At 34.0% G+C, this 72,089-nt stretch overlaps 1 protein-coding gene across 1 annotated transcript; it reads left to right on the forward strand.

Moving 5' to 3' along the window:
* The first annotated feature begins 366 nt into the window (after window positions 1–366).
* Window positions 367–28,167, forward strand: LOC6054301 (proteoglycan 4). The gene is made up of 3 exons (XM_038260855.1): window positions 367–1,106; window positions 15,333–16,540; window positions 26,553–28,167. The coding sequence occupies exons 1-3, from the start codon at window positions 1,074–1,076 to the stop codon at window positions 27,943–27,945; spliced, it is 2,634 nt and encodes an 877-aa protein (XP_038116783.1). The 5' UTR covers window positions 367–1,073; the 3' UTR covers window positions 27,946–28,167.
* Window positions 28,168–72,089: the final 43,922 nt, after the last annotated feature.

The following is a 72,089-nucleotide window of genomic DNA, read 5'->3' on the forward strand; positions in this document are numbered from 1 at the left end:
GCCACAACGAGGGGAAAAAGCGTGCTGAAAATCGGGCCCGCTTTCAGGCAAAACGTCCCCGCTTTTTGGCCGTTTTCCGCCCATTTTTCTATGTGGGAAGCCGATTTACATCTATGAGCTGTCAAATTTTCTTGTGAGGGTAACGAAAAGAATCTGCAACCTTCCTTGAAACGGAATTCGTATAAGATTTGAATCGAATTCCGTTTCAGAATTCGAATTGAAATCCTGTTCCTGAAAATCTGCCAAAACCTGACATCAAAAAATGTCTGCAATAATTTCAAAACATCTGCACAGTTTTCGATAAATCTGCATCGTTCTCCTGGCACTCGCGCTGTCACCCGTCAAAACTGTCATCGTCGCCGCGGCTTCGCACCTGTCAACACACACCGAAACGCCACTCTCTGCTTCACTCTGCGGGTCCGTCAGTTTTTTCTCCGTCTTCTCGCTGTGGCTCGCTGGCCGATTCGCTTTTGGTGTTCCGCCGCGAAGCTCCCGTTAGCTTTGCTGGTTGCTGCTGCGTTTTTTTTCTCTCGACCGCGCGCGCGTCCCTGTGCCAAATGGCCGCTGCCCTCTAAATTGGAATTCTTTTGCGACGACGAGTGGCGGCGCACCTTCCGGAAGGCGTCTTGGTTTGTGCGTGCGTGACGGATTCGTGGGAAGAGGAGAAAGGTTGTCCCTGCCGGGGGGAAGTGCCCCGCAGCCCCGCGCAGTGAAAGTGATTTTGGAGGAGGAGGAGGAGGTGGAGTAGTGACAGGAGCAGAAAAGTGAACTAAATTTGGATTAAACAGTTTGTTATTGCTGGAAGGAAGAGAGGATTACCACCGGTGGAACCGTGTTTCGGAGAAGAACCTTCCCGCCACCGCCACAAAAGTTTTGCGGCGTTCCCCCCCAGGGAGATGACGAATCGCTTTTGGCAGGTGTAACGAAGAATTGCGACATTCACCCACAGACGGAATAAACAAATTTTCGGGCCGAGGAGGAGGGAGAGAACCTTTCCCGGAGGGCAGCGCCCCGCGCGGCCACCCCTTGTTTGCTAGAGGTCACACAGAAAGCATCATCGTCATCGTCGGAGAATGAGTTTCTTCACATCGTTCCAGGAGTTGCTGGTAAGTCGAGGCGGCGGGAACCTGTCCATCGCGTCCATCGGTCCTCGGGAACCATTTTCCAGTCCCTTTGATCTTGATTCGACCTCGATACAGTTCTTTTTTTTCGTGTGTATTTCTGTGCGCGCGGTTCCTGCCTGGATTCTATCGTGGGGACGGGGTGGCGGAGGGAGAGAGACTCTCCTGGAATCCGGGAGGGATTGGGTTTAGGAGGGGAAAAGGGAGGCAGAGTTCATTTTGGTTGTCGGAAAAAGTGTGTGCGCGAATTAATCGTGAGAAGGCACACAGCAGAGAGAGGAGGGAAGAAGGGCAGTGTTGCTAAATATTATTATTTTTTGGATTTTTTTTGCTGATATTTCCAAAATTCTTGCTGAGCCAGCCAATTTTTGCGCTTAAGCCAGCAAAAATCAAAACAAACATTTTTAAATTGTCTAATAAAAAACAATATTTTGAATAATCTTATATAAAAAAAAATAAAAATGAAAATTACAACCCATACTTTAAACATTTCAATAAAAAAAACAGTGTTTTAAAATGCATTTTATACCAGTCAAGTTGTTTTGCAATCATAATGATCATCAAGACGGATTTTCTTTCAAAATCACCTTTTTTACAATCTTCCGGACTTTCCTCAAAATGGTTTTAGCATAACTTTTGAGGTAATTAACTAATCTTCGAAATTTTCAATAGTCCCTGAGACGGATTTTTCGGTGCACACATCCACACCCAAACATACACACATAGACATTTGTTCAGTTTTTGTTTCTGAGTTTATATATATACGTGAAGGTGGGTCTACAAGGTCAAATTAAGAAGTTCATTTTTCGATTGATTTTATAGCCTTTATGACCTTTTTTTCCTTAATTCAAGTAACAAAAATGTTTCCGGCATATTTTTTAATAATAATTTATATCATTTGAACCAAAAATCATGTCCGCCTGGACTCATATTGCAAAATGGAAAAGGACGATGGAAGATATCGTTGACCCCGCAAATGAAGACGGTTTCTTGCTATTTTTCAAAAAAAAATAAAAAATAAAACCCAAACACTACATTTGTTTTTTGCTGTAATTTAGTGAAGTTTAACTAAATTTTCATCTACTGAAATTTCAGTAAACGAATCAGTAATTTAGATTTTACTGAATTCTCAGTTAACTGATATTAACACTTTGACAGATGATTTACTGAAATTTCAGTAAAATGGTTGTCAAAACAACTGATTTCAGCAAAGGAAATGTCAAATTATATTGCTGAAAATTCAGTAAGTCTCTTGTAGCAGTTTGACAGGTCATTTGCTGAAGATTCAGCAATCATTGCAAGTATTTCTAGGAGGGTGCTGTATCCTATCCTATCCCTCGTCTAGACCAGACCAAAATCCATGATAAAGCTGTCAGACCAAAGATTAAAAAGTAAACAATCTTGGTCTTTGACGTAGGTGCACACAAATCAAGAAATTAATATCTACAAAAAAAATCTATTAAATAACTGGTTTGGGCTGCAAAATGAAATGTACGCCAGAAAATGGTTTAAAAATGCGGCGTCCAGTACCCCGACAATTGAATAAGCAGTGAAGATCCTTATTCGTTACCTTTAAGTTTTGATCGCGTTTTCGGTTTACACCGGAACAATCTTAAAATTATTTATGCGGATTTGTGATCCCTCTCGTTCCATCATTCCCTTGGGTATTTCAGTTATCAAAATTTGATTTTGCTTGTCACTACAAATACTGTTATTAATTCATTTATTTCATCAATCGTCCAAACCTAAAAACAGCACAAAATTTGAAAAAAAAACAACACATTTGAAAGAGGATTTTTTCTCGGCAACATCCAAACAATAAGTCAGAAGTGTCAATTCCGTATTTGGCAAACATCCACCGTGTGACATATCAACTTCTTGGTATTGGAGTAGGGATGACCCTGATATGTCCATTTGTTCCCCGGACCAGTCTCACGGATTCCCGGTGGACACATTCAATTGATACAAATTCAAATGACTGTTAAAATTAAAAAGCAAAGAAACCTCATAAAAGTGACGTGTTTTATTCTTTTAGTGTATTTTTTCAGAAAGCACGTCTAATTTCCTCCAAGTTTGTCTATGACTGCTTTTTGATACGATGCAACGGCTTCAAGATACAGCAATTATAAAATATTTCAAACGAAAATTGAAGTTTTCTAAATCTCACCAAAACAACCCACCATTTTCTAATTACGATATCTCAGCAACTAATGGTCCGATTTTCAATATTAATGCATAAAACAGTCGTGAAAAGATCGAGTCTTTTCGAAAAAAATATTTTATTTTTTTTTAAATCAAGACTAACATTTTAAAATGGCCAAACATTGAATATTACGCCCAGTTAAAATGCTAGTCCTGATTTAAAATTTTTTTAAAATATTTTTTTCAAAGAGATCGAAAAATTTCACGAATGTGAATATTTTAACAATGAAAATCGAACCATTAGTTGCTGAGATAGCGACATTAGAAAATGGTGGGTTGTTTTGGTGAGATTTAGAAAACTTAAATTTTCAGGTTTCTTTTTCTTAAAGCGGCTCTATCTCAGCAACCCGAGGTCCAATCTTCAATGTGTCTTAGACTATTTTCTATTTTCTGAATTTTTCAAAAAAATATTTTTAACAAGTGGTCATTCCCATTCACTATTTTTTAAAATAGAAAAACTGCAAATATTTCGCTAAAATCAAACTTTCGGTGGCTATATCTTGAAAACGGAGCCCTTTATCAAAAATCTGTAAAGTACATTTCGATTGCAAATTCTATTTTGCATTAAAAAATAATGTCAAACTTGTTTTTGCATAAAACTTCGATTTTATCCAAAAATCACTATTTTTTTCAAAAACTCATAACTCGGCGGCCGATTTTTTGACCATGTTTCTCTATGGCTCAAAAGTTGCGCTTTGTCCCCTAAAACATATCAAAAAATTTCGAAAATAAAAAAATACGTATTTTGGGAAATTGAGTTTTTGCGAAAAAAGTTGATTTTTTCAATAGTCCTAAACAATATCTACAACTTTGCCCAAGACACCAAATTGATCAGAAAATTCACTCAAAAGTTACAGCTGTTTGAATATTTACATACCATTTTTGTATGGACAGCTGCCAAAATTGTATGGGGACTTGTATGGGTGAACCAATGACACAAAATAGCTTATTTGGTCATAGAGAAGGCCCCCATCAAGGTTTGAGCCAAATCAAAAAATACAAATAAAATCCATTTCCGGTTTTGGTAGAAAATTGCTCATAGGACCTTTAAAAAAACCCAAAATTTAATTTTTACTGTGGCATAAAAATACAAATTATATTCTTTTTTCGAAAAAAGTTGTTTGCGGTGCATTGGAATTTCATGAAAATTCAGAACATTTTTAAACTAGCCCTAACATGCTAAGTATGCAGATAAATGCATTTTAGATTGTTTTCAGTTGATTAGACTTCCATTTATGACAATTTTGTAGATTTTTGAAAAAATGGCCCTTTAGTATATTCTTTAAAGTTGTAATGCATCAAAATTTCTATAAAAATCTCTCTTTTACGATCATTTGAATGGAAGTAGCGCACCCTGCAGACCAAACCGTGTGAAAATAGGGTTGTTTGTACATTTTTCAAACTAACCTTCAAGTATCAATGATTAAATGTTGACCGATTTTGCTCATATTTAGCACAGAGTCCTAAAAAAACTCAAGGAACAATATTCAGCTTGTGGAGTGAGGCTCTGGAAAAAAAATCCCATATTCTGGACAATTGCAAATCGCCTATTATGGATGGCCCCTTGATAATTATAGAGCAATTCCAGCTCAAATCAGGATTTTTTCTGGTATTTTTGTACCCGACCCTCTCCGATTTCAATGAAACTTTGTAGACATGTTATCCTAGGCCTATATAAGCCATTTTTGTGTATATGGAGCCAAGAGTACTCGAAAATAACATTTGAGGAGGGCGTAAGGTATTTGCATATTTTTGTATTTTGTAATTTAAAAATTACTGTATCTCGAAGCCGTTGCGTCGTATCAAAAAGTGGTCAAAGACAAACTTGTAGGAAATTGGACGAGCTTTCTGAAAAAATACACTGAAACAAAAATACACGCCACATCTATGAGATTTTTTCATTTTTAAGTCTAAAACTTAAATTTAAAGGTGATGTCACGATTTTTTTTCGTTCAAAATTTTTGAGGAAATAGCCTAAAATGTTACCAAAAGACTGACGAAAAATGCAGGATGGTATTTCTCTCCTTAAAAATACAAAAATCATTTACTGAAACTGTTTTTTTTTTTGAAAAGTGGTCTAAACGTCAAAATATTCAATAACCAGTAATGGGAATCGATTCTAAAGACAATTTTACATAAAAGTCTCCATATAGACCATTGTCCTATGTCCAAACCGTGGGAAGATTCAGCGGTTTTAAAAATAAAAATGTTGAAAAAACGTTTTTTTGGTGGTTTTTGGCAATTTCTATATAACGGACTTGGTTTTTCAGTCTCGTAAATATTTTTACCAGAAAGCTCGTCCGATTTCCCATAAGTTTGCCTTCGACTGCATTTCATTTGGATGTAAGGGCTTACAGATATAAGCTTAATTGCATTGCTAATGACTGAAAATAGAATATTTTTTTCAGTGTGGTAGAAACTAGGATAGTAAATTTGCTTACGTAAATATGAAAACGATATAAATCAAAAAGCTGTCAAAGACAAACTTATGGGAAATTGGACGAGCTTTCCGGTAAAAATATTTATGAGACTGAAAAACCAAGTCTGTCATATAGAAATTGCCAAAAATAACAAAAAAACCATTTTTTCAACATTTTTATTTTTAAAACCGCTGTATCTTCCCAAGGATTGGACATAGGACAATGGTTAATATGGAGACTTTTATGTAAAATTGTCTGGAGATTCGATTCCCATTACTGGTTTTTAAAAATTTTGACGTTTAGACCACTTTTCAAAAAAACAGTTTTAGTTAATGATTTTTGTATTTTTTAGGAGAGACATACCATTCTGCATTTTTCGTCAGTCTTTTAGTGACATTTTAGGCTATTTCCTCAAAAATTTTGAACGAAAAAAAATCGTAAAATCACCTTTAAATTTAAGTTTTAGACTTAAAAATAAAAAAAATCTCATAGATGTGGCGTGTATTTATGTTTCAGTGTATTTTTTTTCAGAAAGTCCGTCCAATTTCCTACAAGTTTGTCTTTGTCCACTTTTTGATATTACGCAACGGCTTGCTTCGAGATACAGTAATTTTTAAATTACAAAATACAAAAATATTTAAATACCTTACGCCCTTCTCAAATGTTATTTTCGAGTACTATTGGCTTCATATACACAAAAATGGCTTATATAGGTCTAGGATAACATGTCTACAAAGTTTCATTGAAATCGGAGAGGGTTGGGTACAAAAGTACCAGAAAAATTCCTGATTTCCTGATTTGAGCTGGAATTGCTCTATATTTAGCATGATCTTGTTTAAAAACATTTTTTTGTGAACACTGGAGTTTTTTGGAAAAGGACAAAAACTGAAAATTTGGTTAATTGGACCTTTTTAAAAAAAATCCAGAAATATTGATGTACAGTACTGCAAAAATAATTTGTTTGATAAATGATTTTTTGTAATATTTTAAAAACTAATGATTGCAAAACAACTGGATCTATGTTAAAAACTGATGAAAACATGTAGTTTAAATTTTATATATTTTTTGCTTGTTCTTTTTTTGGGTTTGGACGATTGATGAAATAAATGTATAAATAACAGAACTGGAAACATTTTCAATGACAAGCAAAATCAAATTTTGATAACTGAAATACCAGCAACGATTGCTGAATCTTCAGCAAATGATCTGTCAAACTGCCACAAGAGAATTACTGATTTTTCAGCAAAATAATTTGACGTTTCTTTTGCTGAAATTTCAGTAAATCATCTGTCAAAGTGACATATATCAGTTAACTGAGAATTCAATAAAATCAAAATTACTGAATCGTTTACTGAAATTTCAGTAGATGAAAATTCAGTAAAAAAATTTGGTATGTAACGAATGACCAAAATTCGGCTAAAGTCACTTTTCAAAGAAACTGGCCTCACTGCTTCCCGTAATGAATGAATCATCCCGGTCATGATCGTCGTAGTAAACATTCTTACCAGGCGCCATTCATTCACACGTTCGCGTCTCTCTCTCTCTCTCTTTCATCGTTTACGCTGAAAAACACGACATACAGTACAGTTCATTCGCTTCATCGTGAACGCGCATGAATCCTTGCTCTGCTTTGTGGTGGGTGTTGGGATTGGGGTCGACGTCGAGTGCCTGCTCTGCTCTCCCTCTCGAGCAATAATAATTTGGAAAGTTTGAACAACGGCCATGCGACCCGTGCATGGGAGATCAGAACCAGTGGCACTGGACAGCGTTCCTCCTTCTCTTTTTGGGGGTTTTGGAAGGGGGGAGAGATACTTTTAATGGAATGGTTACGCAAGAGGTGCTTTGGAAAATCTGGATTTTTGCCTTCACAAGCTGCTTTTGGTCTAATATGTTTCTTGTTTTTTTTTCTTGAGTAGAAATTTTCTTTTTTTTTTGAAACTTATTTGCAATTAAATTATTTATAATTTATTAATTTGATGAAATTCAACTAAGGGACCATCCATAAACCACGTGGACACTTTAGGGGGGGGGGTATGGCGATTGTCCACGATCCATACAAAAATGTTTTTTTTTTGTATGGACAATTGTCCACGAAAGGGGGGGGGTAACAGATTCCCAAAAAAGTGTCCACGTGGTTTATGGATGGTCCCTAAACAATGAGCAAATCTCCCAAGAAAGTTAAATTTATTGGAAATTATTGTTTTGTACTTTTTGTTTCGTTTGAAACTTTGTGTGTATCTTTTCTATGAACAAAGATGACATTTTGCATCATTAGTCCATCCCTTCAAGTCTCCATTAAATTTCTGGCAAAAAAAAAACTGTTCAAATATTCGATAATCTGTACATTGAAACTTTTCTTATCGATCTGGAGTCTTCGGCAAAGTGGCAGGTATTGCTCGGTTTTGTATATATTTTAGATGACAAAATATGTCATTAGCGTGTCCCAAAAAAACACGAAGTCGAGGAATTCAATGTGCTCAGTTCTCAAATGATAGAAAATCATGTTAGAAACAACTTTCTCATACATGAAAACTGTCGGAAAAATCGTTTACCACGTTCCCTGGGCATTTTTTGAAAAAGTCAGTTTTTCGACAATTTCACAAAATCTGCTTAGAAAAATGGAAAATTTTAAAATTTCAAATAACCTATACCATTAAATGATGGTCTGTCGTCCAATAAACAAGTTAATGTATCGATTTGGCCTTCTAAAACCTTGTTTTTACTTTCCCGGTAGCTTTTATGTCGAAAAATACGAGTTTTTGCTTTACTTTTTTCAATCTTTTCCTCGGTATTGAACACAAAAATTTCCTCATATGTGAGAATACATGCATCTTGTAGGAAATTTTCCGCCGAAGATTTTCGTCTAAGCAACTTTGAAGTTTCATCAACTCTGAGCTGAGATATTCCAGTTTTTGTGAAGAAAGAATATTGAATATTTGAAAATGTTGATTTTAATCATCATTGGCATACAATATTAAGGATAATTTAAGCCTAATTTGAAGTGTGGCTGTATCGCATCTGTTTTTAAACATGATTGATTCATCCTTCAATACTAAGGGCCACCTGGTTTTGTTTTCTCATGGCACACTACGTGCTAAATCAATGAATTACTTTTAGCAAATAACTCATATTTAGAGCATTTTGCATTTAAACCAATCGATGCACGTTTGCTGTGTTTCCATGGATACAAATAAACAAATAACAAATTGATGCATCTGTGCTCTCTTATGCTATCTAGATAGGAAAACCAGTAAGCTTAGTACAAGAGCACAGAGGCATCGAAATATATGGTTCGATTGTACGGGGTTGACAATTGTCCACGCTCCATCCAAAAAAGTTTTTTTATGGACAATTGACCATGAGAAGGGAGGAGCTGAGATTTAAAAAAATGTCTACGTGATTAATGAATGGATCCCTATAGAATAAATTCCAAATATTAGTGATATTTTTAATTTACCTGAACATCGGATTTATCAACAGGAGTTATAAGAAGGAGTGTAAACGTTACGTTGTGGTTCAGATCACGGAAATGCGTACAATTGAACCTTATATTTGTTATTTGTTTATTTGTATCCATGGAAACACAGCAAACGTGCATCGATTGGTTTAAATGCAAAATGCTCTAAATATGAGTTATTTGCTAAAAGCAATTCATTGATTTAGCACGTAGTGTGCCATGAGAAAACAAAACCAGGTGGCCCTTAGTATTGAAGGATGAATCAATCATGTTTAAAAACAGATGCGATACAGCCGCACTTCAAATTAGGCTTAAATTATCCTTAATATTGTATGCCAATGATGATTAAAATCAACATTTTCAAATATTCAATATTCTTTTTCACAAAAACTGGAATATCTCAGCTCAGAGTTGATGAAACTTCAAAGTTGCTTAGACGAAAATCTTCGGCGGAAAATTTCCTACAAGATGCATGTATTCTCACATATGAGGAAATTTTGTGTTCAATACCGAGGAAAAGATTGAAAAAGTAAAGCAAAACTCGTATTTTTCGACATAAAAGCTACCGCAAGGTTTTAGAAGGCCAAATCGATACATTAACTTGTTTATTGGACGACAGACCATCATTTAATGGTATAGGTTATTTGAAATTTTAAAATTTTCCATTTTTTCTAAGCAGATTTTGTGAAATTGTCGAAAAAACTGACTTTTTTCAAAAAAATGCCCAGGGAACGTGGTAAACGATTTTTCCGACAGTTTTCATGTATGAGAAAGTTGTTTCTAACATGATTTTCTATCATTTGAGAACTGAGCACATTGAATTCCTCGACTTCGTGTTTTTTTGGGACACGCTGGTATGTCATCTATCGAGCAATCAATGGCAAGTTGGTTAAAATTGATTTAATAATGTTGCCATTTTTTCGAAAATAAAATTAAAATGATTTTTGAAAACAGGTAGAAAAATATTTTCAGATGTAAAATCAGATTTGCAATCGATAAGTTCTTTACAGAATGTTTGGATTTTTTTTTCAGAAAATCGAATTTGTACAATTTCTAGAGTTTTTTTTTTATTTTCCATAAATTCCTTGATATTTATGGTTTCTATTTTTTTTTAAATTTATTAAATTAATTTTGTTTTTTGAGTTTCTTTAATTTCTTACAGTTTTTGAATGCCTTAAATTTTTTATTTTAATTTGATACTATGTTTTTTTTTTAATTTACTTGAATTTCTTGACTCTTAAATTTCCTAAATTCTTTAAATGTTTCGAATTTTTGGATTTTCTTTTGATTTCCAAATTTTCTGAATTTATTTATTTCCTTGAATTTCTTAGGAAATTTGGTTGAATTCATCAAAATCGATTAGATTTGTAGAATTTCTTAAAATAGTTGAATTACCTGAGTTTTTAAAATTCTTCAGTTTATTAAATGTATTAAATTTTTTAGTTTTTATTTTCTTTCCGTTTTTTTTAATTTTAAAATTTCTAAGAAAATAAATATTTTTTTTATTTATAATTCTTTAGCTGTTATGAATTTTTGAAATGTCTTGAATTTTTTGGTTTGCTTGTTTATTTTCAATTTTTGAAGTTTTTTGCATTTCCAGATTTTCTGAATTTGTTGAACATTCAAGTATTAAAATGATTTTTTTTTCGCTGAAAAAAAAACTTTTTGTGGTACTTTGGAACGCAGGAAAATGCATTTCTTATTGTTTCAGTTGATAAGAGCTCTATTTCCATGAAATTTTGAAGGGTATGATTTTTTTGCCCCCTGATTTTTTGAACCAATTTTGAAGACCCGAGGAGGGGGGATGGGGGGGGGGGGGGGGGTTGGATATTGGGTTATATAAACTTTGAAAAATATTTGCAACGGCCTTATTTTTTTTAAAATAAAAAAAATCAATTTCTTTAAATCTTAAAATGTTTTGAATTTCTTAATTTCAAGAGTTTTTTTTTTGAGTAGGTCATATAAACACATGAAAGACAAAAGCTTATAGGACATTTTAAAAAATAAATCCAAGATTTGTTTACCTGTTTGTTTTGGGACTTTGGGATTTTTTTTTTTATTTCATGATTTTCTGAACAAATTGATTTGTTTAAATTTGTTGATTTTCTTAGTGAATCGATTTGTGGAATTTCTTGAAATGATTGAATTACTTAAATTTTTTATATTAGTAAAATTTATTAAATTTCTTAGTTTAAATTTTTTTAAATTATCTTGAATTTTGTGTTTTTTTTTTCAATTTCTTCAATTTCTAAAAATATTTTTATTTGCTTCTTAATTTTATTGAATCGTTTCAATGTCTTGGATTTTTTGATTTTTTGAATTTCTGCAGTTTTTTTTATTTGCATATTTTTTAAATTTATTTACTGTCTTATTTTTTTTTGATTTTTTTGTTTGCTTGAAATACTAAAAATAAATCATTTTTTTGAATTTATTAAAATCGTTAAATCATCTGAGTTTCTTGTGTTTCTGAAATTTCTTGAATTTATTATAAGTCTTTTATTTCTTTTTTTATTTTCTTATGTAATTATTAATTATTAAATTCTTGCTTGATTTGAAAAAAAAAATCCAAAATTTCCTAAATTTTAATTTACTTATATTTTTTCAATTGCAGTTATTCCATTGTTTTTTATTTTTGTAGATTTTCTGAATTTATTTTTTTATTGGTTTTTCTTTATTTGCTTAGTTTAATAATAATCAATAATCTTCTTGAATTTCTAAAAAATGTTGAATTATCTGAGTTTCTTCAATTTATTGAGTTTCCTAATTTTACGAATTTATCAATTGTCTTGAATGTCTTAAATTTCCTTATTTTGATTTTTCTTTTTTTTTATTTATCAAATTTCCATTCTTTTAAATTTTCTTAACTTTTTTGAATTTATTTTTAATTTTGATTTTCCTTCTTATTTTTTGAATATCATTAATTTCAAAAAAATATTTAAATCTTCTAAAATCTCCTGATTTGTTTTTAATTTTTGAAATGTTTTGAATTTCCTTGGGCATGAGTAAGGATCTTGTCGCCGCTAGCGGGTTGGCTCAATTATAAAATTAAATATTGATAATATTACCCAATTATCCGGCCAACACTTGCGATCGGATCTCTACATTGTGTCTAGGTGTAAATTCCTAGCTAGGAGTGATCAGTGTTAGAGATGGTCCCAGGGCTTAAGTAGGAGTTCATTGAAGCAAATAGTCTCCCCTCCCTTTTAAATTGAAAAAATGAACTCTGAAAACAAGCGCTTACTCACAATAAACAGATGCCTCTTCTAGGCCTGGTAGGGCTGCAGAAAACATAGATCTATAAGTATATTATAAGCTGTGTATTATTTTGATATGTCAAAATTTCCATAGAGTCTCGGTCAATCAATAATGTAATGACATCGGACAAAATTCGTTAATCTGTTGAACTAACGGTTGACGGATTATGGTTGTATCTACCATTGTTGCGAATCGAGGGTCTACTGGAGCCTTGACGATCAAATGGAGCCTAACATTTCAAAAGGGCGCATGGGTTTTGTGAACAAGAGTGTGTCTCCTTCACTTAAATGACAGTTTACATAAGGTATTATAGAGATACACTCTTGTTTGCAAAGCTTGTGTGCAAACTTATGAACTGTTCATTTATGTTTATTGGTTTTGGAAGCGGCAAGGCTGGTTTAAAAAGGTCCTTTACCTTATTTGGCGTTGTAATAAAACATTTAAGGATTTGAGATTAAATTTACATTCAGGCAGTTTAGTTTAGGTTGTTGATTAAAGTTAGTTAGGTTTCCGTAGATGAATAATTGGATTTGAATTATAGTTGATTTGGTCGAAGTGTCTGTTTCTATTTGTAATGTACGACAGGATTACTGACAGACGCGACAGGTCGGCAGTTAGTTTTCATCTTTTGCTCTCTAGTATTTTTTTTATTTCCTTTAAATTTGGAATACATCATAGGTTTCTTTAGTATAGATCTCCGATAAGTTACATTTTTTTTATTTAATTAACTAATAATTTAATTTATTCCGGGCCTATTTACTTTGAACCACAATTTAAGATTTTCTTTTCCCTGCTTGCCATACAATTTTGAAATCAATGATTAGAGTATTTAGGATAATTATTTTCAACATTACAATATTTATCTGTTTGTTATCTCCACATTACTTTCTATAACAGGTTTTAAAAAGAATACTTTCTGTTGTTACATAAGCCTTTTGCTTGTTCAACAGACAATTTAGAAATGTTAGGTGTTAAGCGGAATTAAGCTAGACCATTTAGAAATTTAGAAGTGCATTTAGGTTTAGGCACACTTATTTTAACCATGAGCTTCAGTTTTATTTTTATTATTATTTAGAGAAGATTTGTAGGGTTTATTGTCCCTAATGAGTTCGTTCCTTAGAAATTAGGAGAAAAAAGATACTGCCGCCACCTTTGTTTAATATTTGCAGGTACCCAGCCTCATCAGCGGAGCTGGTCAAAGGATGACCAGGTCAAATTCGTTACTGACCAATTCCGACATCAACTGGCGAAGGTGATCTAGGACATCTGACGGCGGTTGCGGGGTCGTCCTCTCAAAAGCTAAGTAACAAATCAGTAAAGTAATCGTATTACAGGCCTGCCTATTATGGTCATGTTGAATACGATTAACTACAACACTAACCATTTAAACTTTCAGCAAACAAGACTTATGACGGACGTGACAAGACGAGGGCCTGTTAAGCTTTTAAACATTGTTTTCTGTTGTTTTCTTTGCTTCTGATAATTAATTACTTTCGTTGATTGATTGTAAACCTCAACATATAAATTCATTTTGATAACTTTGCGTTTGTTGGGATGGTTTAATAATCGGTTAGTAAAGGTCCATTTGTGCGTGGATAGTGTACTCCGTTCGCTAGGGTTCCTTGGAGTCAGTTCTGTGGGGTTTAACAGTCTCGACAGTTTAAACCTATAGCGCTGATTTTGGGAAGCTCGTGCGAACGGGGTTTTAATGAACATTGGGGGCGGCGATTGAGCACGAAGTTTTGATTTAGCTTATTTACATCATTACACGATTACATACTCTCACAAACACAATCTCATTTTAACCTACCCAATCATGTCCTCAATCCCCGCTCCCATGGAGTGCGAGCGATCCGCATGTGATTGACACGACCATTACCGTTCCTTTACACAACCGGACTTGGACTGACTTGATCCTGGCTATCCCACCTCGATCCGCAAAAAAAAAAAAAAAAATGAAATGTTTTGAATTTCAAAACAAATATTATGGCTTGTTTTTATTGTATTTCTAAAACAAATGGATTCTCAGATTTTATATATTTAGACATTTCCTTAAATTTCAATGAATTAATTTCTTGATTTTTTAAAATGGTTAAAATACCCGAGTTTCTTAATAATAATCAATGAATTTAATTTTTTTAATTTTTATATTCTTTTTTAATTTCTTGAATTAATTTTTTTTTCAATTTTTGTTCATTTTCAAAATATATAAAATGTCTTAAATTTTTCGAATTACTCCAATTTTTGTTTTTTTTAATCGTTTTGAACTTCTTTTGAAAAAATTGCACTTTTTTTTGTATTACGAGAGTAACTAATCATATTTATTTTCTTATATTTGTGGTTTTTCTTATTTGACTTCAATGCATATTTTTTTTAGTTTCTACATTTATTTTATCTTGATTTTCTTTATTTTGGTTTCGAATTTCTAAAATTTCCTGTACCTTGAAATTTCCAAAATTTCAGATTTTTATGAATTTATTGATTTTTTTTTTGATTTTTTTAATTCTTAATTTTTTATTTTTTTAGTAATAGTAATAGTAATTTTACTTGGCAACGATAACCTGTTGGTTAGACTTTTTATCAGGGCAAGGATGGATGGATTTTGTTTTTTCTTTGAATCGCTGGAAATTATTGCATTTCTTTAAAATCTTAAATTTCCACACACATAGATTTTTTTTACCAAATAATTTCAAAGTGTCAAGCTTGTTGACGTTAGTCTGTCAAAAAACAAAAAAAAAATACATAAAAGCATGAATCATGTGTTTATGTTACAGACATGACCAATCTGACAAAAAACATTGTTGATAAAAAATACCAAAAAATCGTTAAATAAAAATCAAATCAACTAACATTTTCCCCCTCTTCTTCTTCTTCCAGGACTTTGACCACTCCACCAACCTGAATGGCTTCCACTTCTCCAACAGCCTGTTCGGCTTCGACTCGAATTCGCTGCCAACGCTGGAGAACCTGCCCCCACCGGTTCCGACGACTCCGCTGGCCCCGCCCCCCACTACGCTAGACCTGCCCCCACCGCCAGCCTACTCTCCACTGCGCAATCCCTCCCCGCTGCTGGAAACGCCCACCAAGGCGTTGACCCCGCTAACGCCACAACTCTCGCCGGAAGTGCACTACAATCATCACGTGCCCCAGCTGCAGCCACCTTCGGTGGCCACGCCCGCATCCGCAATGCCCGCCCCCATCGTGTCCAAGTTCCAGCTCAAGGTCACGCCCAACAACGAGATCTACGTCTTGAACGAGTCGGGCACGTTCTGCGAGCTGGCCGGAAGCTTCGTTCCGTTGTCGCCGTTGAAAGGCTCGCCGGAAAGGGTACTCGAGGAGGCGGTGCCGGAACCCGCCCCCAAAACGCTGTTCTGCGTCGAGCGAAGTGGCCTCAAGCGGCCACTTTCCCCCTCGGACCGCCGGTACGGCGCGTCCGGAATATTCCACGTGCGTGGGTCGCCCAGCAAGAAGAAATCTACCTCGGCCGGCGCTGGCGCCGATGGCCACGGGTCGGCCCAGCCGGAGGGCGCCAAACTGGTCGTCTCGAACGTCATCAACAACGGGCTGATCGTCAACAAGAAGCACCTGTCGACGACGGGGGAGGAAGCGATGGCACCGACGACGGTGGCCGTCACCACGCCGGAACGGCGCATCATGCGGCCAAAGAAGCGCAAGAGGAAAATCCCACCGAAAGCGGCGGTCACGCTGGAAGCGAAGCTGGAACCGCCGAACGGGCGGATCGTGACGAAGGTGGTCCCCAATAACACCCTCAACTTTTCCGGCATCAAGGAGAAGGCCGCGCAGGAAGCGATCTTTACGGAAAAGGTGCCGGAAGTGGTGGTGGTGCCGCCGCCACCGAAGAAGAACGGACTGAATGGGACCAGTTTGGGGACGGTTGTGGCGGCGGCGGCGAAGGAGGTTAGCAGGGAGGAGCAGCAGCTGCCGGAGGTGCAGGAGATAAGGGTGGGCGGGTCGGAGGAGGGGGCGGTCGTCGCGCCGACCAGTCCGAGCAGTCCGGTGGAGCTGAAGGTCGTGGCGGATTTGGTCATGGACAAGGAGGTGTTTGGGCATATCTCGTTGCTGAAGTGAGTATTGCAAAATTCACTACAGGCTACTCTAACATTTAAGGATCGAAAAAGCGCTTCCCTAACACGGATGTGAACTTCAAGTAGCTAGCATGCTAGAAGGGGCAGATGTTACAGACATAACCTTCTAAACGATGAATTCCGGACGCAGAAAAGTAAACAGGATTTAAATTATTGTATAGGTTCTGTCATATTCAGTTAACGGCAGTTCCAAACCCTTGCTTGCGCAGGACGACTTGCAACGTGTTGCTGAGAAGTGTGATTGGATACGCATTTTTGATGCAAAAATCCTATTAATCGGTCTACTTCGATTCTCACTGAAGCCAAAGCTCGTGTTCTATTTACTGTTGACGAACTTAGCTGTTTTTTTCCTTGCTTGCCAAAACTGGGACAGAAAGGATTACCCCCTATTGTTTTGTTTTAGATTTTCCAAGATTCTTCAACTTTATGTTAGAAATTTGTCCGAAGTTTCACCAGAGTATGGTTTCAAAATAAATGATATTGCCCCTCATGATGTAATGCCGATCAGCTCTCTAGCAGTGTAGTGATGTTTATAAGAACTATTTTACAATACATTTGTATAGCATTTTTTACCCTGGATTTTCCGTGAGAATTTCAAAACTGTCTGCGATGGGATAAAGCTTCCTAAACCTAGCAGCCGTGTGTGATTCAATTGTTTCCTGTGATGGCCAAAGGACTGTTCCTTGAAGTAAACAAGTAAACAATAAATTGAAATATCATTTATTGCTTTTGCCTTCCTCACCTTACTGAGGAAAGGCTATAAAATCACTCGAAAAATGAACTTCTTAATTTGACCTCGTAGACCCACCTTCACGTATACCTATCGACTCAGAATCAAATTCTGAGCAAATGTCTGTGTGTGTGTGTGTGTGTGTGTGTGTGTGTGTGTGTGTGTGTGTGTGTGTGTAGGGATGTGGGTCTGTGCACCAAAAAATATGCACTCAATTATCTTAGCACTGGCTTAACCGATTTGGACCGTTTTGGTCTCATTCGATTCGTCTTGGGGTCCCATAAGTCCCTATTGAAAATTATGAAGTTTAGTAAAGTACTTCAAAAGTTATGCTAAAAAAACGTTTTGGCGTATGTCCGGAAGATTGTAAAAAGGGTGGTTTTTGTAAGAACCCCTGTCATGTTATACATTTTCAGAAAGGTATTAAAAAGACCTTTCCAATGAGCCCAAAACATTGAAGATCTGATAACTCTATCAAAAGTTATTAGCACTTAAGTGTTATTTATACACTTTTTGGAGGCCGGATCTCATATATTTCAATGAAAATGATGTCCGGGTCCATCATGCGACCCATCGTTAGTTAGATAATCAAAAGACCTTTCAAATGAGCCTAAAACATCAAGAATCTAACAACCCTATTAAAAGTTATTGGCACTTAAGTGTTATTTATATACTTTTTAGAGGTTTGATTTCAGATATTGTGATAAAAATATTGTCTGAATCTTCCATGCGAACTATCGTTGGATAGGTTTTTTTTATTAGACCTTGCCGATGAGCCAGAAATATTGATGGTCTGCGAACCATTTCAAAAGAAATGAGTAATAAAGTTGATTTCTTAAACATGTTAAGGGGGAATGGTGCTATTTTTACTGAATGTATTGACTTTATGAATATGAGGAAGGCACCAACCACCTAAAGGTGGATTAAGTAACGTTTTTATATTTTAAACACGAACAATTATTTTAAAATTTCAACTTACATTATTTTTGGGCCAAACATGTTTTTATTCATAATTTTAGAATTTGTGTCATAATTTTAAGCATAAAAAATGTTTTTTTCATAAAAATCGATCAATTTACCGATTATTAGGCTGGTACAAATATTTTTAAAAGTTTTGTCACCCCCCCCCTTCAAAATTGGCCCGAAAAATCAGGGGGCAAAAAAAATATTTTTACAATAAACTTCAAAATTTCAATGAAAATTCAAGTGCAACCAGCTGAAATCAAATTAAAATACATTCTTCTGCGTTTAAAATCATTTTTAGCATGTTTGGGTTTATTAAAAAATCTTAAGATTTTTTGAAAATTTTCGATGCAAAATCTTTTTTTTCGATACAATTTTTGTTTTGGCAGATCTTAGATTTTTTGAAAACTAATGATTGCTAAACAACTGAACAAGTGTAAAATGCATTTTAAAACACTTTTTTCATTTAAATGTGAAGACTATGGCTTGTTATTTAAATTTTTATATTTTTTTATTTTTTGCCCCCTTGACCTTGGCCAGGGCCGAGGGACAAAAACTTTTTTAAATATTTGCATCGGCCTTATCACGTTTTCAATATGATTTCGAACAACATTTGCAAATAAATTGATTAAAACCCGTCGAATTCAAATAGAGATATCTAAAAATAGACACCGATAGACACGGAGATATTTTCAGAAAATGTAGTTGAAAGTGTGTACTTTCAGGTGCGTTGTTCGGTTTTGCGCCAAAATTCACCATTTTGAAAACACATAGCAACTTGAAAATAGGCTAAAAATCACTTAAAAATGGTTATAACTCCTCAATAAAGGCTCAAAACATTTTGCTGTCTTCGGCAAAGATGTGTAATTTTACGTCATAAACAACTCTTCAGAACATAGCAGGCCGCTAAAAAGCTAACATTTAAAGTTATCACCAAAGAAGTGCTTTTTGGACCATTTTTGCAAAAATGGCGTAAATCTCGAGTAGATTAAGAGCTACAAATTTCGACAAACTTTCATGAAATTTTCTCCTCTACAACTTTGCCGAAGACACCAAAGCCCTACAACGCCATCCAACAAAGTTGGTTTTTGGTTGACACCCTGGAAGGTCGTCACCCTGTATGTCAATAACTTCAAAAGATAGCCCTTACAAGTACAACAACTCTTGCGAAGACACCATTTGGCTAGGACGTCAAATTTCTTCCACTTAATTTTGCCATCCCGAACACTGTGAATTGGAGTGAAAAATTTCAATATAAAGAAAAAATATTGCTGACAAATATTACCTTTCATCACTTCTCCAACATCAAAAGTACACTCCATGGACACTCCGACAGCCTAAAAATGCTACCAAGCATTTTTAAAATATTCGAAAATTTTGGTCAAATTTATTGATAGCGGTGAACAATTGGCGTGGGTCATGAAGAAAATGTGCATAAGAGTTATTTAATTTGGTTATAGACGAAGTTTTTTTTTAATTTGGTTTAAAACTTTTGAAGAAAATGGGCTTATCTTTTAGATATCTTTTCTATATTTTTTGATTTATGAATAAGTTATCTTAAAAACTGCCATAGATATATTTTTGCGTTAACATTTTTGAAATAACTAAAATTTACTTGTGCTGGTATCCAGAAATACAATTGTCTCTTATTTTACTTATTATTCTTTTGGTGCAAATGATTGAAAATTTTGGAAAATTAAATTAACTTTCCTGTACAGCATTATTTTCAAATAAGAAAATTTGTCGTTAATTTGAAGCAAATTTTGAGGTTCCTTTAAATTCCAATGTTTAGAAATTTGAATGACGAAAAATTTCAATTTTATTCAAACGGTGCACTTTATCAAAATTTCACTAAAGTACTTTTTGATTGTAAATTCGATTTTACATCGAAAAATTAAGTTGATACATTTTTGTGAACAATATTTCGATTTTTTGGAAAAAATCTGTATTGATTCAAAAAATCATAACTCGGTCAAAGATTTTTTGCCCATTCTGGAAATTTCTGCAGGGGTGCATGGAGCGCGAACAAGAGCTGATTCAGCGACAATCATGGGTTGTAACAATCTGCGATCGTAACAACCTCTGACTGAAAGTTTATTTTTTATCTCGAGAGAGAAAACCCTCATGACTCTCTCGAGTCGTCTCTTGTAACAACCCGCGACTCAACTTTTGCTGTCGCACAGAGAGCGCTACCGATTGCTTTTCCTAGCACTCACTGAAGGTGGAACCCAGTGAGCGCCGGGGTGGTCTTGTCGGCGCGAATTTCCTCATTGGTTACTGTGATTTGCGCGCCACGTGTTTTCTTTTTGCTTGCTTACGCAATGCAATTCTAGCAAGAGTTTTAATGTTTCTTTTTAAAGCTTCTATAAGAAATTGGCTTGATTGTTTACAGGACATATAAAAAAAACCTCACGATTTTTATGCAATATTCTTGAAAAAGGCGAGAAAAGATAACTTTTTAAACAGCACCAAGGAACGGATTCAGTGTACAGGGTGTATTTTATAGCACATGTTAGCCTTTCGGAAGCCTACAAACCTCGTGGCTCGTGGTCATGACCACTTATAGTACCAATGGCTAGCATCTTGTATTTTGATACAGACTTTCACACCCGGGTCACCTAAGTGTGAAAGTATGGTTCGGGGAGATGAAGCCGAATTGCTGCGCTTTAATTCGAACCAGCGACTTTTGGGATAGTTAGTCCAGTAAATTCGGATATGAGTCGGCTCTTTTACGACAATTTGCGGTGTGATTTGAAATACAGAGTATCAAAAAAGTGTCCGTGCCGCCCTCTCCTTTGAAGCTGCATATTGGCCCTATTTAATAGTTTCTTCACAAATTTCATGGCGTGGTACAGTATGTACCCAAGTAGCACACTTTGTTCGCCAAAAGATTTCCGAACTTGTTGTTGAACTCATTTACTATGTTTTCCCAACGTCCCTGAGAACTCTTGAACGCTGGAAAAAGCGCACGTTTTTCTGTTGTTGAACATCTCTTAACCCGTTAGAAATGTGCGTGGTTTAATTAAGTTTTACCAGCGCACGTCCTACTTGCATAGAGAACGTTTGTTGAACATGTCATAAGAACTCTTGAATATAAGATTCTGAACCGGGTTGGATAACGTCGTTAGAACTGTTTAGCAACATTCTGCCTTTAAGATTCAGGAGGGAGTTAGGCAAACATTTTTATAACCGTTCAAGAACATATCGTGGCAGACAAGAATGTTTAACAGGCTTTTCATAAAATATGTTCAAGGTGTTCGCTCAAAAGTTATTTTTTCTTCATTTAATCCTTTATTTGTGAGAAATGTCGCTTTGCGATATTTAACTACCAGTTTTTTTGTAATTTTTTAGTTTGGACAGGGATACGCTATTTATGAATGATGGATAATAAAAAAATATCAACCATAAAAAAATCATTCAATTTCTTAATTATGCCTTTGGGATTTTTTTTTTCAATTATGTTTGAGTGCTAATTAACATCGCTTGCTACTACTACTACTCTACTACTGCTGCTGGTTCCCGGTGCTGCATTTTCAGGTTTCCTTTTTGATGAAGAATGAATGCTCAGGGCAAGTATCGAACTCAAGATCACTCCAAATGTCAAGTCCGGGCGCGCGTCTGCTTTTTTCCACGAGGGGTTATGTTGGATGAGCAGGCCTAAACGTCAATAAGAAGTCTGCGATCATCTAGGTTTTACCAAGTTCACTAACAGTTTGCCAAAACTTCTTTCGAACATAAGCTGTTTCTATTTTTAGAACTATCCTTGCTTGTTTCGTCAACATGTCCTTGCTCGGTGTTTAGAACACGAACGCGAACTTCACATAAACAACTAGTTTACGAGAAATCCCAGCCGAAGCCAAAGGTCAAATCTACTATGTTATCACGTTTAGCAAACTGAAATGAAACATCATGTCTGCAAATGTCATTTTGCTTTTCGAGTTCTACAAGCATGTTGCATTGAGGTCAGAATAAACTTCAAAATAAACTGTTCGTAACCCGTTGCTAGATTTGGCATTTGTGTTACACAGCCATGTTGAACAATGTTTTTTTGGTCAAAATGTGAACAATTGACCAATTTTTTTGACACTTGTTCAATAATTAACGAATAAAAACACTTATGCAGCAATTGTTGAACAACAAAATAAAGAGCGATGTTTTTCTTGCTACTTGGGTATTTCACCAAAAACAACTTATTGCTTTAAAGATTTCCAAAACGATCTTTAAAAATCCCCTTCCCAAATATTTGAACCCTAGCATTGTTGTTAAATTAGAGGAATTTAAACTATTCTCAGTATCGTACATATCAATTTATCAAAAAGACGAAGTTCAAAGTTGTGACCATTTGATGCAAATCAACACTCAAAGTTAAAATCACTCTTTGTACTAAAACAGATATAAAAATATTAAAAAAAAAACTGATTTTCAGAATAAACCCAAATTATCTAAATACGCTGAACTTAAAAAAAAATTATTTATGATTGTTTCCAGATCATTGTAACTATTTTTTTTTCAAAAATTGTATTTAAAAACGTTACTTAATCCACCTTAAGGTGGTTGGTGCCTTCCTCACACTGAAAAAACCCAATTCTCGAAATCGTGAAATAAATTCACGAATGCGAGAACCACGAAGGAATATATTCACGTTTATAGTGCAAATGCACCATACTCATGAATAAATTCGTTCGTGGTTCTCACATTCGTGAACTTAATTCACGATTACGAGAATTGATTTTTTTCTGTGCACATTCAAGTTATATTTTAGGTTTTATTTACAAATTATTTAAGAGTTTTTTTTTGAATAGGCCAAATACTATCAAAAACAAACATTAACTAAACAAGATAAATGCTAATTAACATTCCAACGCCCAAGGCTTCAAAAAAGTTGGAACGGTAACTTCAACTCAATGGTTCTCGGGCATAACTCAACCAATCAAGATGATTCTTCTTTCCAGTGATTTGTTAGGATGTCTAGATGATTCTAGAACTTTGCAGAACTTAATTTGATCAAATCTGTATTTTTTGCGATCAAAAACATCGTTCCAACTTTTTTTTTTGCATGTGACAAAAATCGCCAAAAATTCCGCGGAGGTAGTCGTTTTAAAAAAGGTGGAACGATGTTTTTGGTCGCAGAAATTACAGATTTGTTCAAATCAAGTTCTGCAAAATTTTAGGATCATCTAGACATTCTTACAAATCACTGGAAACAAGAATTGTCCCGATTGGTTGAGTAATGCCCGAGAACCAGCGAGTTGAAGTTACCGTTCCACTTTTTCTGGGAGGCTTGGGCGTCCGCGTAAGTTGGGCATGCGTTGGGCGTTCCAGTGTTAAAAAACTAAAAAAGGAAACAAGAAAAACATAAAACAAGTGAAGTAAAGTTTTTCGTAGAACAAAAGTTGCTCAAAATGACTTTTTTCAAAAAAAAATTGCAGTAGAGGGTTAAGGAGATTGACTTTCAGGTGAATGGTCTATTGTATTGGTCAAGAATGAGGTAATAATACAGTAGTATACGGGACCATCCACAAATCCGCAAACCACGTTGACACTTTAGGAGGGGTTGCCGATTGCCCACGCTCCATACAAAAAAGATTTTATTTGTATGGAAATTGTCTACGATAGGGGGGGGGGGGGGGGGTCCACGTGGTTTGTGGATGGTCCCGACAGTAAACAGTATCTTATAAGAATGTAACGAATCATTTACTTCCTGATTCCATACATTTGTCCCTCAATTTCTAAATGAAAAAAGTTTTTCAAACAATAAATCAAACTACTTTTTACGAAAAGAAGTAATTGAGAAGGAATACTAATATTTCCCTAAAATATGTCGAAACTTGGCATTAATGCCAATCGTTTGAAAACTAGAAATACAGGGTTAGGGTTAAATAAAACTGAAATGTTATAGGATTATGTACAAAAAAAAAAACCCCCGTTGCTTATTTGTTTGGAGGTAATTCTTGTCGGAAGCGCTTCACCAGATCACGCATTATTATGCAGTTAACAGCTTGTGCAACTTTGTTCAACCTTTACTTTAAATTTAACTGAATTAACACACAAACACGAACACGTTCTTTGAGCTAAAACAAACGGAAACGCATTCAACGTGCCCATGCAGTTTTAATGAATTTTACGCACTCCAGAAATAAGTAATCTATTTAATTCATTTATTATAATCGTTCATATTAAAACTAATCGTTCTCGAATACATTAAATGTTAAATACAATTATTCTCAATAAAACCGTATAATCGTGGTCCTGCCCTTAAACACCAAAATCGTCTCTTGTAACAATCATGGATTGTTACAAGTCGCGATTTTTGGAAATCGCTCTCCGCTCGCGATTCAAGATTCGTTACGGTCTCAAATAAACAAACCCCTTGACGACGCGAAGCGGGTGAGATCCACCCAGTGGATGATTGTGAACGATCGCTTTGGTGTGAGTTCCTTCTTGGTTACACAGCGGGACTAGCAACGCGTTGTTTTTCTTGAGAACAGTGGCGCTTACTGTGTGTGTATATCTTCACTCATTGATCGCGCGAAGCGATTTTTAAGCGACCCTGAATTTCTGAAAAGTTGGCATTTGATGTCCTTTAAAACACATCAGAAAATAAAAAAAATAAAAATAGTGTTTTTTTTTTGTATAAATCAAGTTTTAATGACAAAAAGTGAAATTGAAAACCACCAAAAAATTTTTTACCGTGTATCATTTTTTTTTCAGTGTAGTCCATATCCATACCTACAACTTTGCAGAAGACACCAAATCGATCAAAAAATTCCTTCAAAAGATACTGATTTTCGAATTTTCATAAATCATTTTTGTATGGAAAGTAGGGTGCCCAGAATATTTTCCTCAAAACCTCGCTCCACAAGCTGAATATTGTTTTTTGGGCTATTTTAGGACGCTGGGTCAAATATGAACAAAATCGGTCTACATTTACCCATTGATACTCCAAGGTGAAGTTTGTATGGGACCATCCATAAACCACGTGGACAATTTGGGGGTATGGGGATTGTCCACGCTCCATACAAAAAGTTTTTTTGTATGGACAATTGTCCACGAGGGGGGGGGGGGGGTTGAGATTTCCAAAAAAGTGTCCACGTGGTTTGTGGATGGTCCCTATGGGAAAAATCGAAAAAATGTATGGAAAACCAAATTTTCTACAGTTTGGTCTGCACGGTGTGCTACTTCCATCCAAATATTCCCAAACGTGAGATTCTTATTGAAAATTAAATGCTCTACAACTTTGTAGAACACACCAATGCCGTAAAACTCGATCCTGAAAAGTTATTAGCGTTTCAAAAAAGTTATTTTTGTATGAAAAACATTTTTTTCACCAACTTTAGGCTCGGGTATCAATGGGTTAATCTCAACCAATTTCGCTCAAAATTTGCACAGATGCTTAAAATAATCCAAAAAAACAATTTTTGCTTGTGGAGCAGGGGGTCATTTTTTTCTGGGCACCCTAATGGACAGCTGTCAAATTTGTATGGAAAATTATATGGACAAACTAATGACTTCTTTGGTCATAACGAAGGCACCAAAAAAGTTTCAGCCGGATTAAAAAATACAAAAATTAAAATAAAAAAAAAAGATCGATTTCGTAGAGAACTGCTCCCATACATCATTGCGCTTCCCAAACACAGATGTGAACTTCAAGCACCTAAAATTCATGTATAGTTGCCAAGTTATCGAATGCCATGACGGTTATGATTGTGACTTTTGTTCTTTGCCATTTTTAACACAATCACCAAGAAGATTATTCCTCATGGAATAATGTTAACATCAGTTTTCCGTATGTTTTCGTATTGCCCACTGAAATTTGAATCTCTCAGTAAATCCAGTTTTTTCTTTACTCCACACTTTTTCTACGCTTTTCGTCAATGTCGTAATATCCTATTATGATACAATTGTAAACAGGTTCAGTGTTCCAGTGGTTTACGAATTATTGCTTCGTTGGACTAGCGATAAAATGCTTCCGTTGAATCCTTCCGCGGTACGGAGTCTCTTGAGCCATTCATTTCCATCATGCTGATATGGCAGATGGAAGCCGAAATTCCATTGTTGTTGAGGGGTATGTCATCTGCTTTCGGTAAGTCCGGAACTGTTAGGAAGATGATACGGAGAAATCTCTTTTTCTCATCGTGGTTCAAACTTTAGTTGTTGTATCAACATGTGGTTGACGGAACTAGATTTAATATTAGTTCAACTGTCATAATATGGGAAGTCCATGGCTACTTCGATCCTGGGATTTGCAACATTTGAACACTGACTGATGGTTTTTAACCCTTTCCCTCCCCATTTCAGCACCTCCCCGGACCGCGGCAAAACCGTCATCTACCAGAACCCGGTCACGAGCCGGAACGTCATCTACAGCATCCTGAACCCCAAGTCGCTGAACCTGGCGCTGGCCGGCGTCGACCGGTCCACGACGGCAACGCTAACCCTGCAGCCTCACCGCGGTGGCCGCAAACCTAAAAAGCGCGGCCGCAAGCCAAAGGCTTCCGTTGAGAACAACGGCGGCGTGGAGCAGGAAGGCGCTTCCGCGGTGCCCGCGGCGGAGCCGCTCGACCCGTCCGTCCCGGTGATGGTGACGCGATCCGGTCGGTTAAGCAAACCGCCTCGCTACGCGAACAACTTCTTCCAGAACATGAAGCAGAAGGGGTTGGAGCCTTCGGCTCCGCTGGATCCGCCTCCACCGCCACCGCCACTGCCTCCGCCGCTGCTGCCGGATCCGGAAACGGCGGAAAAGTTGCCCAACTTTTCCGCGGCGCTCAACTCGGTTGAGGAGCAGCAGCAGAAGGTCGAGCAGGTTCAGAAGCGCAAGATGACCGTTCCGCTGCAGTACCGGTGTGCGACCTGCAACAAGATCTACCTGGGCAAGCGGATGCAGAGGCACCTGCAAAAGTACCCGAGTCACAACTCGGCCGAGGGGGAACGGGGGGAGGGTGGAGAGGCGGGCGCAGCCCGCAAGGACAAAGAGGAAAAGTCGACGTATTTGTACAAGCACTTGTTCGACCTGCTGCAGCGGTTCACCGAGAAGGACAAGGGCCGGATCATGCTGAAGGAGATCAGCAACTTTGTGGACTTTGTGCGGGCGTTGATCCCGCGCCTCATCACGAACGACGAGCAGAACTCCACCGTCGAGTACATCGACCACAACGTGGCGGACGTGCTGCGGCTCAACCACGGCAAGTACCGCCTCAAGCTGTCCTCCCTCGCGGAAGAGTACGAGAAGCTGAACCTCACGGTGAACCTGCTAGACGGCGATCACGACGAAGTCGCCCCACCCAACCCCCACCCCCCAATCACGAGCACCCCGAACGCGGACCGCGCCACCTTCTCCTTCAACGCGGACGACCTCCTCAACCAGTCCAGCTCGTTTCCCAGCCTGACGACGCTGATGCACGAACACCACGTGCTGAACACGATGCTGGCACCCGCCACCAACAACAATCACTACTTGTACAACAACAATGTGCCCCAGCAGCAGCAGCTGACTCAACCACAACAACACTACACTCACAATCACCATCACCATCTCAACAGCTTGCCGGCAGTGTTGCAGGAAGAGCCGGTCGTGGTGAGTCAGCCGCTGGCGGGGCTGTGCAAGAGTCCGGTGCAGCATCACCACCATCTGAATCATCATCACGGGGCGGCGTCGGCGGGGATGGTCAATATGGCGCTGAATTTGTACTGAAGAAGTTGGGGGGAGAATTGTGCATGGAACTACAAATTACTTGTAATGGGACAACACAAAACAGAGCAAGCTTTTCTCGAAGGAAGAGAAATCTTTGAAAAGGGGAGAAACACACAACACAACAAAACAATAATACAAAGCAGAATGGTTTTAAATTGAGTCTAATCAGTATACAAAGAAAAAAAAAGGATAATAAATTAATTGAATGATATAGTAGAAAAAAGAGGGGGTGTTGTTTTATTGTTTGATTGGAAATTTCAACGCATCAAAGATTATCAAAGTTTCCTAGCAAGCACCTACACGTAAAATGAGTAAACCAAATTCAGCGTGTTTGCGGAGAGATATGTCAAACGCACGAACTGACAGGAGCGAAAGAGTAAATGTCAAACGGGTGTTGAGATCCACCCCGGGATTCGAACTGACGACCTTTGGATTGTTAGTCCAACTACCTACCAGCGACTCCACCGAGACAGGACCCAGGGAGACGACTCCTACACCTGCACTGAGCGCTAACGACCTAACCTTTAGGTTAAACCGGGGCCAACATTTATTTCCCCGTCCGACGGAAGGCGTGATCAGACAAGTCTCCGACTGGGTAAAAGGCAACCACGCTTAACCCTACACCACGAGTCCCGGCAACAGTTGACAGTTAAAAGTAGAACCAATAACATCTGAACCAGAATCTCAAGACCACAACAGCTGTCCAGCCGTCCCTTGCCGGCCGCTTTCATCTCCACCTTCAGGAGGCAAGTGGAACATGATTAAAGTTTGGAAGACGGGGTCCATTTTTTAAGAGGATTATCCTTGAGCAAGTTTCACTTGGAGTTGGATGGTTTTTGGCCCTAGGCAAGTGACAATGACTATTATTGTTATAATTCTTATGTGAAAACTTTAAATTTGTCTCCTTTTTTATTGCATGAATTCTAAAACTCGATCAAGGCAAATTTTAACGAGGTAAAATACAATGGTGCGAGTTATGCAAAACTTGTATAGTTTCATGATTAGGCTTGCATTCAACTTGTATTCTTGACCGATTCTTGGATTCAACTTTATCAGTCTAAACCAGGGGTGATCAAAGTATGGCTCGCGAGGTGTTTTTTTGTGGCCCGCAAACCCGTTCGTGTAAAGTGGCCCTTTGACCCATCTGTAAATTTAATTTAATTGTTCTTATAAAAATGTAGTACAGGCAGGGGGGCAGAATGGCTCGCCTAAGTAAAATGCGCCAAAAACCATAGAAAAACACACAAATTTATGAATTCAGTGTGGTTGGCTTATGCTTTGGGATGTTCCCTTCAATGTTGTATACGAGCAGTTCTCTCAGATTTCGGTCATTCGTTTTTTTGTGTTTTTTAATCCGACTGAAACTTTTTTGGTACCTTCGGTATGCCCAAAGAAGCCATTTTGCATCATTAGTTTGTCCATATAATATTCAATACAAATTTGGCAGCTGTCCATACAAAAATGATATGTGAAAATTCAAAAATCTTTATCTTTTGAAGGATTTTTTGATCGATTTGACGGCAAAGTTGTAGGTATGAATAAGGACTACACGGTAAAAAAAATCAAAAGGGCCAAACATTGAATATTTCGTCCTTTTGAAATGTTAGTCTAGATTTTAAAAACATGAAAATATTGTTTTTGAAAAGAACGGAAAATTTCACGAATGTTTCATATTTCAACATTGAAAATCGGACCATTAGTTACTGAGATATCGACATTAGAAAATAGTGGGTTATTTGGGTGAAACTTAGAAAACATCAATTTTCCTGTTCCTTTGCATGGCAATATCTCAGCAACTAAGGGTCCTATCAACAAAGTTCAAAAAAGCAAAATAAAGAGAATTTTCTCAACTTTTCATGAATATTTTTTTTCAAAAGTGGGAAAATATGTGCACTAATTTAAAAAATTAAAAACTTCGACTATTTTCAAAAAAGTACTTATTGATTGAAAATTTGATTTTACATTGAAAAATGAAGTTGAAAAATTTTCGCGATCAATATTTCGATTTTTTTTTTAAATCAGCATTGCTTCAAAAGTTCATAACTCTGTCAAAGATTTTTTGAACAACCCGGAAATTTCTGAAAAGTTGGCATTTTATTTATGTCTCCTACATACATAAAAAAATAGTTGAATTAAAAATCACCAAATTATTTTTACCTTGTATCATTTTTTTTCAGTGTAGTCCTTAACCATACCTACAACTTTGCCAACGACAACAAATCGATCAAAAAATTCCTTCAAAAGATACAGATTTTTGAGTTTTCATATATTATTTTTGTATAGACAACTGCCAAATTTGTATGGAAAATTATATGGACAAACTAATGATGCAAAAAGGCTTCTTTGGACCTGGGATGGGATAAACAAAGAGAAAAAAAACCTATTGTCAAACTAAACCACTTTCAACATGGCCGGTTCTGTCAACCTAAACCAGTCCTTTCTTATGAGGAGAAAATGAGAAGTATTGTAATTTGAGTTGAAAAAAAAAATAAATCAATTTTAAATCAATTTCACAAATAATTGTAAGTTGCATAAAAAGATTGATTAAAATATTTTCAATTAAAAGGCATTTATTTTTATCGTACACCGAATGTCGACTTATCAACATTTTCGATTCTTTTGCCCATTCAAAACTATTGTTATGTTTTTGTGCGTTACATAGAAATTTCATCTAGATTGAACAATATTAAACCTGTTCTTCCCGTGAAATTAAAATGTTGCGTGAAGAAACAACATCGTAGAACTGGGTTTAAAAAGATTTATTAACTTTCTGTGCGTAACGGGAGAACGACAGGAGCAGATTTATAGATAAGAAAAAACTTCCCCTCCCATTTAATGACTTGCAGGCTTTTTAGGATTTTTTTTAGATTGAAGTAAGAAAACGCATTTGAATCATATTGCATTTTTCAAATCCAAATGAAAATTAAAAATCTTTCATAAAAAAAAACACATTAAAAATTGAAGAGGTGAACATTTTTTGACTCGTCGTGATCGTATCGTATCATTTACCTCGAGTCATCTTTGATTTGAACAGAAAGTCAGTATTCTTCAGCCACGTCCAACCGCAAATTTTAACAGCCAAATTAAAAAAAAACACCTGCGAGGAAAAACTAAACTACATTTCAACCAAAGAAAAAGTCATCCGCATGCTTGAGCACTGAGTTGAAAAACATCATTAAGAAAATTTGAATTGTCAAGCAATCTGAATCACAGATTGCTTGATACTTGTATTCGAACACGAATTTTCTTGCAAAAAAACAGAAGAAGAATACAAACGTAAACATTCAAAAAGAAGACTCTATCCAGCTGTCCCGTCCCAGCTTTGGGCATACCGAAGGCACCAAAAAAGATTCAGCAGGATTAAACAAAACAAAAATTAAAATTCAAAAAAAAAATATCGATTTCGTAGAGAACTGCTCCAGTGTCATTTTTGCCGAACTAGAACCAAAACTGAGTATCTGAAGTCTAGGGTATTTTAACCATTAGTGGACCTCCTAGTAGAGCCGAAGCACATTTTCAATATTTTAAGCACTTTTTCATTTGTTTTATAAGTTTATTTGTTTTTGAGCAGAAAAATAGCTATTCGAAAAAAAAAGTTTTTTTGCCTGTTATGAACCCCCTTTTCCTTCTTTTTTTCGTTTTCGTTTCGAACCCCCTTTTCCTATAGTGGACCCGGGTCCACTTTAGGCAAACTGTTATTTTTTTATTACAAATTTAACCGATGTTTGATGTTTTGATGCATGGTGTAGGTCTAATGATAGATATAATCAATAAAAGATGGATTTTGCTCACTTTTCATTATAAACAAATATGTTTTGTTGACAAATTTGGCTTTAAACAACACAAAAAAAACAAACCTTACAGACATTTAAACATATTTATTTCCGAAAAAGATCAGAGAAAACGTTTCAAAGGCCACTCTAAACATAAAATAATTTAAAATTAATTAATTTTGATGCACATTTTTTCATATTAATTACATAAATGGTTGACCGAAACTAAACAATAGATTTGTTTACAGTTGCTGATAAAACCACGCTTGTTTCTTTAAAAAAATGTTTTTTTCTTGATTTCTTATTATAAAATATCATTTCAAACTGCAATTATGATGCTTCAGTTAAGTTCTAATGACTATAGTTTTGATTAATTATAATTTTTTACGGCTTCAGCATTTTTGGTACTTTTAACATGAAACAGCTACATTTAAACTCATAATTGAAAAAAAAATATATGCGTTTAGGTTGATAACAACAAGCATTCATTGTATTTTTAAGAGAAACTTTTGCTTAAATACAAAGTTTTCTTCATTTTTGAAGGTTTAATTAACAGGGGTCCACTCTTGGAAAAGTTTGGATTTTCGTTGTCATATTGGACCCCCCTAATTTTTGCTCAAAAATGAGCAGTTTTTCGGCTTTTTTTTAGTAAAGTTGCCAAGCTCAAAACATACGTTGCCAGATCGATTTAGCCAGCTTAGATCAGTCTCCCTATTTAGGGTCTCTAGTTTTTTCTAGAGAGCCTGGAGCTTATTAGAGAACGGACATCTCAAACAAAAAGTACCAATCGAAGCACGAGAACTGTCAAACCGAGGTACCAATCGAGCAAAATCCTTTGTCTTATGCTCGATTGGTACCTCCGTTTGACAGTTCTCGTGCTTCGATTGGTACTTTTTGTTTGAGATGTCCGTTCTCTAATAAGCTCCAGGCTCTCTAGAAAAAACTAGAGACCCTAATAGGGAGACTGGTCTAAGCTAGAGACCCTAAATAGGGAGACTGGTCTAAGCTGGCTAAATCGATCTGGCAACGTATGTTTTGAGCTTGGCAACACTGATAAGTTTTGCTGGGCGTAAAGGCAAATGCTCGTTTGGATACGTCAAACTCGTGTCTGTTTGGGTACGTCAAATTCACTTCGACCAGTCTCCCTATTAAGGATCTCTAGAAAAAACCGGAAAGAAGTTTCTAGTTTTACAAGTTTTTGACGTTTTTGAAACAGAAATAAAAGAACGCCAGTTTTGAAGGCATTTTCAGAAGAACAGTTTGGTAAGTAAATTTGGATTTATTTACATAACCTCAAATTTTCATAAAATTGATTAAAAGCTAAAATATAAAATTGTTATTTTTTCAATGATCATTAAAAGAAAGCTTTAAATAAAAATTTTAAACGAAAATATTTTTTAAAGCTCCATTGAAATTTTTAAGACGTACATGGAAATCACGACAAGGCTAAAGAAGTTTATTATTACAAATCAATGTATCTAAAAAAAATCTTCGTGGTAAGAACGCTTAAGGGGTCCTTTTTAAATATCCGTGACCTAGAAAATATTTTACCTCGGAATTTTGGATTTATTTGAATTTTTATTTTTTTCATATATTTAAAAGGAGGCGAGCGATACTTCTTGCATCTTCACCCAAAAGGAAGCTTTATGAATGGTCGTGCGCCTCCATGAAAAATATGAAAAAAACCAGTTCTAATAAAAGTTCTAATAAAAAACAAGAATCCACAGGGTAAATATTTTCTAGGTCACGGATATTTTTTTTATCTTCAAATCCTGTCCTATCCTGAAATCTTGAGATTTGTTCAACGATAATTTGCAACAATATCAAAATAGTTTTCCTAAGGATCAACATTCTCAGACACTTTTAATTTTTTGTACAAAGTTATAAACATAATGCACATGTTGAGTTCCAAGTAATAGATTGTTGTAATCGTTGAATATTTGTTGGAAGAGATATCCTGTCAGTGATTTTTTCGTTTTCGATTTCCATAAATAGTGCTTATTATTTATATTTTTTGATGTACCTCGTAACTTTTTTCCTGAACATTGATGTACGTAAAATCACCAAGAAATTCATTATCGGCGTATAAGATGACTGTGTGTGTACTTTTTTCAGAAGGAACTAGATTAAATTTGGTCAGATTTGATGTTTTAACGCAGCGGTTCTCAACCTTTTCTTGGCTAGATACCCCTTTTCGTTTTGCTTAAGCTGCTGGTACCCCTTAGTTTTTAAACATGAAATTTTTCGTTTATAGGAGTTTCTTTTAAATTCCAAATATCGGATTTTTTGCATAAGAAAATTAAATTTTGGAGAAAAAAACCTATAAATGTTCTGCAACTTTAACTCGGGGAACATTGATAGAATTTAAACTAAATCTGGAATTTTTTGGACCTAATTTTCTTTTTTTTTGCTTCCTAGGTGTTTTTGAAACCGTATTGAGTCAGGGTTTTTCAAAAACACTTAAAAAGTGAAAAAATATTTTATTGGGCATTTAAATAAACGAAAAATATTGTTAGTAAGTTGAGGCTTGTATCTAGAATTGTTTCAAAGAAAGTACTGGGTAGGCCACACAATACCCATGTACTTTTCTTCAATTATTTTTTTTCCTACTGAAATACAATGAAAATATTGTTAATTTTACTGAAAAACTTTTTGATAAAGAGAAATTTTTCGAGTTGTAACTATTTTTAATCAAAAAATAATTAAATATTTTACATTTCTTAAAAAAAAATCTTTACTGCTTTTTTGAACATTTAACATTTTAAACAACACCACGATAATATTTCGAAAGAGTGTGTTCCGGTCAACCGACCCCACTCTCCCCTTTGATTACGAACACCCCTGGGCAGGTTGACAGTTCGTTGGCGCGTGATTGAGCGCGCGATAGAAAAGTGTAAACAAGGAGTCTTTTGGAAAGACGCTACGCGATCGGACGAATAAAGAAAGGAGTTTTTAGTTTGAATCCGTCGTGTTTCATTTCCGGCCGTCCAACCGGTCCTTACTCGTACAGAGTGTTTTGTTTGATAATTTTGAAGAAAAGTCTTGATCTTGAAATAAAAATAGAAAAATTTATTAAAAAAAATCACTTCATTTTTTTGTAGCATTGAAAATGAGATCAATTAAAAAATTAGGTACCTTATTGGGTAACATTTACAATAAAAACTTTTTTTCCTAAGTATAATTTTTGCCAACACTAAAAGACAGGTCGAAAAAATAATGATAAATAATGAAACTTTAGAATCTTTTTCCAACCTATTGAATTGTTTTAAGAGATGGTAGTTTATTTCTTTCTTTCCAGATTTGAGACAAAAATTTAAAGAAAAAAAAATGAACAAAAAACTAAATAAACGGTACACTTTATTGAAATTAATGAAATCTCTTATCGAATGCGAGCGATTTTTCTCATTTAATTTTTTTCTGAATGTTTTCTGTGTGTTTTGTCGATTCTTTAGAATCATTTAACTTAGCCAACAATTCGAAAAAAACATGTTTTTAGGAAAACCTTATCATGAACATTGCCAAAGATTTGTGATCAGAAAATGCCATCTCAATGTACAGATTTTTGAAAATATTCATAGCACTTATGTATGGACAGCCCCATTTTGTATGCATCAATCAATCATGCGAAATAGCTGTTTTTCAAATTTAATGATTAGCAAACACATATTGAATTAAATAATGTTCAAAAAAAATGTTGCGTTAATTTTTTGTTTCTAATTTGTTTGTTTTTTCCTCTCTCAAATATTTTGTCTGGGAAAAAAATTCAAATGTCCGCCCTTACGGGGTTTGTCTTCCGGTACCCCCTGAGACCGCTCGTGGTACTCCAAGGGGTACATGTACCCCAGGTTGAGAACCGCTGTTTTAACGGGTACATAAATATTGGCAAAAAAATGTAGAAGTTTTATTAATTAATCCGTTTCAAAGCTAATACTCAAAACTAAAAAGTAAACATATTTTTTGCGGAATTTAAGACAACTCCGACTCCGACTACGACTCTAACTCCGGGTAATCAGAAATGTTCGGCTCCGACTCCAATTCGACTCCAGCTAATAAAATTTAGCCGACTCCGACTCCAGCTGTAAGATTTTTTACGACTCCAACTCCGACTCCAGGCTTCCCAAAAAGACCCGACTCCACCGACTCCGACTCCACTATAGGAAAGGGGTCTACTAATGGATAACGTACCCTAATTTTGTTATTTTTTTTCGGAAAACTGGGAAAAATCTCGGCAATTTAAGTTTATTACTTTGAGAATCGGATCTGCTGAGACCTGCCGAGCAAAGAATTGAAATCGAGAAAATTGAATTTTGTAGGCATTTTAGATTTCGCTTTTATTTTATCTTTTTTTTTTGTTTGTAACTGACGGTTTAATTTTGCATTAAAAAAAAAAACCAGAACGCCGTAACTAGAACGGGTCGAAATAGCGAAAAAATATTGAACTTAAAAACATTATCTCAACACAATTGAAATCAAGGACAAGAGTTATCTGCAATGCCATTCATATCTCGATAAAAAAAGAAAATTCCACTGTCTTCGTCAGTTCCTGATTAGTTTCCAAATGTAGGTTCAGCATTCCCTGTATACTAACTTTTGCACATATCGTTAACAAGTTGGAAAGATGCTCGCGGAAAAAAATGCTCAACAACACTCGGAACAGAGAGACGTGGAGCAAAGCTGATCAAAAGTCGCTCCCGCCCCATGTACCAGAATATCAAAAGTTTAAATAACCTCGCGTTCGCAGCCAAAACGGGAAGCTTTCCTTTAACTTTGCGTCAACTTTCCTTTGAAGGAGCTTACTTTTGTATGTTTGTGAAAGTTGTGTTCAAGGAAATATTTTTAGAAATAATTTTTAAATCTAAATTTATTTTTGCTTCAAAATTCAAACTCCCTTGCTCTAAAAAAAGGAAACGATAGGTATCAACTGCATTGTCACTGTCACCAAAGCCATAGAGAATGTCCACAGCAGTAACTGATAACGCGCCAGACAAAGCACGAGGAAACCTCAATCAAAACTTTCCCTATTACAGCTTTTTTTATTCTCCCTCAACAAAGCCATCCCTATTCGTTCCTATTCATTCAGTTGTTTTCCATTTTCAATTTAAAACCCACGCAGAATTGCAGAGCTCCCGGAAAGTTTGCCAACACTGTTCGTGCTGCAAACCGAGAATGAGAGAAAATAAAATTCTTGCATTAAAATGATGCACACAATAAATCAATTTTCATTTTTCTTTAATGCCTGTGAAAAAATAAAGTTTCAAATGGGTGAAAAGTACTTGAAACAAATTTGAATTGTGCCGCGCACATGTGTGGTAAGGAAAACACTTCTCTGAAGAAAGTTTCTACAACTCTAACGAGAGTTGCGAGAAAAGGATGAGCATTTTTCGCACTATCTGCGCGTAAAAGTGGAAACACATTTTATCACTTTTTTTAAATGCTTTAAGACATAGTTTTCACCTAGGCCCTTCACCACCTCAATCAAACTAACTAATGCTAGTACCAAATTCCTAAGACCATGAAAGATAGATTGATTGCTAATGTTTGAAAGAATAGAAATCTTCTCAAAGAATGGGTTGGAAGTTATTCTGTCTATTCAAAAAAAATCTTTACTAAATGAATGGATGAACCGAACCACAGAAAAAAATCAGATTTGTTTGTGAGAAAATATTTTTTTAGGTGTTTTTTAGAAGTTTATAATTGTAAATATTTGTCTAAACAATTTTGTGTAATTTTTCACATTCAACCTTTTGTCCTTTCGACGTTTTGTCCATTCGACCTTTTGTCGCACATCCGGGAGTCGAAGGCCGTGTTACGCTCGATACAAAATTATACAAATTTATATGGAAATTTTATTACGAGGGGGAAAGAGTTCAAAATCGAAACTTTTGCGTTACGTAATAAAAGAACGCTCCCTTTCCTGAAAGAAAGTATCGATTTTGACAGCTCGATTCAAGGGGACCATAGTTGATCCAGCGTAAAATGTTGTGTTGCCTATTTAGATTTTCATATTATTGTGGATTTAGCTCGTAGCTGGATTTTCTGGTATCTTCTCACGGTCATTGGAAACGGTCGTGGATAGACCTAGGGTTCCCAGTTGGAGTTAAAAAGATCAATTTGTAGAAAAATTTTGGATTAAAATTTTGATTTTTAATCACTTTTCCGACATCAGAAATATTCGTTTGAACATGCTCGCAAATTTTATATCCAGTCGGAAAAATAATATTTTTCTTGAAAAAACTTCCATTTTTAATCACATGATCACCCCTAATTCTGGCTCGATGCCGCCATCATGCGACCGCGTGCTCCGTTTGTTTGTCAACAAAGCTGCAGCTGGATGGTGAGACGAAGTGAGGAAGGGAGAGGTTTTGACATTGTTATGCCCGCATCTGGCCCGCCGCCTATTTCGTCGGTCGTTGAGTCGCCGGTCGTTTCCAGTGACCGAGTCCGGCTAGGAACTGATCGTACAATATCATAACCATTCTTTACATTTCAAAGGTGCTAAAACACAAAACAGTAGCCCTTTTGAAGTTAGGACTTATCATTATAATATATTAATCGAAAGTTTGCAAAATTCCACAAAGAGTTTAGCACAACAACTGTGAAAATCGGACCGATAAATATTGTCTAGGTTATCTTCAGATGAAAAACAGAGAACAGCGAATAAAATATAAAGAAATTTTTGATTCATTATAACAACAAATCTAGCCTCATACTCAAAAAGAGTGGACATTTTAGTTTTGATTTCTATTTAGATTTTTTTTAGAAAAATTCACAAGAACAAAAAAAACTCTATAAAATAACCTCTTCAAACATATTTGGCTATTCTTTCACCTCACCCGAGGGCCTGGCGCTCAATCATAGTTTATGTGCCCTTCTTAACAAAATCCTCCATATCTACTGCCAACCATAGACTATTTGGCGAATGTCAACTATCGAATGCCTTCGGTTGCCGTCCATTCTTCCTTCCTTCGATTCATCCATAGCCGTAAACTCGGTTCCGACCCACAGCCGTGAGCGAAATTCCTTATCCATGTGAACAGAACCGTCGTCGTCGTCGTCGCCCTCAGATTGGCAATAATGTGTTTGAATAAGAATGTGACCGACCACCAGCAGTCGAGGGTGGCGTCCCTTATTACCGTAACAGGTTCGTTCTCAAGAATTGCCTTGCTGAATTTGAATTTTAAGTCCTCAAGTCGTCAAGTCGTCAAGTCGTCAAGTCGTCAAGTCGCCAAGTCGTCAAGTCGTCAAGTCGTCAAGTCATCAAGTCGTCAAGTCGTCAAGTCGTCCAGTCGTCAAGTCGTCAAGTCTTCAAGTCGTCAAGTCGTCAAGTCGTTAAGTCGTCAAGTCGTCAAGTCGTCAAGTCGTCAAGTCGTCAAGTCGTCAAGTCGTCAAGTCGTCAAGTCGTCAAGTCGTCAAGTCGTCAAGTCGTCAAGTCGTCAAGTCGTCAAGTCGTCAAGTCGTCAAGTCGTCAATTCGTCAAGTCGTCAAGTCGTCAAGTCGTCAAGTCGTCAAGTCGTCAAGTCGTCAAGTCGTCAAGTCGTCAAGTCGTCAAGTCGTCAAGTCGTCAAGTCGTCAAGTCGTCAAGTCGTCAAGTCGTCAAGTCGTCAAGTCGTCAAGTCGTCAAGTCGTCAAGTCGTCAAGTCGTCAAGTCGTCAAGTCGTCAAGTCGTCAATTCGTCAAGTCGTCAAGTCGTCAAGTCGTCAAGTCGTCAAGTCGTCAAGTCGTCAAGTCGTCAAGTCGTCAAGTCGTCAAGTCGTCAAGTCGAAGTTAAACGCTGAGTTACGTTGCGCGTGACAAGATGCTTTTTCGATACATTGAAACATAGACTAATAATAAAGACTGTAGACTCTAATAAATTATGATGAAAAATATGATTATAGACTATTTAAATAATAATCTGTTCGAGCTAAGCGATTATCTGTGTTGATAAGTGAAACTAGAAATGTCTCAAACATATTTATTAAACTTTCTCTTGATTGAAATTTAAATCTACTTCTAACTGACCAAGAGTATCAACAACTACCTCTAGTCAATATTTACCCTCGGAAAGGACAGCAGTGATGAGACATTCCATTCCTGAACCCGATCCGCATAGCAAAGACTATCTGACGTTGAAGGCAAGACGAAGAGTTTGAACTCACCGCTTGTGCCACGCCGAGATATTTAATTCAATTACTTCAAACTCGTATCACGACCACAGCTCACCAACGTCATCTGCAGGACAAATATAGAACACGCCGTCTCATGTGGCGAATGTTTAAACTGCCGTTCGATCAATCGCCACCCCAAAGCAAACATTTCATGAAGTTGAAGAATATTGATTCATTTCGTCGACGTGCCATCCAAGCAACGATGCTAGGGCGTGGACTTCTTTAAACAACTATCTAAATTTCGTTAAAATTTCAGTTAAATTTGCTTCTTCATGAAAGTTCAAAGTAGTAAGTATTTTTCTTAATGCCAACTTAGTGCTTATTCTGCTGGATCAGAACCAACGCTTCTGCAAGCACCAACAGCAAAAGCATGATATATTTATGCGACATTTTGCATTGTCACCGTCGTCATCGTCTCTTTGGCAACGCCAAAAAGGAGAAGTGCTGTGTGTGAGCGTGATAAAACAAGATTATTCAATTAGAGGTGACACCCAAGAAGCGCTGGGATCAAGGAAGGATTCCTCCTCTCGCAAGAAGTGGAACGAAAATTCGACAGAAAAAAACTGTTTTAAACTGTAATAATCGTTATGAATATGAGAGCGAAGCCACGCTCTTCATAGTATTTGGGGTGAAATAATGAGTTTGTGTGTGCTGTGCGTGTGTTTCACCACCAAGATGGGAACGACTTTGTTCTTGCCCGGTCATGGGAAGAACTTAATTATGCACTTTTGTGTGGCATTATGGTGGTGTCGAGTTGCGGAAATGAGTTGCTTTCGGAAAGGGGTTTCCTGGAGTGGGAAAAGGGGGTTTGGGGAATGCCGGAGGAAAGTTGACAAATTTATCACGTTAGTGTGAAATTGCGGGATAGGAAATTAAGGTTAATGTGCTCCATTTCCAAGGATTGTAATAATGGAGGATGATGTAATCTATCTTGACCTGAGAATTGAAAAAAAACAACACAATTAGCAATTTTGACAATTTAACAATTTAACAATTTAACAATTTAACAATTTAACAATTTAACAATTTAACAATTTAACAATTTAACAATTTAACAATTTAACAATTTAACAATTTAACAATTTAACAATTTAACAATTTAACAATTTAACAATTTAACAATTTAACAATTTAACAATTTAACAATTTAACAATTTAACAATTTAACAATTTAACAATTTAACAATTTAACAATTTAACAATTTAACAATTTAACAATTTAACAATTTAACAATTTAACAATTTAACAATTTAACAATTTAACAATTTAACAATTTAACAATTTAACAATTTAACAATGATTAAATAAGGCCGTTCCTAAGTAACATTTTTAAATCAACTTGCCACTACCTAGTTTTATTAAGGTTTTATGGTAGCATCTTGATTGCTTAGTAGTTTTTTTATTCACCGCAACCAATAAGCAAGAGCTAATTAAGAAGTTCTAACAGGGTTTTATGCCTCGGGCATAAAACCTTGTGACATTAAAGCTAAATGTCATTCAATAAGGGTTTTAGGAAAGTTTTAAGAGAGTCTTGAAAACCAGATGGCAATGCCATGCTAAACGGTTTTAGCTGTCAAGTGCCACTAGGCATGCAAAAAGCTTAGTTAAAACCACAAGCTCCCGAAAAAGCTTTTAACGCGGCAGTGCATAAATATGGAACACGCGTTTAGTTCTGATTGAATGTTATTGACCTCCATCTTGGTTGAAAAATAGAGAACTGAGAAATTTGATTTAAATTTGAAGAAAACACTTATTTATGCTGAATTTCTGATAGAATTAATATAGCGATAGATGTTAATGAATAATTTGAACTTTTTTTTCAAAGAATTGCAATTAAATATTTTTTAACATTTAAAACTATTATTACAAATAATGATTTTTAATTAAGCGAGTTTATTTTCTTGGTTCTATCTCCCCTACATTTATCCATTAAATTTGAACCGCAGCTGAATTTGAGCCACCAATTGTGAGAGCTTTCAATTTATTTTGATTACCTCCAACATCTATTATTTATGATTGCCATTTTTGCAAACCATCTCCATTTTATCATTTGACAAGACAAATACTTATTTTTTGCCAAAATAAAACCTATTTGGCATAAGACGTTTGAAGACGTATAAAATGTAATTTTCCCTAACTCCTGACTAGGTTTTAACAAAGGTTTTATCAAGGCTTTGAGGATGTTGTTAGGATTCAGTTGTAAAGCCTTGAACTCCTATGTGGGTTTTATAAATAGGCCGTGACAACCTTTTGCGGAGGTCCTTTTGGGTTTTAAAAAAGGTTTATCGTGGTTCTGGGGAGGCTGTTAAGACTGAGTGGTTTTAATGGTTTTAGCTGATAGGTTTTATAGTGGTTGTGACAGCTTTGATAAAGCCTTAAATTTTACTTGGGTTGCAAATATTTATGTTTATAATTAAATAATTAAATAATTAAATAATTAAATAATTAAATAATTAAATAATTAAATAATTAAATAATTAAATAATTAAATAATTAAATAATTAAATAATTAAATAATTAAATAATTAAATAATTAAATAATTAAATAATTAAATAATTAAATAATTAAATAATTAAATAATTAAATAATTAAATAATTAAATAATTAAATAATTAAATAATTAAATAATTAAATAATTAAAAAATTAAATAATTAAATAATTAAATAATTAAATAATTAAATAATTAAATAATTAAATAATTAAATAATTAAATAATTAAATAATTAAATAATTAAATAATTAAATAATTAAATAATTAAATAATTAAATAATTAAATAATTAAATAATTAAATAATTAAATAATTGAATAATTAAATAATTCAATAATTAAATAATTAAATAATTCAATAATTAAATAATTAAATAATTAAATAATTAAATAATTAAATAATTAAATAATTAAATAATTAAATAATTAAATAATTAAATAATTAAATAATTAAATAATTAAATAATTAAATAATTAAATAATTAAATAATTAAATAATTAAATAATTAAATAATTAAATAATTAAATAATTAAATAATTTAATAATTAAATAATTAAATAATTAAATAATTAAATAATTAAATAATTAAATAATTAAATAATTAAATAATTAAATAATTAAATAATTAAATAATTAAATAATTAAATAATAAAATAATTAAATAATTAAATAATTAAATAATTAAATAATTAAATAATTAAATAATTAAATAATTAAATAATTAAATAATTAAATAATTAAATAATTAAATAATTAAATAATTAAATAATTAAATAATTAAATAATTAAATAATTAAATAATTAAATAATTAAATAATTAAATAATTAAATAATTAAATAATTAAATAATAAAATAATTAAATAATTAAATAATTAAATAATTAAATAATTAAATAATCAAATAATTAAATAATTAAATAATTAAATAATTAAAAAATTAAATAATTAAATAATTAAATAATTAAATAATTAAATAATTAAATAATTAAATAATTAAATAATTAAATAATTAAATAATTAAATAATTAAATTATTAAATAATTAAATAATTAAATAATTAAATAATTAAATTATTAAATAATTAAATAATTAAATAATTAAATTATTAAATAATTAAATAATTAAATAATTAAATAATTAAATAATTAAATAATTAAATAATTAAATAATTTAATAATTAAATAATTAAATAATTAAATAATTAAATAATTAAATAATTAAATAATTAAATAATTAAATAATTAAATAATTAAATAATTAAATAATTAAATAATTAAATAATTAAATAATTAAATAATTAAATAATTAAATAATTAAATAATTAAAAAATTAAATAATTAAAAAATTAAATAATTAAATAATTAAATAATTAAATAATTAAATAATAAAATAATTAAATAATTAAATAATTAAATAATTAAATAATTAAATAATTAAATAATTAAATAATTAAATAATTAAAAAATTAAATAATTAAAAAATTAAATAATTAAATAATTAAATAATTAAATAATTAAATAATAAAATAATTAAATAATTAAATAATTAAATAATTAAATAATTAAATAATTAAATAATTAAATAATTAAATAATTAAATAATTAAATAATTAAATAATTAAATAATTAAATAATTAAATAATTAAATAATTAAATAATTAAATAATTAAATAATTAAATAATTAAATAATTAAATAATTAAATAATAAAATAATTAAATAATTAAATAATTAAATAATTAAATAATTAAATAATCAAATAATAAAATAATTAAATAATTAAATAATTAAATAATTAAATAATTAAATAGTTAAATAATTAAATAATTAAAAAATTAAATAATTAAATAATTAAATAATTAAATAATTAAATAATTAAATAATTAAATAATTAAATAATTAAATAATTAAATTATTAAATAATTAAATAATTAAATAATTAAATAATTAAATAATTAAATTATTAAATAATTAAATAATTAAATAATTAAATTATTAAATAATTAAATAATTAAATAATTAAATAATTAAATTATTAAATAATTAAATAATTAAATTATTAAATAATTAAATAATTAAATTATTAAATAATTAAATAATTAAATAATTAAATGATTAAATTATTGAAAAAAAATAAAAAAAATATATCTTAATTTAGCTTTTTCAATAAAATATTAATTTTTTAACCTTTTGATAACTTCATAGTTTCAATCAATCAATAAAAATTACCTTTTTGTAAAACATTGTTTAGCTTCAATTTGTATTCCAGTTGTCGCTTAATTTTTTCGCAAGCATTTTTTAATCCCTTTCACTGGAATTTGCGTTGCAATTTGTCCGACGTGAGTCCCAAAAAGTGCCGCGAAATGTAAACTCGCTGAAAAAATGCCCACGTGAAGGCATTAAAATGCAAATATGAATTGCGGCGAAAAAAAAAGCTCAAAGGATGGTGGAGGTTTTTCGTTTTTTTTAAATGTGGCATTTTTGTGGGTGCGTTAACGTTTTTTTTTCATTTTTATTTTGTTTCCGATGGGGGATGATATCGACGGCCGTCAAAGATTACGTAATGCGCTTTTAACAATGCTATTATGCACTTTTTTTTTGCTAGGGTAAAGACACATAGGAGAGGGGGCCAAACATCGTTTGCCTCTTTTTTCGCCCTATGGTCAGGGGGACACGCGCCGTACGAACCACGTGTCACGAACCGTTTGGAATTGCATTAACGAAGTTAATTTTGTCACAACGTGACGTTGGGATTTTTTGGGAAAAAGTTCATCGAAATTGTGGTGATTACGTTGGTAGGAAATAATTAATCGCAATACGTTGAAGTTTGATAAGAATTTAAAAAATACTCTAATTTTTCAATTTAATTTTCCTTCAACATAAATCATCATTTGCTTCAGCTGGCAAAAATCATTCTTGGAACACGTAAATATAAACCAATCTTTCGTTCCCATAGCAAGCAAGCGCCAAATTAATATTGATATGTGAATGAAACTCACGAAAAAGGCCACGAGCAAATCGAAAATGTGTCTTTTGTGAGTAATTACTGCATGATAATAGCGTTTTTTCCTCCTCCTTGGTCTAACGCTCAAACCATGAAATTGTGCTTTTTTTCGTTCGTTCGTTCTTTCATTCGTCCTTCACCACAATAACGACGACTATGATAAATGGCTTTCTAATTCTTTCCCGGTGAATAGAGTTCGTTTATTCGTTCATTTTTCCTCATTTTTCTCCATTTTCCGCATCTCGTCAAAGAGAGAGAGAGACTGAAAAAAACGTACCAAAACAGTCCATTTTGTTCGGATGTTTGTGTTGTTGTTGCTGTTGTGAATGTGCCCTTTAAGTCAATGATAAGCTGCTTTTTTTCTGGCTTGTTTGCTCCTAATGGCATATTCTTTGGCTTTTCTTTGGAAAAGTGAAATCATAGTAGGCGAACGCTTTTCTGCTCAATGCATTTCGTGGAATGTTGTGCTTTGAAAAGAAGTTTGGCGGAATGTTTTGATTTTTTTTAAAGAACTTCAATACAATCTAAATTATGTATATGCTTTTATTTTCAATAAACAAAAATATGGAAAAGCATGTGTGCTAGGCTAGGTATTAAGTCACTTTGAGTTTTTGAGAATTGAAGACTTTATGGGTTCAGCGTTTGTTGGTTTTGTGATTTTTGTGAAAGTATCGTTGTTTAATTTTTTTCCATCAATTTACAACTCCAATACTCATTTGAAATTTCACAAAAATTTTGACCGATGCCGTCTTTTATTAACAACAACATTTCAAAAAAACCAAACCTTCAATATTACACCCTTTTGAAATGTTAGTCTTGATAAAAAACGTTACTTAATCCACCCTTAGGTGGTTGGTGCCTTCCTCTCATTCAAAGGGTAATGCTATCCAAAATAGACGCGCTCGTGGGAAGGTCTTTAAATTACCTATCCAAAGATAGGTCGGATGATATATTTGGAATACGTTTTCATCTAAATATCTGAGAACTAGCCTCCAAAAAGTGTATAAATAACTCTTAAGTGCTTATAACTTTCGATAGGGTTGTCAGATCTTCAATGTTTTGGTCGCGTTGGAAAGGTCTTTTGATTACCTGTTCAACGACGGGTTGCATGATAGATCCGGACAACGTTTTCATCGTGATATCTGAGATCCGGCTTTCAAAAAGTGCATAAATAACACTTAATTGCTAATAACTTTTGATAGGGTTGTCAGATCTTCAATGTATTGGTCGCGTTGGAAAGGTCTTTTAAATACCTTTCTAAAAATGTATAACATGCTGGGGTTTCTTACAAAAACCACCCTTTTTACAATCTTCCGGACTTTAGTCAAAATCGTTTTTTTAGCATAACTTTTGAAGTACTTTACTAAACTTCATAATTTTCAATAGGGACTTATGGGACCCCAAGACGAATCGAATGAGACCAAAACGGTCCAAATCGGTTAAGCCAGTGCTGAGATAATCGAGTGCATATTTTTTGGTGCACAGACGCACATCCCTACACACACACACACACACACAGCCATTTGCTCAGAATTCGATTCTGAGTCGATAGGTATACATGAAGGTGGGTCTAGGAGGTCTAATTGAGAAGTTCAGTTTTCGAGTGATTTTATAGCCTTTCCTCAGTAAGGTGAGGAAGGCAAAAAGGCAAAATATTGTTTTCAAAAAGATTGGAAAATTTCACGGATGTTTCATAATTTAACATTGAAAATCGGACCATTAGTTGCTGAGATATCGACGTTAGAAAATGGAGCAATTCTCTGAGATTTCGATCATTCGATTTTTTCTCTATTTTTTAATCCGGCTGAAACTTTTTTTTTGCCTTCGGTATGCCCAAAGAAGCCATTTAGCATTATTAGTTTGTCCATATTATTTTCCATAAAAAATTGGCAGCTGTTCATTAGGGTGCCCAGAAAAAATGACCCCCTGCTCCACAAGCGGAAAACGGTTTTTTGGGTTATTTTAAGCATCTGTGTAAATTTTGAGCGAAATTGGGTGAGATTAACCCATTGATACCCGAGGCTAAAGTTGGCGAAAAAAATGTTTTTCATACAAAAATGACTTTTTTAAATCGCTAATAACTTTTCAGGATCAAGTTTTACAGTTTTGGTATGTTCTACAAAGTTGTAGAGCATTAAATTTTCAATAAGAATCTCACTTTTGTGAATATTTGGATGCAAGTAGCGCACCGTGCAGACCAAACCGTAAGAAACTTGGGTTTTCCATACATTTTTTCGGTTTTTCCCATACAAACTTCACCTCCGAGTATCAATGGGTAAACGATAACCGATTTTGCTCATATTTGGCCCAGAGTCCTAAAATAGGTCAAGGAACAATATTCAGCTTGTGGAGCGAGGTTTTGAAAAAAAGTCCCACATTCTGGGCACCCTACTGTTCATACAAAAATGATATTTGAAAATACAAAAATCTGTATCTTTTGAAGGAATTTTTTGATCGATTTGGTGTCTTCGGCAAAGTTGTAGGTATGGAAAATTTGGTGATTTTTGCCTTCCTCACCTCAATGAGCAAAGGCTTTAAAATCACTCGAAAAATGAACTTCTTTATTTGACCTCGTAGACCCACCTTCACGTATACCTATCGACTCAGAATCAAATTTTGAACAAATGTCTGTGCGTGTGTCTGGATGTGAGTCCGTGCACCGAAAAATAAGCACTCGATTATCTCCGGACTGGCTGAACCGATTTGGACCGTTTTGGTCCCATTCGATCCGTCTTGGGGTCCCACAAGACCCTAGTTAATATTATGAAGTTTAGAAAAGTACTTCAAAAGTTATGCTAAAAAAACAATTTTAGCTAAACTTCGGAAGATTGTAAAAAGGGTGGTTTTTGTAAGAAAACCCATCATTAGAATAGTATTTGAAAGACCTTTCCAACGCGTTAAAAAGATTGAAGATCTGACAACCCCATCAAAAGTTATGAGCAAGATCTTTCCAACAAGCCCAAAAGATTGGAGATCTGACAACCCTATCAAAAGTTATAAGTACTTTAGTGTTTTTGATACACGATAATTTGATAAAATATAGTGTCTTTACTTTATGAATGTGAGGAAGGCACCAACCACCTAAAGGTGGATTAAGTAACGCCAAATGCCAACTTTTCAGAAAATTTTCAGAATGAGCAAAAAATCTTTGACCGAGTTATGATTTTTTGAATCAATACAATTTTTATCAAAAAATCGAAATATTGGTCGCAAAAAATTTTCAATTTCATTTTTCGATGTAAAATTGAATTTGCAATCAAAAAGTACTTTAGTGAAATTTTGATAAAAGGCACCGTTTTGAGTGCGGTGCCTGTGTGGACGCTCAGTCCTGTTTTTTCGTGCTATTTTCCGTCTCTTTTGTGTCGCTGTTCGAGTGCATGGGGTGATTGGTCATTATAATTAAATAATGGCATCAGTAGTGCGGTGCCTGTGTGGACGCTCAGTCCTGTTTTTCGTGTTATTTTCCGTCTCTTTTGTGTCGCTATTTGTGTACATGGGGTGATTGGATTTCTTCTTCTTCTTTTTTCATTTATTTTTTGTTCGCGCGTTCGTTGGCCGTTGAATTTTATTTTTGTTCTCTTTATATAGTTTGCGATTGAAACGATCCGATTTTTGTTTTTTGAGACAAGCAAGTCGTATTGCTGGATTAAGTCCTTTCCATATCATCGAGGATCGGAAGGCACGTCGACGGATATATTTTAAGGCTTATGATATAAAATAATTTTAATGAATGAAGCCCTTCCTACATCACCGTTGATCGGAAGGCACGCCGACGGAGAATTTCTGGAGAATCGCGGTCGAATTAATACTATATTTAAATCCCTAGATAGGTATCTTTCCGCAGCCGGCTGCCTAAGATTTTTAAAATTTCAACCGATAAACAAATTGCTCATGGTCGCATCACCTACCACAGTGAATCCTGACCTCATACCCATCTTACTAACCCCTCAAAACTCATGTGATACTTTGTCGGAGACGCAGTCGATTTGGCGGTCCCATCACTCAAGTATCGGCTAACATTCCCATCCACTTCCCCGTGTCTTACCACTGGTCGTGGCCGGCGTCGGTATTGATCAGCACGATAGGGACCTTTGAAAATTGCGAAGGGGTGATGATTGGTTCCTACTTTTCATCTGTGGTCCACGGAGCAATGATTGGGGGTCCTGGTCAATAACGAAGTAGCAGCTACGGGTAGACACCAATGCTATGCTATGCTATTTTGATAAAAGGCACCGTTTTCAAGTTATAGCCATTTTTATGCATTTTTTTTTTGGATTTAACTTGAAAACGGTGCACTTTATCAAAATTTCACTAAAGTACTTTTTGATTGCAAATTTGATTTTACATCAAAAAATGAAGTTGAAAAATTTTTGAGACCAATTTTTCGATTTTTTGAAAAAAATCAGTATTGATTCAAAAATTTACAACTCGCTCAAAGATTTTTTGCACAACCTGGAAATTTCTGAAAAGTTGGCATTTGATGTCCTCTAAAACATATCAAAAAATAAAAAAATAAAAATAGTGTTTTTTTGCAAATCAAGTTTTAGTGACAAAAAGTGAAATTAAAAATTACAGTGTAGTCCATATCTATACCTACAACATTGCGGAAGACACCAAATCAATCAAAAATTCCTTCAAAAAATACAGATTTTTGAATTTTCATACATCATTTTTGTATGGCCAGCTGCCACATTTGTATGGAAAATTTTATGGAGAAAGTAATGATGCAAAATGGCTTCTTTGGGCATACCGAAGGCACCAAAAAAGTTTCAGTCGGATTAAAAAATACAAAAAAATCGAATGATCGAAATCTGAGAGAACTGCTCATAACGCCTTGTAAGACAAATGTTGAAGATAAATGTTGAAGGTCCAATACACACTTAAAAAAATGATGGTAATATTACATCTGGAAATTGTTATATTTTTTTATGTCAGAAAAAAAGGAAACTTCTCCTTTAAATGTTTGTAAATTTACCACTTTTTTGTTGTTTTGCCACGTTTCCAGTTTAAATTGAGTTAATATTAAATTTATATATTGTTAAGGGAGCGTTCTTTTATTACGTAACGCAGTAGGGGGAGGGGGTCGGAGGCCGTGTTACGCTCCATACAAAATTTTTAAAATTTGTATGGAAATTTTGTTACGAGGGGGGGGGGGAGGGGGTCTAAAAGTCCGATTTTTCGCGTTACGTAATAAAAGAACGCTCCCTAACTGTGTAAACAAGTGCGTCCATCCCGGGAATTCCCGGGACAAAATTCCCGAGATTTTTCCAAAACCGGAAATTCCGAATCCCGGGATTTGTTTTTATTTTGTCCCGGGAATTGACGAAATTGGAAAAAAATATCAAATTTTGGTCTGGAAATTCGGGTTTTTTTGTGGAAATAAATGAACAACGATAAGATATTAATATTAAGCATATATCCATATTTTAAAGGTCCGTTATGCTTTTGTGTTTCACATGTTTATAGAACCTTTAAAAAAACTCTATATATCAGCATTAATTAGACTAAGAAAGGAAAATTGTTAAAAATGAATCAATCCGGAAAATGCCTAGCGAATTGAATATTTTCTGATTAATTTTATTATTTTTTTAATTACTTTTCATGATTTTAAATTAAACAAATAACATTTTAAATTATTTTTCATGAAACATCTTTGGCAAATCATGACAAATGTATCGAATCAATGCACCTGCTTAGCTGTTTTTTTTGCATAATGTTTTGATTTTTTTTATTGATTTCGGTTAAAACAGGAATAGATGAAAACAATTAGTACACCGATCTACAAATTAATTGCTTTAAAATCTCCTGAACATATTTATACTGTAGTCCCATTTTTCCTCAGTTGGCGGTAGTGATTTAAGATAATTTGTAAATTATTTTTTATATAAAACATGGACTTATCTAAAAAAAAACTTATCTAAAATTTAAAATCGGCATGTTTAATTTTGTTTGCTGTCTTTTTATTTGTTATTTTAAACTGGGTGATGAAAAGAGAGAATGTGTAACGTGATTTTCGAATGATCCCACTTTGTTTACATCTACAAAGTAGGAGGCTGTTCAAGCTCAAGCATGACTTTTCTTACTGGTATATGACCTTTTTTTTATTATCAGTAGTATGTGTTTTATTTTGTCCAGTTTTTGTCATTTTTTGCTGGAAAATTGTGTGTGTTTTGAAGTTTCTATTGGTTAGAAGGGGTTTTTCTTTTTTACGGGTGACGAAAAATTGCGGCGAGAAGGCCATTCTGCGATGTCAAAGATAAATTCCTTGGCTGATTTTGGAATCCTGCAGCTCTTCCTGGTCCAGCTATTAAACATCACTAATTCTAGCGAAGCTGATTCAACAAACAGATAAGATTTTCACTAAACCAGTTGGTTTTTAAACGGAATCAAACAATAAAGACAGCTTCTGGATGAATACTACCGCATCGACTCCATAAACAACTTCCATTCATAATTATAAAATTGACGATCTCGCCTTTAGCTTTCTTAAGATTTCTTGACTTCAACTCCAGGTCCTCAAAAGTTATACATTTTTCATTCCAGCAAAAAAAAAACAACTTTTGGCTAACAGTAAATTGGTTCCACTTTGACAGTTCAAAATTGAGGCCGTTTTGCGAACCACTTTTCAGCACTCAGATTTTAAACATTTAAAAAGTTGAAAAGAATTCTTGTCATGCCATATAAAAATAATCAATAGTATGTATTTATAAGAGACTTATTTCATTTTACACTCAATTCCCGGTGGTTGGTCACTTTTTCGTTTGACACTTTTTTAGTTTGTACCCCGTTGGTTGGTCAAAGTCAAACTAAAAAGTGACGAACTGTCACATTTTACAGGGTGCTCACGCACACTATCAAAACAAACGTTTGGTAGTGTGTGTGAACGCCGTGTAAAAGGGGTGTCAAACTAAAACGCGACCCCGTTCGTTTGACAACAGTTGGTGTCAAACCATCGGGGTTTGAGTGTAATCACATTAAATAAGCAATTAGATAAGAAACCAAAGCACAACAAAGAACAAACAAAAAACCTTATAAAACTTCTATGCTTTGTTTAGATTGAAGTGAAGTGAAGGGAAAATTGGACGCCCTATGTAAACCAAATTTGCATTTTTTCGCTTTTTGAGTGCACCGCAAAAAAAGTAGTAATCCAGCTGCGTATAAAAGACCTGTAATATTACAACCTGCAATATGTAGCACATCAGCATGGAAAACCTACTTGGCCGAAATTTCAAGCTAATAAATGCGTTTATCTTTTCCATTATTCAACGGTTTGATGGCCGAACGGGCTAAGGCGCCAGTCGCTACTATTGGTGCTGGGTTTGATTCCGGTCGGCTTGCAATCGGCTTTTTTGTGTTTTTCGTAAATTGTACATGCAGATGTTACATACTAAGTGTCTTTTTCACAAAGATTTCAAGATTCAAGTTTCCGTCAAAAGCCAACTGTAGTGAAATTGCTTCTCGCGATATTCCATTGAAATCCACATTGAACATCATGAATATGGCCACTGTTATTGACGTTTTATTCTCCCCAGTTTGCAGCACCATCAAACCATGTCCCCACACTGGCATATGTGGGGCTGTAATCCTTAAACGAACGCGCGTGGCAGCGTAAAATTAATTGGTTACAGTTCGCACCCGTTCGTCAAACTTTTTTTTTTTTTGTCTTTCCGTTCTGGAATGGCTTCCCGACCATATTTCCACGAGAAACAGTGCAATTTCAGTAGCAAAAAAAAAAAGCGTCATCATCCAATAATGATGGCAAGCCCTATTGGTGATGTAATTTTACTCCTGTTCTCTGTCATTTTTGATGTCGCAGATTTCCGATCCGATTTGTCCCCGGTTGCAACAAGTTGGATTTTTTTTTGCGCAAATGGGTTTCACTGTGGTTGAGTCAACATGTTAATAATATTCATAGTAAAATACCGCATCCAATTGAAAATAAGTTTTATTCCTTAAGATCTACAGGTTCAATCATTCTGATTAATTCCAAGAATGGCATACTTTCTAATACAATTGCAACCATTCTATCCTGCAATCATTCCTACCTCAACGACTTCCACTGTCATCCGGACAATTCGAAGCTTCCCGCAAGCACTACAAATCCCACCGATGCCCTCGGGGGAGTTTCAATGTGCTGACCCGCGACCGTTCACGACTCCAACCGGACGACCTTTGATACGCGAATCAATCGCTCTGTTGGCCGGAAGATTTGCAACATCCGGACCAGCCGATATTGTTATGGCAATGGCAGCTTCCTCCCCCCGAAGGGATGGACCTCCAGAAGACATTTATTGCTTTTATTGACGCACATAAAATGTGAAGCTTGTAACTTGTACATGTGATCCGGGGGTTGTCCTTCCTCAAATCCAGTGGAGTGCACCTTGAGGAGGGATGCGTTGCACTGCTGAACTGGTACACTGGTCACAGACAAGCGGAGCTCAATTTGAATTGTTTTTTTTTGATGGCATCACTGCCATCTAGTGAGCAAATCAACAAACTTGATCTGTCAAATGTTTAGGAAAACCTTATTTAAATTTAATAAAATAGAATGAAATATCTGCGAATCTGTGCCGAACCACATGACACAGACAAAACTTCATATTGGGTTCATTTCGAATTCGGAGCACACTTTCGTCATCTTGCAAAGGCCGGGCCAAGATCCGTAACAGCATCAATACGGCAGATGTGCGTGTGGACGGCGTAGTGTATATTTGTACATGCGGATTCCAGGATTCATGGAACCGGGTTCGATTTATTGCTACAATAATGAAGTCATGAAGTCACTTGGTTTATGTCGCGTAAGGGGTTAAAATTGGGGCAAATGTCGATTTTTTGTGGCAAATTATTGTACGATCAGTTCCTAGCTGGACTCGGTCGCTGGAAACGACCGGCGACTCAACGACCGACGAAATAGGCGGCGGGCCAGATGCGGGCATAAAAATGTCAAAATATTGTCCCCCCTCACTTCGTCTCACCATCCAGCTGCAGCTTTGTTGACAAACAAACGGAGCACACGGTCACATGATGCCAGATCGAGCCAGAATTAGGGGTGATCATGTGATTAAAAATGAAAGTTTTTTCAAGAAAAATAATATTTTTTCCAATCGAATAAAAAAAATGCGAGCATGTTCAAACAATTATTCCTGATGTCGGAGAAGTGATAAAAAAGCAAAATTAATATCCATAATTTTTCTACTAATTGAGTTTTTTCACTTCAACTGAGAACCCCTAGGTCTATTCACGACCGTTTCCACGGTTTCCGCGAGAAGATGCCAGAAAATCCAGCTACGAGCTAAATCCACAATAGCTTGGAAATTGATATTTTTACTTGAGTACATTCACTCCGTTTCGCAATCAATGATGTCCTTACCCGGGCAGACGGTAATAACAAAATTAATAATATTTCAATAACAAATCCTGTTAAAATAACAAAAAGTGTTATTATTTTATCCTGAAGTTCAACTTCAAGAATAAAAAAATAATAACAGTTTCTGATAAAATAACAAAATTTGGTATTGAAGTGATATTATATTGAAAATGTTTAATAACACGCTAAAAAGAGGAAATGTTATACATTCCAAAAACTCTCCTAATAACAAAATTTGTTATTCGTTCGGTATACTGACCTGGGTGCTGAAAAGACAGAATGCGTAACGTGATTTCCGAATGATCCCTACTGCTCTTCACTAATACAACTGCACTACAGCTGTAAACATAAACAAAGTAGAAGGCTAGGTTTAAGCTCAAGCGTGACATATTTTTTGCTGCTGAAGTGACTTGTTTTGAAACATTTTGGATCTGTTGATTTTAATGTTTTCGCTGAAAAATTAAGTGATTTGCGCTTTTTTTGTTTGTAGACTTAATTATGGGCGGCCAAAAGAGTCAATCTTTGTTTTCCACGTGACGAACAATTGCGTCAGAAGTGGGTGAAATTTTATGAATCTGAAGAGCAACCGAATGGAAGTTCCGTGATTTTGTATCATTAAAGCGCAGTGATAATGTCGGAGTAAGCTTATTCAATATTATTTAGCTGGTGCCATTTATAGCTATTGATAATTCATCGCTAACATTTCAAAAAACCTTATAGGTTTTGCGTGAGACATAGCGCTTATTTAAATGTTAGCGACAAATTATGCCAATCTCAATTCCAACCCTCTTCTAAAAATTTGTTGACTTCGAATACCTCAAAAGCTCGACGCCCTCGACTTTTTTATTCCTGAAAAAAATAAATCATAGATCGATTACAATACTTGCCACTTCTTGGTATCAATTTTCAAACAGTAAATTGGTTCCGCTTTGACAGTTCTAAATTGAGGCCGCTTTGCGGACAACTATTCTGCACCCAGATACTGACTTAGAAATAAAATTAAGATAAATCGCACAAATGGAAAAGTTTCTAAGTGTCCATAACACAATCTGTTATTATTTTTTCTTTTGTTAAATATGTTTAGATCTTTGGTATAATTTTGTCCCATTTCGTCGGGGTCATTATTTTGGTCATGAAATGGGGTCCTTAAGCTAAAATTATTCTAAAAAGTTGAAATTTTGATAGTTGATTTTTTTAATTATTTGATATACCCCCTAAGGGACTTTGCTAGAATTGGCTAGAACTATGGGATAATTTTTACCAATTTCCTCGGGGTCATTATTTTGGCCATGAAATGGGGTCCTTAAGCTAAAATTATTCTGAAAAGTTGAAATTTTGAGAGTTGATTTTTTTTTATTATTTGATATACCCCCTAAGGGACTTTGCTAAAATTGGCTAGAACTATGGGATATTTTTTACCAATTTCGTCGGGTTCATTATTTTGGCCATGAAATGGGGTCCTTAAGCTAAAATTATTCTAAAAAGTTGAAATTTTGAAAGTTGATTTTTTAAATTATTTGATATACCCCCTAAGGGACTTTGCTAAAGTTGGCTAAAACTATGGGATAATTTTGACCAATTTCGTTGGGGTCATTATTTTGGCCATGAAATGAGGTCCTTAAGCTAAAATGATTCTAAAAAGTTGAAATTTTGAGAGTTGATTTTTTTAATTATTTGATATACCCCCTAAGGGACTTTGCTAAAATTGGCTAGAACTATGGGATAATTTTGACCAATTTCGTCGGGGTCATTATTTTGGCCATGAAATAGGGTCCTTAAGCTAAAATTATTCTAAAAAGTTGAAATTTTGAGAGTTGATTTTTTTTAATTATTTGATATACCCCCTAAGGGACTTTGCTAAAATTGGCTAGAATTATGGGATAATTTTGACCAATTTCGTCGGGGTCATTATTTTGGCCATGAAATGGGGTCCTTAAGCTAAAATTATTCTGAAAAGTTGAAATTTTGAGAGTTGATTTTTTTAAATTATTTGATATACCCCCTAAGGGACTTTGCTAAAGTTGGCTAGAACTATGAAATAATTTGGACCAATTTTATTGGGGTCATTTATTTCACCATGTTTCAAGCTAAAATTAATCCGATAAAATTAACTTTTGAGAGTTCATTTTTTTTTAATTTTGTTATATTCCCTAACGGAATTGATTTATTTATTGAGAATTTTTGATGTGTGAATAACAAAAACTGTTATTATTTTCACAGAGCCAGGAAGTCGGAGCTGACGTTGAAGTTCGAGCTGAAGTGAGACCTCGGAGACTGCATCGGATTCAGCAAATTTTCAACAACTTTTACTTGGAGTCGGAATCTGTGAAGTCGGGAATTTTTAGAGAGCCCAAGTCATCGTTGACGTCATATCCGGCATCCAGAGTCGGAGTTGTCTTCAAAGTATGGATTCAAAGTCGCTTGGAGGTACCCGACTCTGCAGCCCTGACTAGTACAAAGGAGTTATGGCAATTGCAGGTTTATTTGCAAATGGCAAATAAATCAAAATAATAACTTTTTTTGTTATGGAGATGGATACCAGTTCAATAACATTTTTTGTTATTATGCTGCTCCACCTCTCCGCACAAAATAACAAATCTTGTTATTTCTTCATGATTCCTTGTGTGTTATTGGTTTGTTATTGCAATAACAACATAATAACAGTTTAAGTTATTCTTCGAACAAATCTTTGTTATTGATTTTTGTTATTTTAACAACTAATCCGATCATCCCAATAACATATTTCGATCTTCTCACAATATCAAAAACTGACCTTCCCAAGTTATTTCCGTCTGCTCGGGTAGTCCTAACTCCTTAATGTTGTGCAAATCTAGAATATTGTGAAATTTTGCGCTTGATGTGTGTCTTTAGTTTTTAGTCCACCCACACACCATTTATAACATTCTCAAAATACTTGTTATCCTATTCAAAGCTTCACAATATCATCGCCCTCTACAATAGCCTTTCTCACTCTTCGGTAAAGTGCAACAGAAGTGCGAATCTCACACCAGAACCGGCTTCAGCAACTAAACACTTCCCTTCCCCTTGACTATACCATCAGCTCAACCGTTCGACTCAAACCGAGGCGTTAATTGTAAATGAAACACATAAAATTGCACTGCTCGCTTCATCATCAGGATTCGCAGCATCGCGAACATGTCCGTCGTTGGATCCCGTCTTCTATTGGGTTGATTAGGGTGGCTCCAGATCTAGAACTCGCGAATGTTTGCTGTTTGGCTACCATTGCAGTTTGCACATTTGACGCACTCGGTTTGATGACAACCCTAAATACCTCCAACGATACTGCTAGAACAGCGATGAGTATCGTTAAACTACGTCGTATCGAAATCAGTGGTGTTATATTTAGCAGAACTACTGTATCAGCACCCCCTTCACTGGAAAATGGTGCAGTTTTTCATCACGTATCAAATCGCTACACACTCACAAAGCTATCCCCATCTCCAACTCAACACTCACTAGCCGCTGGTTCGTCCTCATTTTCTCGTCCCAGCGTCACACATTTCATGTTGCAGTTTTCTATTGTTTTAACTTTATTTTATATCCGGAACGTGTCAGCAAACATTTGCCCAGTTTCACCGGCGAGAGAGAGAGAGAGAGTTCGGTCCAGTCACAGTTCTGCTAACGAAGTTTGAAGCTGGGAATAGTGAAGGGGGTCGTCCGAAAATGACGTGATGAGCATAACAAAATCTCCTAGAATGACGACTTGATGGCATTTAGTTTAGAAAATAGCTTGAAAAAAATGCTAAAAGCTCTCAAATTTCAAATAATCAAAATTAACCTCTCAAAACAAGCAGGATTTAACGGAATTTACGGACGACACCACGCGCCTCGTTCATCATACGGGGAAGTTTAGCACTGATTGGTGCTCACGGGGTACCCCGATTTCGTGAATTGCACGGCCAACAACGGTGTGACACGGTGGCGTCGAACCGGCGTGAGCAATAAACCGCACAATTTGAATAGGCAGTGTTGCTAGTTTGACAGAGTTTTTTTAAATTTTGTTTATTGTGACGAAAGGTGTTATTTCGTAATTTTTCAGATTTTTTTAATTTTTGTTATATTTGTAATTTTAGTAATTATTTTAATATTTTTTGTTTATTATTTAATTTATGTATTTTATGTAATTTTTGTAATTTTTGTAATTTTTGTAATTTTTGTAATTTTTGTAATTTTTGTAATTTTTGTAATTTTTGTAATTTTTGTAATTTTTGTAATTTTTGTAATTTTTGTAATTTTTGTAATTTTTGTAATTTTTGTAATTTTGTAATTTTGTAATTTTTGTAATTTTGTAATTTTGTAATTTTGTAATTTTGTAATTTTTGTAATTTTGTAATTTTTGTATTTTTGTTATTTTTGTAATTTTTGGAATTTTTGTAATTTTGTAATTTTGTAATTTTGTAATTTTGTAATTTTGTAATTTTTGTAATTTTTGTAATTTTGTAATTTTGTAATTTTTGTAATTTTTGTAATTTTTGTAATTTTTGTAATTTTGTAATTTTGTAATTTTTGTAATTTTGTAATTTTGTAATTTTTGTAATTTTGTAATTTTTGTAATTTTGTAATTTTTGTAATTTTGTAATTTTTGTAATTTTGTAATTTTGTAATTTTGTAATTTTTGTAGTTTTTGTAATTTTGTAATTTTGTAATTTTTGTAATTTTGTAATTTTTGTAATTTTTGTAATTTTGTAATTTTTGTAATTTTTGTAATTTTTGTAATTTTGTAATTTTGTAATTTTGTAATTTTATAATTTTGTAATTTTGTAATTTTTGTAATTTTGTAATTTTTGTAATTTTTGTAATTTTAGTAATTTTTGTAATTTTTGTAATTTTTGTAATTTTGTAATTTTTGTAATTTTTGTAATTTTGTAATTTTGTAATTTTGTAATTTTTGTAATTTTGTAATTTTTGTAATTTTGTAATTTTGTAATTTTGTAATTTTGTAATTTTTGTAATTTTTGTAATTTTTGCAATTTTGCAATTTTGTAATTTTGTAATTTTTGTAATTTTGTAATTTTTGTCATTTTTGCAATTTTTGCAATTTTGCAATTTTGCAATTTTGCAATTTTGCAATTTTGCAATTTTGCAATTTTGCAATTTTCGCAATTTTGCAATTTTTGCAATTTTGCAATTTCTGCAATTTTGCAATTTCTGCAATTTTGTAATTTTGTCATTTTTGTCATTTTTGTCATTTTTGTAATTTTGTCATTTTTGTCATTTTGTCATTTTTGTCATTTTTGTCATTTTTGTCATTTTTGTCATTTTTGTCATTTTTGTCATTTTTGTCATTTTTGTCATTTTTGTCATTTTTGTCATTTTTGTCATTTTTGTCATTTTTGTCATTTTTGTCATTTTTGTCATTTTTGTCATTTTTGTTCTATTTTTCACACTTGAGAAATCACAAAAACTGGCATCACTGCCAGCCAGCTGCTGTCAATCTGCCGTGTTCAGTTCCCGCTAGTCGTGGGTCGTTGTTGCGGTTTGCAGATTGCTTTGAAACAGAAAGGGAAGTGTTTCCTGGTGCTGCCCCACTCTGGAATGTGTTTAATGTTTTTAAGGCCCAACCGCGCACACTGTTTGTGCACTCACAGCAGTGTTGGCAGATGAGTAGATGAGAGGAGCCTCGTGCTTTTATTATTATATAACTCATTTTAGTTTTAGAGGCGAGAACGAGTGGCTTCCGGTTTCCGGCTTTTCAGTATAAAGGGGTAGAGTATGGTGGGGTGACTTTGAACATTTTTCTAGCAGAAAAATAAATAAAAAATAAATTAAAAAATTTGAAATTTTTGAAAGAATGTTTTCAACCAAAGTTACTTCTTTTCACGGTTACACCAAACAAGCTAAACATGTCCTCAATTCCTTAACTGCTGCTCTGTCGAACACGTGGTTGCTCACGATTAAAAGCAATAAACGGGCTACAAACGGGCTACAAACGGGCTCTGTGTGCTAGGCGGGAAAGCCACGTGACGTGATTTGGTGGCTTATTTTGCCTTGAAAATCTGATGGTGACAAATATGATGCAAATGCATCCGTCTTTTCCTGGGCAAAAAGTAAGAAGAGATGTCAGTCGTTTTCCCCTGGTGGGATTTTTCACTTTTCTTGAGCAAAGGTGCCGAACGACACGTTGTCTTCGTGAATATGTTTAGCTTTTTTGTGGTTGCAGGGGTGCTTAAAGTTTGAAGAAATTTTTGTTTAAGTATTTTAATTAGCTTTTGGTACGGTATGTCCACGCATCTTCCATCCCGTGTAAATTCTGTATTTTTTATGCGTTCACAAAAACTGTTTCTGTGGCTAATGCAACGCAGTAGGCCTGGCCACTTTAATTTGTGTAGTGCTTCAAACCTTAATATTGACAAGAAAGGACTTGGGGTGTAATCTAACCTCAAGTTCTTTCATGTTGCTTTCTTCGGACTGGCTACACTTGTGTTCGATTAGATAAGATTAGACTAAATTAGATTAGATTTAGAGCGTCAAATTTCCCGGGGTTACAAAATTCCCGGGAAACGGGAAATTTTCAACAAATTTCCCGGGAAATCCCGGGAATTCCCGGGAAATTTGAAATTTAATGAAAATTATTCTAATCCTGTTTCTGATTAATCTTTTGCAATGAAATTGTATAGAACAGCAACTTTAATGGTCAAAATGAGTGTGAGGATCAATTAATGGCTTAACTGCTTGTAAAAAATCATGCAACTTTGAGAAAATATATAAACTTCCTAATTTTGAAATCTTTCAAATCGTCCCAAATGAAAGAAAATATTATTAGTATTTTTGTTGAGAAGGATTTTTTTAAATCAAATTTGGACAGTGAAAATCTATGCTCCACAACCATAAAATTGCTTTTAAATTTGTCTCAGTGACAAATTAATTTGATAAAGTTAAAATAAAAAACCAAAAAATTCAACTTATGCATAAATAAATAATCATTGAATTTACATTAAAAATCTAATTTCTAGCGCTTTTTAACTTGAAACACTATTTTTTAACTTGAAAATTTTATAGGAAGTTGTTTTTAATGGTGTTTTATGGTTTTATGATATGACTTTAGTTAAATGGTATTCAGCCTAATAAATCAATTAGATCAAAATAATTTTGAGCATTCAAAAATGGTTGAAATTCAACAATATTTTTCCATATACAGTATGTAAAAAAAGTATTTACACCCCTTGGGCACTATGCACATTTTGTGATGAAACATGTAAAAAATTTAAAGTTTGACAGGAACCTAGTACTACGTTTTGTTCAGAAACTCATGCCAAACATTTTACTACAAAGCTCATGAAAAGATGATTTCTATAAAAGTTATATAACAAATACTATTACGAAAATAAAAAGGTGCAAAAAGTTTGTACACCTTTCGAAAAATTAACATAAATAATGTTATTTGTTGACAAATCACCATAAATCCAGTCTCCCAACTCCAAATAGGCATCCTTGACTGATTAAAAGAAGAATTTGGATTGAATATAAAGTTTACTAACTACTTAGTATAAAAGTTTATATAACTCTGGAAATTCTATATAAAACTTATCTAAACCTAATTTTGCAAACTTTTAATTCAACTAAATGTCAATATATTACCATATAATTGCTAAATAAACATTTTGGAGTGGGTATAACACCGTTTTGGGGTATTTGTATCGATAGAATAGATTTTTCGTTGAAATTTCGTACCAACCCGGAATTACGTCGTAGGAAAATCCGCCGGCATCGAAACGGTCCACGATTCACAAGTCAACCTATGTGGAATCGGAAAGGGCATAAAATTTCCGATCTTTTGATACCCAAACATCTAGGTTTTCTTTAAAACCTACGTTTTAAAATACCTAAGCAAAAATGTTGTTATGGTTTCGTTTGAGCAACCTGCCAAAAATGTATGGAATTTCGTAATTTTGTTCTCGTGGATCAAACTTACTTTTTGCCCAGGTATTCAAAAACGTAGGTTTTAAAGAAAACCTAGATGTTTGGGTATCAAAAGATCGGAAATTTTATGCCCTTTCCGATTCCACATAGGTTGACTTGTGAATCGTGGACCGGTTCGGATGCAGGCGGATTTTCCTACGACGTAATTCCGGGTTGGTACGAAATTCCAACGAAAAATCTATTCTATCGATACAAATACCCCAAAACGGTGTTATACCCACTCCAAAATGTTTATTTAGCAATTATATGGTAATATATTGACATTTAGTTGAATTAAAAGTTTGCAAAATTAAGTTTAGATAAGTTTTATATAGAATTTCCAGAGTTATATAAACTTTTATACTAAGTAGTTAGTAAACTTTATATTCAATCCAAATTCTTTTTTTAATCAGTCAAGGATGCTTATTTGGAGTTGGGAGACTGGATTTATGGTGATTTGTCAACAAATAACATTATTTATGTTAATTTTTCGAAAGGTGTACATACTTTTTTTGCACCTTTTTTATTTTCGTAATAGTATTTGTTATATAACTTTTTATAGAAATCATCTTTTCATGAGCTTTTTGTAGTAAAATGTTTGGCATGAGTTTCTGAACAAAACGTAGTACTAGGTTCCTGTCAAACTTTAAATTTTTTACATGTTTCATCACAAAATGTGCATAGTGCCCAAGGGGTGTAAATACTTTTTTTACATACTGTATAACGTGCTTCATAAATTTATAACTTCAATCTGTAATTTCTCGAATACTTTGAAACAAATCCTTCTTACACAAACCTTTTTTAAAAATTTAATTATATCAGTTCAATTTTCATCCAACATTTTCATGGTAAAAAAGAGTCAAACAAATCTCAATGTTGATCTTGGCCAGAAGATGTAAATATCTTATTTTTTTATTTTAAGATATTTACATCTTCTGGCCAAGATCAACATTGAGATTTGTTTGACTCTTTACCATGAAAATGTTGATGAAAATTGAACTGATATAATTAAATTTTAAAAGTTTGTTTGTAAGAAATTACAGATTGAAGTTATACATGTGTGTATTTACTTGGGCACTATGCACATTTTGTGATGAAACATGTAAAAGTTTGACAGGAACCTAGTACACGTTTTGTTCAGAAACTCATTTTACTAAAAAGCTCATGAAAAGATGATAAAAGTTATATAACAAATACTATTACGAAAATAAAGGTGCAAAAGTATGTACACCTTCGAAAATTAACATAAATAATGTTATTTGTTGACAAATCACCATAAATCCAGTCTCCCAACTCCAAATAAGCATCCTTGACTGATTAAAAGAATTTGATTGAATATAAAGTTTACTAACTACTTAGTATAAAAGTTTATATAACTCTGAAATTCTATATAAAACTTATCTAAACTTAATTTTGCAAACTTTTAATTCAACTAAATGTCAATATATTACCATATAATTGCTAAATAAACATTTTGGAGTGGGTATAACACCGTATTTGTATCGATAGAATAGATTTTCGTTGAATTTCGTACCAACCCGGAATTACGTCGTAGGAAAATCCGCCTGCATCCGAACCGGTCCACGATTCACAAGTCAACCTATGTGGAATCGGAAAGGGCATAAAATTTCCGATCTTTGATACCCAAACATCTAGGTTTTCTTTAAAACCTACGTTTTTGAATACCTGGGCAAAAAGTAAGTTTGATCCACGAGAACAAAAATTACGAAATTCCATACATTTTTGGCAGGTTGCTCAAACGAAACCATAACAACATTTTTGCTTAGGTATTTTAAAACGTAGGTTTTAAAGAAAACCTAGATGTTTGGGTATCAAAAGATCGGAAATTTTATGCCCTTTCCGATTCCACATAGGTTGACTTGTGAATCGTGGACCGTTTCGGATGCCGGCGGATTTTCCTACGACGTAATTCCGGGTTGGTACGAAATTTCAACGAAAAATCTATTCTATCGATACAAATACCCCCAAAACGGTGTTATACCCACTCCAAAATGTTTATTTAGCAATTATATGGTAATATATTGACATTTAGTTGAATTAAAAGTTTGCAAAATTAGGTTTAGATAAGTTTTATATAGAATTTCCAGAGTTATATAAACTTTTATACTAAGTAGTTAGTAAACTTTATATTCAATCCAAATTCTTCTTTTAATCAGTCAAGGATGCCTATTTGGAGTTGGGAGACTGGATTTATGGTGATTTGTCAACAAATAACATTATTTATGTTAATTTTTCGAAAGGTGTACAAACTTTTTTTGCACCTTTTTATTTTCGTAATAGTATTTGTTATATAACTTTTATAGAAATCATCTTTTCATGAGCTTTTGTAGTAAAATGTTTGGCATGAGTTTCTGAACAAAACGTAGTACTAGGTTCCTGTCAAACTTTAAATTTTTACATGTTTCATCACAAATGTGCATAGTGCCCAAGGGGTGTAAATACTTTTACATACTGTATAACGTGCTTCATAAATTTATAACTTCAATCTGTAATTTCTCGAATACTTTGAAACAAATCCTTCTTACACAAACCTTTTTTAAAAATTTAATTATATCAGTTCAATTTTCATCCAACATTTTCATGGTAAAAAAGAGTCAAACAAATCTCAATGTTGATCTTGGCCAGAAGATGTAAATATCTTATTTTTTTATTTTAAGATATTTACATCTTCTGGCCAAGATCAACATTGAGATTTGTTTGACTCTTTTTTACCATGAAAATGTTGGATGAAATATTACAAAAAAAAAAAACATTAAAAAAGGCTGTCAAAAATAAAATAGTTTATATTCATTCCATAACAGCGTAAGTTTTGTTGTCCAACATATAAGCAAACAATATTCCTAGTGGCGAATGCTTCAGAAATAAATATTATCTGAATTAAACCTTGACATGAAATTTACAGACAAGCTGATTAGTTAATTTGAACAGTAGATGGAAATAAAAAAAATCAATTCTCCAATTATTATTTTTTGTATAATTTCAAAACATTGGTTCCAAAAAAGTAGGAAAATGTATACTTCTGCTTGTATTTCGGGAATTCCCGGGAAATTTACAAATTTCCCGGGAAACGGGAATTATTTTTTTCCTGGGACGGGAAATTGTACGCTCTAATTAGATTAGATTAGATTATATTGGAATTGGAATTTGAATTGGAATTGAAAATGGAATTGGAAGTGGAATTGGAATTGGAATTGGAAGAGGAATTGGAAGTGGAATTGCAATTGGAACTGGAATTGGAATTTAAAATGGAATTGGAAGTGGAATTAGAAGAGGAATTGGAATTGAAAATGGAATTGGAATTGGAAGTGGAACTGGAATTTCAAATGAAAATGGAAGTGGAATTGGAATTAGAATTGAAAATGGAAGTGGAATTGGAATTGGAATTCGAATAAAAATTGGAATTTAAAATGGAATTAGAAGTGGAATTAGATGAGGAATTGGAATTAAAAGTGGAATTGGAATTGAAAATGGAATTGGAAGAAGAATTGGAATTGTAATTTGAAGTAGAATTGGAGTTAGAATTGGAAATGGAATTGGAATTGGAATTTTGAATGGAATTGGAATTGGCATTGGAATTGGAATTGGCATTGGAATTGGAATTGGCATTGGAATTGGAATTGGAATTGGAATTGAAAATGGAATTGGAAGTGGAAGTGGAATTGGAATTGGAATTGGAAATGGAAATGGAAATGGAATTGGAATTGGAATTGTAATTGAAATTGGCATTGGAATTGGAATTGGAATTGGAATTGGAATTGGAATTGGAATTGGAAGTGGAATTGGCATTGGAATTTAAAATGGAATTGGAAGTGGAATTAGAAGAGGAATTGGAATTGAAAATGGAATTGGAATTGGAAGTGGAATTGGAATTGGAAGTGGAATTGGAATTTCAAATGAAAATGGAAGTGGAATTGGAATAAGAATTGAAAATGGAAGTGGAATTGGAATTGGAATTCGAATTAAAATTGGAATTTAAAATGGAATTGGAAGTGGAATTGGAATTGGAATTGGAATTGGAAGTGGAATTGGAGTTGGAATTGGAATTGGAATTGGAATTGGAATTGGAATCGGAATTGGAAGTGGAATTGGCATTGGAATTTAAAATGGAATTGGAAGTGGAATTAGAAGAGGAATTGGAATTGAAAATGGAATTGGAATTGGAAGTGGAATTGGAATAGGAAGTGGAATTGGAATTTCAAATGAAAATGGAAGTGGAATTGGAATTAGAATTGAAAATGGAAGTGGAATTGGAATTGGAATTCGAATTAAAATTGGAATTTAAAATGGAATTGGAAGTGGAATTGGAATTGGAATTAAAATTGGAATTAAAATTGGAATTTAAAATGGAATTGGAAGTGGAATTAGAAGAGGAATTAGAAGAGGAATTGGAATTGAAAGTGGAATTGGAATCGGAACTGGAATTGAAAATGGAATTGGAAGTGGAATTGGAAGAAGAATTGGAAGTGGAATTGGAAGTAGAATTGGAGTTAAAATTGGAAATGGAATTTTAATTGGAATTGAAAATGGAATTGGAATTGGAATTGGAATTGGAATTGGAATTGGAATTGGAATTGGAAGTGGAATTGGCATTGGAATTGGAATTGGAATTGGAAGTGGAATTGGCATTGGAATCGGAGTTAGAAGAGGAATTGGAATTGGAATTGGAATTGGAATTGGAATTGGAATTGGAATTGGAAATGGAATTCGAATTGGAACTGGACTTAAAATTGGAATTGGAATTGGAATTGTGAATAAGAATTGTGGTTGGGATTGAATTGTCATATTTTTTTCTTTTTAAAAAAGTTATGCTTGAGAACCCCTGTTCCAAATCGTCGCTAATGCATGCGTAGACATCCATAAAAATTTGAATTTTTATGCCCTCTCTTACCTGATTTGTACTAACTCCCTCGCACTGATTCGCACTCATAAAACTTCAGGCCGTTTCCTCCTATATGTACAATCCTTACCTTTTTGCATACATCTTGGCGCTGGCGTTGAAAAACAGTGTCACACATTGGTATCAACCTCTCTCTCCAAAATCCCTTGGAGATTCAGCCCAACAGCTGCATCAAATCACTCACTTTCCTTGCTGGAGAACCTTGGAAGGAAAAGTCCTAAAAGTCCCTCTTCCTTAGAGAGGCAAGATTTTGTGTTTTTTTTTCGTTGAGGCGCAACGAAAATTTATTATCTCTCGCTAGATTTTTGGTTTCTTGTTCAAGGGAGGATGTCGAAAAACTCCTTCTCCAGAATGGATTTGATTTTATGAGCACGTGTCTACAGTTTTTGGGCTTATTTTTGCTTGTTGGACTGAGCAGTGTGGCAAGAGTTATTACTGGAGTTTTTGTTCTAGGTTAAGGGGAGACACTGAAGGAGTTTGAAGATCTTGTCAATAAAGTTTTTTTAAAGTGATCAATTTCAATGTAGTTGTTAAATAAAAAATAACATTGCGATTTTTTAAATCATAGAATTTTTAATAAAAATTCAAAAAAAAAAACTCTAACAGTGCATATTCTGAAATGGCCAAACTGGAATGAATTTTTCGTCGGAAAACATGCGCTTGAAAACATGTGTTGCAATTTTCCGGCTCCAACTTTTTGGAGCCGAAAATTTCCCACCACAGTTGTGCATTGGCGCTAAAATTGAAGCTTCGTGCAGACCTTGGGACTTGGAAGGGGGAGGCATGTGAATCATGTTTAATTAGTTGAATAAGTTTGAAACTTTCAATCTCAGTCAAGTCTTGCTTGAGTCTATTTTTCTGATTTTTCGAACAATTTCAAAAAAATATCGTGATTTTATGAAATTGATATTCAACCTAACTGGTACAAATTCTCCACATCGCCTTAAACGAATATCAATAATTCATAGCTAATTTGCGGACCACTTCTTCATCGCAGCTCTCCAAAAGCCAAATCGTCCACTTTACGACCGCCAAATTGTCCTGACAGCCAATAAACCATTTATTGGAGAAGATACCACACACACACACTTAATCCGCCGTTATTGACTTCAGCCAAAAATCGTGGCCCGAACAGGGAGGTCAAACCCGTGTCGTTAAACGCCGACGACAGCTTGAGCAAATCGGAAGGGGGAGCAGAGGGGCCTTAATTTAATGTAAGTGACGACACTCGTGCCGAAATTACATCGCGAGTTTGCTTTTCAAGGGGTAGTTGTAGGCCATGGAGACGTCGGGCAATGTCGTTTTGCCTTAAGGAGGTTAAATTTTAAGTATCTGCGTTTTCCCGGGAACCGGGATTTGAGTAGTTTGCAGTGAATTTTTTTGAAGATTTTTTTTGTGAATCAAATTCAGTCACTAAGTATGTAGAATAGCGTAGCTCACAGATATATGAAAAAGACTAAAGTGTTCAATTTCGAACGCCTTGATCGGAATTTTGTAGCATTATAGCCATATCGCTAGAAAATTCCGGTCGAGGCGTTCGAAATTGAACTCTTTTGTCTTTTTCATATATCCGTGAGCCACGCTAATGTAGAAGAAGCTTTTTGAAAATTATTTAAATAAGAAAAAAAAGAACCTGTATATGGCAAAATCAAGACAAAAAAAATAGTTGGGGATCTACACGGCGAAAATGAACGGAAAACCGTAATTATACCTTAACATTCGATATTTATTGCTGGAGATTGTTGAGGAAAAATAATGCGTTTAGTTTTATTTCCTTTTTAAAGTTATTTACAAATGTTATAAGTAGAGGATGACGATCCTCGGATTTAAAAAATTTCCCGGGAATCGAGAGGTGAATTTGGCAATTTCCTGGGAATCCCCGGGACCCGGGAATTTAATTTGTTTTGGTAAAATCATTGATTTATTGACATAAATTTAAAAGCATTTAAAAAAATGTTTATCATTTGTATAAATGTAATATCATTAAGTCATAATTACTCAACATAATGTAAGTTTAATATCTAAAAACCCATTTTTTTTATTTTGAGCAACTTTTGTTCTACGAAAAACTTTCCTTCTCTTGTTTTACGTTTTTCTTGTTTAATTTTTAGTATTTAATTCGCATTTATCTTGTTCATTTTATGTTTGTTTTTGGTAGTATTTGGCATTTTCTACCAGCTCCTATTGTTACATTTTGCCTTTTCAATTTTTTCATGATTTTACAGTCACTTTTTTAATTTTTTGCTTGTTTTCACATTTTGTCTTATAGAATGATACCATTATCATTTAAATTTAAGAAAAAATGTGTAGAGGCGTAGTCTGGAAAACTACAAAAATTACAGCATACCTCTTTATACTTAAAATATGGGAAATGTTAGTAAAAAACACAGCCTGAGTTGATCTCTAAAAAAATGTCAATTTTAAAACATTGACAAAATCACATAAAACAAGTCCAACTTTCAAGCCTAAAATATTCTAAAATTTAAAAAGTTTTTCTTTCCAGTGCTCTTAACATCAAAAATTGAACAATTCTACAAGCCTTATTTCAGATTTTGTATCTAATTTCAAATAAGGAATCAAATTCAAATGTTTATCAAAAATAAAGGTTTTTTTTAAATATATGAAAATGTTATTACTGTTTTCATTTTGATTTTGAAATAAGAATGCCGAATGCCCAACACCGTTTAATTTCTCATACAACAATTTTTAACTCATGTACCGTAAACCGGGGTGACTTTGATAGGTCAGATTTCTCCGCAAAATGAAGTGTACATATTAAATATGTACGGAATGGTATGGAATCCAACTGATTGTGGTAGAGAGGTGTTCAAAGTTGAAGAAGTTTACATACAATTCATTAAAAAATATAAGTTATTTAAGAGCGAGTTTTTCACCGATGTGAAACAGGTCGTATCGAGGTGCTCCGATTTGGATGAAACTTTCAGCGTTTGTTTGCCTATGCATGAGATGAACTCATGCCAAATATGAGCCCTCTACGACAAAGGGAAGTGGGGTAAAACGGGCATTGAAGTTTGAGGACCAAAACACATGAAAAATCTTAAAATTGCTCGCATTTCCGTAAAACTTCATCAATTCCAACTCTCTTAGATTCATTCGAAAGGTCTTTTGAAGCCCTTCAAAATGTGCTATAGACATCCAGGATTGGTTTGACTTTTTCTCATAGCTTTTGCAAATTACTGTTAAAAATTGATTTTTTTAAAACCTTAATAACTTTTGGCAACAGCCTCCAACACCCATACTCCCATAGGTCAAAAGTTAGGGAATTTCATGGACTACAAGCCTATGGTATTAACTTTTTGGCCAATCGCAGTTTTTCTCATAGTTTTTCGATTTTTCTAGAACAAACATTTTACAACGTTAGTTTTTGCCCTGTAGGCCTCCATAGCGGCACTTTTTGGTCTCAATTTTGTCATATTCGGAATCCTCGGTCAATTTCACGTAAGTTAGAAGTATTGGAGTTGTAATTTTGATTTAAAAAATAATTAAATAAAACATTTTTCAAAAAAGAAATAGATCTTATTTACCCTATGATCAATACGTCAAATGCTGTATCAAGTAGGCGAAAACTTGTTTACCCCTAATCCAACAAATTGTTAAAAAATATTTGAATTCATTCTAAATGGCATTTTTTCCAATCAAATTTACAACTCCAATACCTCAATCTAATGTAAAAATTTTCTGAGGATTCCGAATATGTCAAAATTGAGACCAAAAAGTGCCGCTATGGAGGCCTACAGAGCAAAAACTAACGTTGTAAAATGTTTGTTCTAGAAAAATCGAAAAACTATGAGAAAAACTGCGATTGGCCAAAAAGTTAATACCGTAGGCTTATAGTCCATGAAATTCCCTAACTTTTGACCTATGGGAGTATGGGTGTTGGAGGCTGTTGCCAAAAGTTATTAAGGTTTTAAAAAAATCAATTTTTACCAGTAATTTGCAAAAGCTATGAGAAAAAGTCAAACCAATCCTGGATGTCTATAGCACATTTTGAAGGGCTTCAAAAGACCTTTCGAATGAATCTAAGAGAGTTGGAATTGATGAAGTTTTACGGAAATACGAGCAATTTTAAGAATTTTCATGTGTTTTGGACCTCAAACTTCAATGCCCGTTTTACCCCACTTCCCTTTATCGTAGAGGGCTCATATTTGGCATGAGTTCATCTCATGCATAGACAAACAAACGCTGAAAGTTTCATCCAAATCGGAGCAACTCGATACGACCTCTAGAACAAACCGAGCAGAATCTACAAATACTGCCTCTTAACTAATATTAAAAAAAATGTTGATTAGAATTACTTTAGTATTCTTAAACTGTAATGATTTGTTGAATGAAAATGCGTTAAAATTTAAAAATGGAATTAATTTCCGGATACTTTGGTCGATTTCCCACCAGGAAAAGATAAAATTAGTATGTAAATATAAAATGAAATTAAAAAAAATCAAACTGAAAGGCATTTTCATTACAACAGATTTAATACAAAATATGAAAATAATTGATTTATCG

Source organism: Culex quinquefasciatus, chromosome 1 (assembly GCF_015732765.1).
Source record: "Culex quinquefasciatus strain JHB chromosome 1, VPISU_Cqui_1.0_pri_paternal, whole genome shotgun sequence".
Classification (NCBI taxonomy): Eukaryota; Metazoa; Arthropoda; class Insecta; order Diptera; family Culicidae; genus Culex; species Culex quinquefasciatus.

What these genes read in the sequence shown, in the direction of transcription:
- LOC6054301 (XM_038260855.1), top strand. Translation starts at nt 1,074, where the DNA reads ATGAGTTTCTTCACATCGTTCCAGGAGTTGCTG. An exon ending in CATCGTTCCAGGAGTTGCTG is followed by an intron (nt 1,107 to 15,332) that starts GTAAGTCGAGGC and finishes TTCTTCTTCCAG; the next exon opens with GACTTTGACCACTCCACCAA. An exon ending in GGGCATATCTCGTTGCTGAA is followed by an intron (nt 16,541 to 26,552) that starts GTGAGTATTGCA and finishes TCCCCATTTCAG; the next exon opens with CACCTCCCCGGACCGCGGCA.